Source organism: Helianthus annuus, chromosome 16, assembly GCF_002127325.2.
Source record: "Helianthus annuus cultivar XRQ/B chromosome 16, HanXRQr2.0-SUNRISE, whole genome shotgun sequence".
NCBI classification, from domain to species: Eukaryota; Viridiplantae; Streptophyta; class Magnoliopsida; order Asterales; family Asteraceae; genus Helianthus; species Helianthus annuus.
The window spans coordinates 19391039-19463127 of NC_035448.2; the positions used below are offsets into that span (position 1 = coordinate 19391039).

Here is a 72089-nt window from a genome sequence, read left to right on the forward strand (position 1 = left end):
TCATATCCTTCAGCTTTTGCAATTCCCTAGCCATAGCATGATTGATACCTGTATCCTGCATAAAGCCATGGTTAGTGGAATAAGAATTATTGAAAGTGTTACCTCCCATTGGGTTCAAATTTGGAACCCCGGATGTGAATCCATATTGCTGGGATTCTGGAACGATCGAAGGACCGGTTGAAGCAATGGTCTGCATTGGAATGAAATCTCCTTGATGGATATCTGAGTTCCCTGATTGCAAACTCCTTAAGGATCCTGGAATCTGGAAGGATCCATGAAGCTGAGAGGATCCTTGAATCTGAGAGGATCCTTGAACCTGAGAGGATCCTTGAACCTGAGAGGATCCTTGAACCTGCGAGGATCCTTGAACCTGAGAGGATCCTTGAACCTGAGAGGATCCTTGAACCTGCGAGGATCCTTGAACCTGAGAGGATCCTTGAACCTGCGAGGATCCTTGAAACGGCCAGAATCCTTGAATCTGCTGCGCCCCCAAGTAGCCTCCTGAGCTAGCGAAGGATCTTACATGCTGAGGGAGAGATCCTGCTGGTTGAAAGTATGATCCTGAGGCCTGAGTCATTGCTGATGATCCGTAGTGCACTCCTTTTGGTCCTCCCACATATTGAACATCTGAAACCACTGAAGGCTGAGAAGTCATGACCGGAGTATCGAAATTCAAAGATCTGGGCATCAATGGGGAATGATCCTCTGCCGATCTCTTCTGTTTCTTGATGTCTCCAATTTCTCTAAGAATCCTTTCATTGGTCTTGTCCTGCTGCTGTATGTGCTCCTTCATCTGCAAAATTAAAGTAAGTAAATCACTAGTAGTAGGAGTATAAGAAGCAGAAGAAGTTGGAGGTTTTGAGAAAATGGGAGTCGGTTTCTTCTCGGCATTTTTCTGAGATCCGGAAGGTGGTGGAGGCAAAGGTGGAATGCCCTGGGATGAATTGACTGCAGACATTGCACTGGAAGTGTTCTTTGATGATGAAGCCATCTGCTTGGATGCGATGAACCAAAATGATCACAAAAACAAGAATTTCTTAGGAATGAAGCACCAATTGGCCCACGGTGGGCGCCAAACTGTTTTGGTCAAAAATCAAGCAATGACAATGCAACCAAACTCTCTGTTACGGGGAATGATGCTTGAGTTATTGAACGATATGAAGGATCACTTTGAAATGCAATGAACAAATAACACCAAGATTTATACGACGAAAAAGCCCCTGATCAAGGAATGATCTCCGGCATAAAAAACCTCGGGTGATGGAAACTACCGATCACCAACTTAAATTAATCAATGAATGTATTACAATTTCGGATGATAGCGAGCTAAGTACAAGGATCACTATAGTGTATTGTGTAAAAAAGTGTATAATCGCTAAGTGAATTAACGAAAACAGGTGAGAGCAGTTGTACGAGTGTGTGTGTAGCCAAAAATAGCCAAGTGTTCTAAATTTAGCTCGCTATCCCCTTAAAAATGGAAAACATCTAAGCTAACAAACTATCCGCCTTTCATGCAAGTCCCCCACGAACTCCATAACGTCCATATTGGTCAAGCACGTGCGGAAGAAATAACGAATATGCCCCAGGAATCTCGCCAAGACCAAATCCAAGCTCATGCTCCTGTAAAACAATAACATATTCAAAGTAGACAATCGTTAGAATAAGGATCCTTACCATGATCCATGATCCTGATCCTGCAACCCTCCTAAGGATCACTATCTGAAGCAGAAACAAGGATCACCAGATCCAATCAGTAAATGAGGATCACTGATCATAGGTGAATCCACCCCTAACACCACCCATAACAGTGGTGATAAAGCAGACGAAAGAGAGGAAGGGGGTTGTGGGGATGGGTGGGTGGTTTGTAATTGCGTGGGTGGAAGAATAACAAACACGTAGGATAACTTAAATTAGTTATAAAGGATCCATTTCCACGTCATCATGCCACATTGGATTATAATGACACATGATTCTAAGGATGTGTTTGTTTTTATTGAAAAGATCTTCCTGGCCTATTTTGTCTGCGCCGCGTAGACGATGTGTACTGCAGAGCGTTTCTATTTTAGAAGACATTTCATTTAAAAAACATACGATGTCCTCTTATTCCAGCAGAGATGTGGACTTCCCACTTCTAACCACTTCAAACCCTAAAATTCTCTACCCTTCAACCCGTCGCCTCTCACCCCTCCTCTCCTCCAACAGCCTACTCCTCCTCTCACCGCCGGCAAACTCCACCCCTTCCATTCTCTCACAGCTACCACCACCACTCCTCACCTCCACCCCACAGCCGCCACCTCCAATCACAGCAGCGATCCTCCCCCTCACATCTACCCACAGCCGCCACCTCCACCCCACCTAAGGTAAAAAAAAATCATATTTATGTTTGTTATAATTACTTATTTTTTCATATTTATGTTTGGGGAATTTTTATTGCTTGAGATTTATGTTTAGGTAATGTTAATTGTTTCAGTTTTATGTTTAGGTTTGTTAGGCCGGTTGATCAGGATCTGTTCGTGTGGAACGTGGATGAATCGATCACGATCAATGTGCGGAATCCATTGATTATGTCTAAGAATCAACAACAACAGATTCAACGTTTAAACTCGTCTAATTTTCTATTAGAATGATTGTGAAAGTACAGTAGCACCGGTAGAATCTCAGACTGACAGAGGTTCCTTACATGTTCAGCCAAAAGTCTTAAAACACTAACACAAGCTAGCTATTTATAGGCAACATCAGGGAGACTTTAAGTGTCACCCGATCGGGTGGTGATCCGATCAGAAGGTCATCCGATCGGATGACATCAGTCAACCGTCGGATACACTTTTACATAATGCGCCGATCCCTGAGTTGTCGTTTACACAAACATACATACAATTACATACATATACACAAAAGACATACACAATACAAAATAAGACTCAATGTTGACGGAAGCTACAGACATTGAACTAACAAGGTTTATTGAGCGATGAGTTGTTTACAGAATACGATCAACCCAATGTGTCGTTACATACTAAGCGAGTGCACGTTGATGCTGATGAAGACGAGGTTGAAGCACATGTACTGCATCGGATTGGGAATATGACTCAGTTACGGGATGAGATTGTTGAGCAATTGTTTTTGTTGTTGTTGTATAACTATTAATTACATTTGAATGTTGAAAAACTCTTTTAAGTTTAAAAAATCAGTTTATTTCAGCAGCCTGCAGAAGTTAAAAAACAAACAATCTTCTTGAAGAGTGCAGAGGTTTGGTCTACCTCTTTTGCTGCAGACATTTTACCATTGAAAAAACAAACAACACCTAAAACAAACAAAGTTAATGCTAGTCGATGGGGTGACAGGACACATAAAGTGTTAAGTTGGGAGTGATGGGAGCCAAAGTGAAAGTTGGGAGTGGCAGCGGCCAAAAGCGAATTGTTTGGGGTGATAAAATCCAATAACCCTTTTTAATTTGATGAAATAACCAAAGATCATGCAGTTTGGACAGTATCACCCATAGCTTTCTATTCCACGTAAATATAACCAAAGATCCAGCAAGAGTCGGACGATAAAGATTCGATTTTTTTATCGGCTATCTAGTCCAAGGCTTCACTTTGGGGGACATTTTAATTTTGTTGTCACAAAAGGGTTATATCCAATCCATTTGGTAAGAAAATTGAAGATCACAGATGTGTCGTGGAAGCATTAGAAGAATGCCAGTACTATGTTAGTACTCACCAAATCAATTGGCGAGAGGTCCTAATCATCATGCCAAATCATCGTACTCCTTAGCTGAAGACTCAAAGATCAGCAGGTTCGAGATAAGTGAAAGAAGAGTCTCAGAACTTGAATTGTAACCTGTAAGATCACAATAGAGAAAAGAAACATACTGTTAGCCTCGTCACAGGGAGGGGGACCTCTCTGTGACCAAGCTCAGGCGTGAGAAAAAGTATTGGAAGGGAGAAGTCAGTGAGAGAGTAGGAGATTTTAGAAAGAGAAAGTACTGATTACCCGTTTATGGAGACTTAAGTATGGTATTTATACCTTAGTGTATGCTGATGTGGCGGAGGTATTATGGCCAAACCAGTCGTTTTCAGGTGGTTAGTGATGTGGGCCCTCAGTTAGTTAGAAACTCTAAGCCGGACGTCCCTCGTAGGCGGAGCGTGTTATTCGGTCCTTGTTGTGTGACGTTCGGTCCGGTGTGTTATATGTCACCTCATCAAGTCCTCATAGTTCGTAGCGTTTGTTTTGCAATGTTATGAACTAATTATGGAGCTTTATCCGGTTTCATTTAGGCGGGATTTTTTATTTTTAAATTTACTTTCTGGCGGTCATCAAATCTAAATGACCGTCCGTTATTTTATTTTTTTCCCTTTGTTGTGACGTTCTGAGTTCGTCATACTGATGATGTCCCAATCTCTTATTGGTTAGAAGGAGGCGGTGATGGGCTGTCACTTCTTTCACCGTTTATATAAAAGGGGGAAAGTGAAATGTCTTTTTCGCTATTCTTCTTCCTCTTAACTTTTCATCTCATTTTTTTCTAACCTCTTACCTTCGAGCTCCTGCTATCTCTTCAGGTTCGTAGCTTCCTTTTCTTGTTAATATGGCGAACAAGGGTAACTAGTATGCTAGTTTTATTGTTTTGACCCGATCGGGATTGGACTAGGATGTTTGACTACTGTAATTATAGACTCCCTCTTACCCGATTTTTGGTTGACATTCTTATGTTCTATCAAGTGCATTTGTCTCAAATGACTTCCTTTGGCTTAGCCAAGATGAACCATTTTGAATTATCATGTCGTGCCCTCGGCTCGGACCCTGACTTGGATGTGTTTCGAACCTTCTACAAGCTGAACCGGACCGGGGATTGGTACATGATGTAATGCAAATTACATCTCTTTCCATGTATTGTTTGTATAATAATTTGAGTTGTTTTGTGTCATTTTATCATTGGTTTTGTATATTATGGTGTCTTGTGTGCTTCGCATGGTCCCGAGAGTGAAAACGAGCTGAAACATTGAAGAAACGAGCAACTGGGAGGAGGTTTGGGCTCAATGAAGGATTCTTATGGAATGAAAATGGATATTTGATAAGATGAGAAGATAGAGAATTGAATTACGAACCTGTAGGCGAAAACGGTGAAACGAAGAAGTTATGGCCAAAACGGTTTTCTCAGTTCGCAGGGCCTTGGCGCTACGTGAAGCTCTTCCCATAATTGGTCGCGTGACGCGACGTGTGACCTGGTCAGCACGTAAAACTTCGTTATTTAACCCTATTTAAGCCCCATGCTTAACCCTAATCAATCCCAGACAATCCTAGATGAATTGGGAGAAACTTGGACAAAAATTCTGAAGCTTTTGGAGCGTTTTCGAAGGAGAAGAAGCATCGGTTGAAGATTGGAAGTGCTCAGATCGCGTGGCTCGTGATTTAATCTTCCGAGTTTACATGTTCTTCACTTTTGATTCTAAACCATGTTTTTTTTTCTTGATAATACTCTTGTTTTGTGTTGGACTTTCGTTATGATTGGCTAAATTTCTGTTACTGCCTAGACTGTAATCATGGATTTATGAAGCTTTGATTTTAATTATGTTTAATTAATTATTTATGGATTTTTATAAAAGTAGTCGGTTTGGTTTATTGGTTTAATGTGTTTACATGCTTAGAATTATTTAGTTGTCGTTTATTGCTTCGTGTGAATTTTGGTGAGTGTCTATATCACGGAATAGATTCATGCTAGATTATAATTAATTTTGTGATCTTTTTGGTTAATCGGCCGATATACCTTAGAATTAATATTTGATAATTAAGTGAGTCTAAGTGTTCTACTAATTTCAATAGTTGTGAGGTGCAAAATTATTGTTAGGTATTCGTCATTAAATTGCTAGGTAGGATATTTGTGAGGAGTCTGAACTAGTTTCCTTAGTGATAGTTGTCTAACAAGTTAAACTGAAATTCCAAACTTATCCTAGGTTTATAACCCACGAGAGAGTGAATCGTGTTAGGGTATTTTTGTAAACCTAGATAACCTGTGAAGGAGTCTAGTAACCGGTAATCATAACAGCCTATTTAAGTTCCATAAGTGTCTCCTTAAGAAGGGTCGATGGTCTTGTTCGGTGTCTCGGTAGGTTTAGAATATAAAGATCCCGGTTCCATAATAATTAATAAACATAATAAATCATTACTATAAAAATCCAGAAATCCAGTCTGGGCAGTCGTTTCCATCAACTGAGTTAAAATCCAAGTTAATTCGTGCTTAATTGTTAATTAATTTAATTTAATTTGCAATTTTAGGATATTTAGAAACCAATCCCCCCCCCCCAAACATAAAAAAAATTAAGTCGAGTCAGTTAGATAAGTTAGTCGAGTCTAGTAAACGTAGTTAGTAGAGTCTCGTGGGTTCGATACCTAGACTTACTTTAGCTCTACTACACTAATCGGTACACTTGCCGGTTGTGTGGTTTTAGAGAGTCTTAGTTATGAATTTAAAACTTATAGAGTCTAGTTTAGGGTTTGATTTTAGTTAATTTAATTAGACCACTTTTAGCACATCAAGTTTTTGACGCCGTTGCCCGAGCACTCTTGGCGATTGCGTTTATTAGCTTTGATTACACTTATCTGCTAAATCTGTGCTACTTGTTTTTGTATTTTGAGTCGTAGGAGTCTAATTGTCTGTGTCTTTTAGTTTTTTTTTAAATTTATTTTGAGTCTACGAAATATGTGTGAAATTTGTGGAGGGCCCCATGTTACAGTTAAATGCCCACAATATGAGCGGTCCTCTGCATATTATTATACTAACCCCTTTGTGCAGTCGCAGTCATATCATTCACAGGGTTATTCCACATATCAGTATGATGACCCGTATCAATAGCCATATCGAGCAAAAAATAACCTATCTTTTGAAGAGAGGCTTCGTCAGCTAAAAGAGGCGGCAATTGAATTAGCAGAAATAAGGAGAAGAATGAACGCCCCAGAAGCACAGGTAGAACCGGTGACCATAATGGATGTCTCAGTCCCACCTCCGGTTCCGCAGGAAGAACGAGGAGAGAATACGAGTAAGTTCATAATTGATTTTTTGTGTAGTAATGAAGAGATAGATGCGCAACTGGCTGCATATAAGAGATTGAAGGGAAAAGACCCAGGGGAGGAAGAAGAAGAGGAAGAAGAGAAGAAAGTGCAGCCAGAAAAACAACCAACAATTGGTTATACATATGATGTGGAAGGTAACTACCTCAGTTACATTACTCCTAGTGGAAAATTACTCCCAACATTTTCAGAACTGGGGAAGGAGCTGCCGCATAGGGAATACGAAAATAAGTCAGATGAGGAGATCATTCCAGTCACGTAGACGAAAATGGACGACAAAGTCCCACCTCCGGTGCTACAGGTTACTGAAGATAGTTTCTCGAGTGACTCTGATGACGAGATAGATGAAGAAGAATTGGCGGCGTATCAGAGGTCGTTAGTGAAGGAAGAAGTTACTGAAGAAGAAGTGGAATTGGGGGATTCCACTAGTTGGATGTTTAATGAAGATGAGGAGGTTGATGAGTTCGGTGAGGAGTTAAAAGGTTTACCGGTTTACAAAGAAGTAGAAGAATTTGATCCTCTTGGTGATACTGCATACTTGGAGGCACTGCTTGAAGGTAAACCGACGAATATGTTTGAACCTGTTAGCGGAAGCCATCATCGTAATCGACATCATATCTGAGTTCGTGTGTGTTTGATATGAATGTAATGTATACGTACAGAGAAATATGAAAATGGATATTGTATGTTGAAAATATCTTGGTAACCGTAAATAATGAACTACAATACATATATATACATTTGGCTATGTTGTAACTGCCATAATTAACTAACCGTCGGGTTTAACCGACACATCCTATAATATTATTTTACATATTAATATCTAGCTTATACATATCTAATACCCTCCCTTAAGCTAGAGTTGGAGAATATTCAGCATGTTGCGAAGTCGTATAAAATCCTTTGATTGCAATGCTTTAGTAAAATATGAAACGACTGCACTTCTTCCTCCAGTGCAGCCCCAGCGCCACTGCCGCTGGTTCCTTCACCAGCAAATCTGTTCGGCCCCATGTTCTCCAAAAACAAACGTCCGTTCTTCATAGAAATGATACATCTGTCTAGACCGCTCCATTTGTTCCTCTTTTGAATTTCGCCCGCGAGATTTCTTCGCCAGAACTCTTCCACACTTTGCAACATTTGGTTCATATGGTAGTTGATGATGAAGTTTTGTTGTGGAATCAACATAGAAATGAAACCATCATCTGCAGCCACTTCTTCCGGTCGAACCGGTGACGGAGGAGCGAGTCGGAGATCAGAACCGATGTTTTGTGTCGGATTACGTTGTTGTTGGAGCATGTGAATCGATGAAAACTGGTTAAATCGGCTCATAAACGGGACCCCATTCGTGCGATTCAGAATGTCCATACGCATACGCTTGTTTGCAGCGGCAGAGGTTTTGCATTCATCGATGATCTTGTTCTTCTTCCTTGGCGCCAAAAATTCTTCTTCTGTCACTAAAGCCTTCTCTTCTTTGTCGCTAAAGTTCGTCACTAAATCTTTCTTTCTTCTCTGTATCATCTTTTCGGATTTATTTGCAGAAGTGATTTTTGTATAAACTTCTTTGAAAAACAGAGCATCATGCCATTCGTCGTACACATCCTTTATCATGATTCTTTGCGTCCGATTGTTTTCTTGTTCTTCATAATCATCTTCATAATCATCGTTGTAATTCCTAATTTTTCTTTTGTAATGTCTTCGGTTATCTGTCGATTTCTCGATCGTTGCCTTATCCTTGTCATATTTTCTATTGTAACAACAGTCCTCCTCTTGTTGTATCTTATCCTTTTTATTCAGAACATCTTCACCGGCCATCTCATCTCTTTCAGGATCGTCTTCTTCTTTATCCTGTTTCTCGAATTCAATTTCTTGTAACATTGAATTATCTTCTTTCCGTGTTATTACTTCGCCTGCATCTCCGTTATCTTCGTGACGTCCCGATTCGTATTCCAGTAATGCAATTTCGTATTGCAATTCCATTATTGCAATCTCTTGTTTCAGGATTGCAATCGCGCGTAATCGGGGACTTATATAATCGGGATCGTTGTTTATTTCTCGCCCGTTTCCTTGTCCGTTGTTCATCTTTATCATCCGTCTCTTCCCGGGATCGTGTAATTCTGATCGTAATTCTCTGTTTTCTAACCATGGGCTCTGATACCACGTGTTAGCGGAAGCCATCATCGTAATCGACATCATATCCGAGTTCGTGTGTGTTTGATATGAATGTAATGTATACGTACAGAGAAATATGAAAATGGATATTGTATGTTGAAAATATCTTGGTAACCGTAAATAATGAACTACAATACATATATATACATTTGGCTATGTTGTAACTGCCATAATTAACTAACCGTCGGGTTTAACCGACACATCCTATAATATTATTTTACATATTAATATCTAGCTTATACATATCTAATAGAACCTACCCAAGACGAAGAAGATCAGTGTGGGGATCATTCAGAAGACGTGGTGGAAGAGGAAGAACACCACAGTTGGCCCTTGATAAACAAATGCAACAAAAAAAAATCAAAACCGAGGGAGAAGGCAAGAACAAAGAAGGATCGGAATTGGTTGCGGATCGAGGGTTGGCACAAGAAGAAGAAGAAGGAGGAGCCTTTGAACTTCAAACACGACATGTCGTCTCGCTACATGACATGCATCCAGTTACTTCAAGGTAAGTTCAAATTTTTGTGGTCTGACCCGTTTAAATTTTTTTAAATATTTTGTAATTCCACCTATAAATTTTAAATGTTTACGAGGACTGGGTAAAATTAAATGGGTTAGATATGGTCCAGGTCAAAGAGAAACCTCTTGATTAAATTCAAGTGTGGGGAGGTTTCGTGGAGTTTATATAGAGTCGTAGTTTTAGTTTTTATATATTCGTTAGTGTTTCGAGTAGGCTTCTTTTAGAGTCGATATTGCTCGGGTTTTGCTTTGTTTTTGTTTGTGCAGGTTTGAATCGTACCACCTGTACATGATCTCCATTCAGGTGATTTCAAAGTTGTCCCTCATTTGCCAGGATAATACTGAGCATGTCAGTTTATCAAAGCCGATCGTGAATGAAATGCTATACCATCGAGCTGGATTTGACGAGAGTTCTGGTGCTTAGGCGTTCATTATCCAGCTAAGTCATTTCCATTTTTGCCCTTAGTTTTTTATTTCTTATTTATTTTTAGTTTTTTGAGTCGTTTTCCATCCTACATTGAGGGCAATGTAGAGTTTAACTGTAAGGATGGGACATAGAGTCGTAGTGTTAGGGTGAGTCGTTTGAGTCATAAAATTTGAAAAATTAAAAATATATATATAGAAAAATCGAAAATCCAAAAAAAATGAAAAATTAGAAAATGGTCTTGTTTTAGAGTTTGCAATTAAATACGGAACATGATAGAAAAGTTGGGTATGTTTGGTTCTCAAATCTTCCTATACTAATAAACAAAAATCTTTTTTGGACACGTGTCACTCTCTCGTGCTTTCTCACCCTATTTTTCAATTTATCTCTCATATTAAATAATAATGATAATTTTAAAAAAATACTAGATAAAAATAAATATTTAGATAAAGATAAACGTTTGTTTTTATTATGATCATATTAAATAATAATAAGAATAATAATAATAAATTTAAACAAAAAGTTAGATAAGAAAATACACGTTTATTTTTATTATGATAATAGTAAATAATAATAATAATAATAATAATAATAATAATAATAATAATTTTAAACAAAAAAATTAATTAAGAATAAATGTTTGATTTTCTATAAATAATTATAAAAAAAATTAGATAAGCTTTGTTTTTATTATGAGAAGATATATATACTTTGGAGTTTGTTTATTAGTATAGGAAGATTATATAAAATTAAATTTATACAAAATAAAAAAACAAAGTAAAATTTTTATAATAATTAAATAGTAGATATATCTTTTTAATACATTTATACAACCCGTGTAATACACGGGGTTCTAACCTAGTAATAATAATATGAGTAAATAAGTTGAGCATGTGTCTGATTTGGGATATGTGGGTAGGCTCTTTCGGTTTTTAGGTTCCTTTAAGCTAAAATACTTAATATGTTAGGATACCGGTGGGTACTCATCTAGGAGAAATAGAGAAGCCGAAACCGCCAATTAGTATAAGGAATACCGTTATAAGCTAAAAGTCTTAGAATTTTTTGTCAAAGAAAAAAAATTGTGCACCATTGAATAAATGAGCTAGATTAAATAGAGACGAGTCCTATGCAATCTTTATTGGGGATGGTGACTCTGATTTAGATTTCCTCTAGGTTGAGTTAGAAAAAATGAAAAAAAATGCTAAAGCTCACATTATCGCTCTCGGGGATGGTGACTCTGGTTGAGACAGCCTCTGGGTTAGGTATACAAAAGAAGTCTAGTGCTCATGAAAGAAAAAAAAAAGTTTGATTTTAAATTCTTTGGGTTTTGGTATATAACAGTTAGGAAATAGCCAATTAGTTGTTCCTTTTATTTCATAAGCTTGAGGTGGGATTAGGTGAAACCATGACTCTCTAGTGTGAGACCCTAGGTTGACTAACCAAACTTGAACACAATTAAACAAGATAAGGGCCTAGGAACGGTGTTGAGTTTAAGTGGATCTTATACCTGCAATCGTGAGTTCACATGTTTTTTTATTTTTAATAAAATAATCTGAAATTTTGAGATTGAATATTATCTTGACTATGATTCCGTAGCATATATCTTTTTCAGGGACGAAAAAGACTAAGTGTGGGGATATTTACTTTTGAGGTTAGGAACAAGAATGCCCCATGTTTCTCTTGGATTACGTCGAGCATGAAAGATTGGAAGGATCGTTTCTTTTTGGTGGATGATCGCTGTGTTCCGGCTGAGATGACTTGGAGATTGAAGAGATTGACCCTTCCTGGATCCCTTCCGGAGGGCTTTGAGTATAACAAGGTTTTGTATCCTTCATTGATTAAAGAAGCCGGCCGGATTCAGAAGCTTCCGGAACACATCCTTGTTATGGGGAGGATAAGCACGATTTGGCCCGAACCTAAGTACTATCCGACTAGGGGTGAGCAATTTTAGGTCCCGACCGAAAATAACCGAGAACCGAACCGAAAACATACCCAACCCAACCCGAACCCAAGTACCTAGGTTTTTAGATCGGTTTCAATTTTCATATAAAATCAGGTCGGGTCGAGTCGGTTCTCGGTTCTTTTCATGGTGAAACCCGACTTTGACCTATGGACCGGAACCGACCCTATATTTAAGGTAGTGAATCGGTTCTGTATTTTATGTTTGATCGGTTCTCGTGTCGGGTCGGGTAATGGTCGGGTAGGGTCGGGTTTTTCCTTTTGCTCGCCCCTATATCCGACGATCCGTTGGAACGGAGCGGGTTCGTAATAGGATGTCTATCTTTGTTGTAGCCTATATCCCCCCCCCCCCCCCCTCCTTTAAGAAAGGGACACTAAGCGTGGCTTCATTGTTTGTTGATGGTGGGTTTAAAGGATGCTCTTCGATTAGAGTCCTTCGAGGTACCAGAATTTGAGATCCGGGCTACCAAGACCTAGGAGGGGAAACCACATCTCGGCTTGGTGAATGAAAATCTGTACTAGATTCGTGACCCTGTTGCTGCTGAGGGTCAAGGGGGCTTGGGCTCGGTACCACCGGAGCAGACAATTAACGTTTCTCCTATTAGGAGCGCTTCGGTGGTGACTGGTGACAAGGGGAAAAGCTTCGGGGTCAGGTGATGTTCGGGAATCGGAAGAGGGTGGTTCCGCTGGGAAGGTGATATTGTATGGATCCGAACACCTTTCTATCGAAGACGAGGGTCCAGTGAATGAAGCTGAAGTGGTTTTGCGACCAAAGGAGACCCTGAAACACCGCCGCAAGCAGGCGTCTAAGTCAGACTCGAATCCACAGCAGACCAAAAGGTCTAAGTCTGTGTCTGCGTCTCATCAAGCGGTTATAATGGAAGATGATCTGGATCAAACTCCTACTCACATGTAGGTTGTTGCTTCCATGTCAAAGTTATTGCCAAATGATTTGGCAATGGCCTTTTAAAGCTTGAATAAAAGCAACAAAGATGTATAGACACGCATCAGCTACAGGAGGGTTTTGGAGGCTAGCAAACCTCTCGCATGTTCATTTGGCGGCAGGTTTGTAAAGGGTTACATAACTTACTTTTAAGTGAACTTGGTTTCTTATGAACATATATATATATATATATATTGCACTCGTGAGATTTAATACAGTTTGAATAGGGTTGTAGAGATTTTTAAGTAAATTTGGATTCTTTTTTTTTTTTTTTTTTGTCACAAGGGTTGAATAGTCTATGAGGGTGGTTGTCTCTTGGAGTTTCGCTCACACCTTATGTCCAATCTATAAAAAGCTATCGTCAAATGATTTGGTGGTAGAATACAGCACAAGCTTTAAAAAGACATCCCCTAGACGCCAAATCTTGGCGACAGCTTTGACATGGAAGCAACAAACGTCTTGGCTAAGGAGTGCAATGATTTGGAATGATGAATAAGACCTCTCGCCAATTAAGTTGGCAAGAACTAAGTTAGTACTGACATTCTTCTGATGCTTCCATTACACACATGATCTTCAAATTTCTAGCCAAATGGATTGGTGATAATCCGTTTTGTGACAACAAACTTAAAATAGCCACCAAGTGAAGCCTTGGCCTATAGTCCATTTTTTGATGAAAAAATGATAAGATAGATTTGAGATTTCAAGAACTCCTTATTTTGTGCATCTTTTATTCAATAAAATGCCCAGCACATTTTATTTTTGATGTATTTTGTTATTAATAGAGTTTAACTCTTTTTATTATCTTTAACATGCACATTAAAGGGTGTGAGTTGGAGGCAATGGGGACCGGGTGTTTGAACCCAACACATCATGTGTTCTAATCAAGCATACCATTAAGTAACCATAGTGTCACATAATATTCACACCATCACTGATGTGATCAAGAAACAGCAGAGAACCATTGAAAAAATCTGTTGGCGTTATCAAAACTCAAATCTATCCACCAACAAATATTTAGTTTAGGCAAGCAGATTCAAGGTTTTCCACTTGACTAATATCAAGAACGGGTGCACATCACAACAACAATTTACCGTCAGACAACTTTCAGAACAGATACGTCTTTTCTAAACCAAACCACCACCCGTGTGAATGCAACGTTTTTCATTCGCCCTGATCAATGCACCTGCCATGTCAATAACGGATTTAACAACAGAATGTTAATCTACAACATTATACGCTTATAAACCATACCTGATACCATGGATCTATTTTCTGACCAAAAAAGAAAAGAAGCTCATATAAATTCTTTTAACCTGCCGCCACGCGACTGACTACTGCCGTCCATAATAGCTACCCCCGCCTCGTCTGGATTGACCGGAACCTGAACTCCTTTCTTTGTACTGTGAACCTGCATTGCCAGATCCACCATCATTACTGGTATTGTTGTTTGATCCAACTGGCTGGTACTCGTAATGCAGATTCTGCCTCTGCCTTTCCCTGTTTGTATTTGCGTTGTGCTGATTATGCTTGGGTTTATCATCTTGACCGCCAGATCGGTTGTTTTGACCTCCATACTTTCTAAAACCGGTCGAAACATGATGCGGCTGCTCAAACTGGCGGACTTGGGCTTCATCTTCCATGTTTGGTGCGTTAGAAGAATATCTTCGAGATTCCCTTTTGACTTCTGAGTTAGAAGTTTGACCACCGCCAGACCAACCACCTTTATACTGTTGAGGTTTGGGGTGCCAGTGAGAATGATTCTCTTTAGAAGAAGCTGGCCGATCTGTTTGGTCAACCTCCATTTCTGCACTACTAACATCCTTGTGGTTTTTCACCACACTCCTTTGACCTTTGTAAGCCGGTCTTTTTTCTTTACCCGTCACTCCACCTTCATCTTTCACAGCAGTAGTGACAGATGTAACTCCAGTTGTTGGGTATTCGTCAGGCATAAACCAGCCATCAGATGGGTCCCACTCATGCGTAACATTAGTTTCAGTCCGAACAGGGTTTGATAATGATTCTTCATGTTGGCTTGTAGATTTGTGATGACTTTTCTTCACATCCTGTTGGCGCCCAGCTGCATGAGATTTCACCTGCTTCGTTTGCTTATTATCACCACTTTTTGCCTCAACAGTAGGCCCCACAGAACCTGTCACATCTTCTGACATACTTTTCTTCGGTGAAGATGGTGATTTGTTAACGTTTCCCTGCTGGTCCAGCTCTTTGGCCACTGGCTTCGGGACGTATCTTTCCATTTCTGCCCTTTTGCTTTTGAGATTAGTCTGACCATGAGTAACGCTCTTATCTGGCAAAGGCACATCATCCTGCACGCTCTCTTCTTTGTTCTGGGCCCGCACAGGGGCCCACACAGCAACATCACCAACATGAAATCTATTAGCTTGTGGGTTTCTTGGCATCCTTCTTGGGTGCTGCGGTTTATACTGGTTACTTGGTAAAGATGAAACCTGTTCTAGATTAGATTGTTTAGTATCCTTGCTATCAGTCATCGATACGGCGCTGGGATGTTGATTTAAATCCGTTTGAGATTCTGGCTTAGAGAGATTAACTTCTCTTGATGCAGAGGCATCGTCAACCTTATGCTTATTCTTGCTACTCTTGTTAGTTCTCTTTTTCGGCTGAGTTGATTCAGACACGATATTTGAGTTGGTTGGTAGAGTTGGCTCCTGACTTGATACAGCTTCACCTAATACTGGATTCTTTATAACTGTGTCGGCTGTCCCGCTCAGAGTTGACTTGTCAACCAAAGCCTCTACCGTTTGTACACTCGGCTTTTGTTTATGAATAGCCCGCTTCTGCCTGTGAACGCCACCATCATTACCAAGTGACGCAGCTTTGCTTTCGGCATCAGTTGCATTAGCAACGCCTTGTTTCACAAGCAAAGACTGGTCAGCAGGTTCTTGTTGACTGTTCACACTGATCTGGTCAACAGGCTCTTTTATACCATCATCAATAGTTAGTCCAGTAGGTTTTTGGGATCCATCCACATCCACTTGCTCAGGAACACTAGTAGCGTTTTTTTCTGCTGTATGGGCGGTACCGTCTGCTGCTGCAAGTGTACGTCTATTCAACTCTTCCAATTTTGCAAGCGCTTTTGCTTTCTGCTCTCTGATTCTTTCTTCCTCTTCCTTCTGTCGTTCAATTGCACGTTGTTTTGCCAACTCCCTCATCTTAGCTCGCTGGTGAAGAGGCATAAAAATGTATAATAAATGACGATGAGAAACCCATAACAAATTTCATAAATGAAAATTTTACCTGCGCTTGACCATCAGCAAGATCAACCATTTGAGTCGATTCTGTATTCTTAATTTCAGGATTCTCTGGTGTGGATATTTCCAAACCTAGAATTGGAGGTTTCTTTCGCCACCCGTCGGTATCTTGATTACTTGATCTTCCTCTGTTATGATGATGCACTTGCCTGAATAACCAAATTTAGTTAAATAAAAATGTTTATATACGAAGTATGACATCAGCAAGTACAAATCATAGACCTTGATTTGTCATAGTGATGGGAAAGATCTCCAGTGATGGAGATGCTACCGAATGCAATTGTAGGGTTAGTTAACAAGTCATTATTTTGTTCTGCGTCCCCCTGAATATCCAAAGCACGGACTTTCGGATTCAAACCCTCAACATCATGTATCAAATTCAAATCTTTTGGATCTTCGATATTAGATGACTTATTCCCCCAACTCTCATTGGATGCTTTAGACTTGTGTGGGCCCTTTTCTATATTCTGCTCCCAATTGTCTGCTTCCATTTCAACATCCCTTTCATTTTCACGTTTTCTAAGAACTTTGTAGGGCCCACGAGATTCCTCAGGTGGAATAGGATCCTGCTTTTCCGAAACAAACGCATTTCCAACTGACCCACGCCCACCACCTCTAAAGTGGGGATCGTTGAGTTCTGTAGGGTTTTGAGGTGGACACATGTTGTAAACAGGTGGTCCAGGTGGCCCACATGGTCCAGGTGGCATTCCCATAAATGGCATATCACGCTCATTGGGATTGTAGCCCATCGGAGGACCAAAATAACCATCATAAGGAACCGGACCAGGGTAAAACCCAGGCCTAATTGGCATACCGGGACGAATAAAAGCATCAGGCATTTGAGGTCTGTAGAAGTCTCCATTTCTTGGATGATGACCTCGTGGGCCAGGCCCAGGTGGAGGGCCCGATTGTGAATTTGCCAATGGAGGGGGGATCTGAGGGCGATGATAGTAAGGAAAAGGCTCCATTGGAAACCCACCATGAGGAACAGGTGGATATGGTGGACCAGCAGGCGGGGGTCCTCTATACCAAACACCAGGAGGTGTATTCATTGGTGGGCCACGCCAGGCATCATAATGTTGAGGGGGAACATTAGAATTGAAGTATTGCGGTGGGTCCCCCTGCCACTTGTCAGCATTAGGGTGGACTACCCCGTCTTCAAAATTTGGAGAAACGTCTCTTGTCCAAGTATCAATAGTTCCACTTTTGTGACCTGCATTTGAGAATACACAACAATTATCCATTAGCTCACTAGCTGACATGATACACTAACTTACACAGCTAATGGAAAGATTAAAGCGAAAGTGCTAAACACTAACCGGCTTGAGCCGTCTCATTTCTCTCTTTGGCAGGTACACCTCTGCCAGAACTTGAACCTGGACGAACATGATCTGCCACATATGCAAGTCCAGATTCAGTAGATTATGCATGGTAAAAGTTACTTACAATCAACAAATATACATATATAAAAAGCAGAATATGATTAAAACGCACAGTAACTCAGCAATTACTTAAAACTGTACCATATTGAGTACAAATTACCATGTGGTTCACTGCTCTTAGAAGTATTATCTTTTTCTGAACCCAGGGTTGGAAAGTCCCCAGAACTGAGAGAAAAATCATTGACTTTGGAGGATATTGACTGCACAAAAAAAAAAAAAAAAAAAAAAAAAAAAAAAAAAACTGATTACAACAAGTTTTTGGTTCACTGATGTATCTGTTAAAGAGTTTAGACAAAAAAAAACATTTTCTCTGTTACATGATAGATAACATCAAGCTAATAACTTACCAGCTTATCTGCTACAGTACCATTAGGGCCCCACGCTACTGAATTATCATACACAGGCTCAGCAAAACGGGATAAATGTGAGCTACCTGGTCTTGTTTCTGCACTGAGAGGGCGTGAAGATGTTAATGACGATTGATTAGATGCCAGCACCCCAGAAGCTGATGACGGCCTAGAATTTGGGCCCCACGTAGCAGAAGGCTCGTGTCTGTCACTGCCAGCGGTGGATGGCCGACTAAGGCCACCGCCTGATGAAGGACGACCACTAGGATGATGTGGGGAAACAGTACTACTACCATCAGTGTTTGGAGAAGCTGATGATGAACCCCAAGGATTTGATGCTGATGAAGATGATCGACTTCCCCAGCTAAGGCTACCCCTGTTAGTAACATGAGATGAAGGGTAAATTTGGCAAAGATGAAATTAAGAAAACGTAATTTAAAAGAGTCAAAGAATGAATAAGAAAGACTCACTTGGGAACAATTTCCACATTTGGATCCAGACCATGGTTTTCTAACCTTGAAACAGCAGCACATAAGTATTAGATTATAGTTATGTAAACTGTAAGTCGTAAGACAACCTATCATAATTCAGTTGTAACAACTTACTTCTGGCTAGGTAAATTAATAGGTTTAGGAACAGCAACTTTGCCCAATACAGTCATGCCGCCTCTTCTTGAAGAGGCCCACCTAAAACAAAACCAAAAATTGACGGTTATGCTATAACATTAATGGTTCATTGATTTATTCAGGAATAAAGAAAAGGAAAACAGAAAAACTGAAAGTCAATCAGAAACTTTAAAACCAATATTTTTTGTAATAAACCTGTGTTCTTCTGCACAGAATACATTTTTAATTAAAATACGTAGACACAACTGAGGTCAGATGTGATGCATGTCAATGAAACTGTGAAAGAAATATACCTCCGTTCTCCAGCCAACATACTTGATGTCATTGCTCAAATGTAGTTCCAAGGTCATCCAATGACTATCTATAAAGCCTGAAGATTAAATAAAAATATTATTACTTTTCTTACTATAACTAGCTGGAGACGTTAATTTGATTGGCTGCCCTGCAACAGGTGATGTTATGGGGATTACAGCATCAGAAACTTAATAACTGGTCACTGCTCCTAGGTGCAAAGTTCACTAATTAAAGTCCATTGAAGGATGATGATTTAAAAGTGAGCTCCGAATAAGATAAAAAAAACACCGGAAACTCAAAAAGTTAAGTAATCAAAATACCAAATTAAAATAAATGAGCCAACTTTTTTTGTCTTTTTCCTACATTATAGGTCATGTGATTATTGTTTTAGGCAGCCCAAAATTATAATGAAGCAATAAACCGAACACATCAGGATGCAGTATGAGCTCAACCATACTAAATCGGATTAATTTAGAGCATTGTAATTTAACAGTTCTTACTTTATTTTGCTTCATATTGCCCAGCTGGTACCCTGAGCAAGAGCATGAATGCTTAATTCACTATACATCTAGAAGTCCTAAGAGTACGTGAAATCTACGGAAACTAGAAAATGGGTTTTAGCTTCAAGTTATGCTACTCAAAAGTAAGACAAGACTCGAAATTGGCCGTATGACAACCCCTAGCCCAGTAAAATGGTATATAGGTGAATTAATAAAGTGTTTGACTATAGTTATGGTGTCTATAACACTGTACATTATGCTGAAAAAAATTTTAAGACGCTAAAATTGTATAGATTTTGCACTCATCCCTGAAGGCCAGCCGAAAAGTTGTTTATGTAAACAAACAATCTACCATATGTTGAACTACTCTCACACATAGATTGGTTCATAACAAGTGTTTCGACATGCAAACATCGTGCTTGCAATACGTATTGCACACCCTTAAACAAGAAGTAAAGCGACTACTTTTCCAATGAATGCATGGGAACTATGTAAATGAAGTAATGAAAAACAAGATGCAGATTAGAGCCCTAGCCTAGCAAGGTAACTCTTTTCCCAGTTTTTCCTTTAAAACTTAATTCAAATTACGCATCAGGGGCTTCCCCTCGATCAGGATGCTTATAAAGACTAAAACTTTTATACACTGCGGATCAGAAACATTCTAAATTTCAAACCTGTCTGATTATAAAAACAAATTACAACATTTCTCTGATACTTAGAGATCTAACCTACAAATGCTATCAATATAGCTAAACTCAGCCGCAAATAAAATCGACTTGCCGTTGACATGATCCTAGCCATCAACTCAAAGCCGTAAAATTCATCCGCGTGCACTAACTCATAAAGCGTACAGCCACATACATACCCAACACGCCGAACGGATTCAAAAATCACCATTTGCTTAATGCAATCAACTCAAATAATTTATGAACAAAAAAGTCTTTAATTTCAACCTATAACGAGCAAACGTACTATCAAAAGTAAATTTTTAACTTATATGACATCCATTCTATCTTCATCATCCTGTCTTAAAATAAAAAAATAATAAAAAATAAAAAGAGCATCCGCAATCGGCACGTATGCTAGCAATATAGCCTCCGTGTATACGCATATCAATCGATTCACAATTTCACATACGAACAAACATACCTTACGCTAAAATTCAAAAAAACATAATAATACTTTATTATTCTATAAACATTGAGCGTCTACAAACCCTAATTTGAACACTAATTCAACAACATGTGATAAACAGCGATTAAATTTATATAAGAAACACAAAATCGCACATACGTAGGGAGAGAAATTGATGACCGGAGACGAATAATTCGGATCTACAACCAGGAGTCGGATCTGCGATCCTCGAAAGCGATAGCAAGGATGATGAGAATATGGAGAACGACGGTTACGGTAACGGTGACGGTGGCGTTAGGTTTTCCGACGGGTTTGGGGTGGTTGTGTGATTGTGGAGAGAAGTGATGCGAAGGGGAATCGAAGAGGTTAGGGTGAGTGGGTGGGTCGAGTACCGGAAACAGGGTAAGGCTAAAAAAGGATACGGTATGTGATTAAATGAGGGAGTCAGACTTGTAGTCAAAGCTTTGCTTGAGAATGAGAACTATAGCCTCCTTATCCATTGCATTTTACGAAACCTTTCATCATCATAATATTCACTCGATCCAACCTACAGCAAAATTAAGGTAGGGTCTAACAAAGAAAGAATGTAGACAATCTTATCTCTAGAGGTTGCTTCCAGTGAGACTCCCGGCTCGATAGTTTCTTTGTATCAAGCCTTGGACATAAGGCAGATAACACTCAGCAATTGAGACAAATGTCGATTAGTGCATGTACCCCTTTGTCTTCCGGCTATCAACGCCACCACATGATGTGTGATTAATCATCTCCCATTTTAACGTTATTTTCACGAAATTAGTAAAATAACGTTAAAATTGTGCACTTTCACTTTTGCCCCCACCCCCAAGCGCCCACACACGTATACATTATATGTGCATACCGCAAGCGAGACGTTGCATTACGAAATATTTGATTGGTTTAATCATCCTCTTTTGGTGTAACGTGTTCTTTATTAAGATATAAGTGTGATTTGTTTATAACTTTTTTATTTACTAAAGAGTAAATTGTCATTTTCGTTCATAAGATTTGGTCAGTTTTGTGATTTTCGTCCAATTTTTTCTTTAAGTTAACCAAAAAGACGTAAATACCCCTTACTTAACGAAGAAAAATTGATGAAGTTAATGAGTTGGATGAAAATGGCAAGGTTTCAAACTTTTTGGATCTAGATGCGAAAAATAAACCTTTAGACAAAAGTTGTACAACTGACCAAACCTCAAGGACGAAAATGGCATTTTACTCTTTACTAAATGTGAGAGACATACATATCTATCTACTATAATAAAAGAAACCAATTTTTGGACACGTGTTATTCATTGAAGGTATCCTCAAATTTATATTTATCTTATATTAACTAAATAAATAATAAATTAATATTAAATCTTATCATACTTTAATAAAATGTTACTCTGAAATCTAAATTGTTAATTTAGGGGGTGTTTGGGGTTGAGTTTTGAAAATAGATTATGCGTTTTGAATAATCAGAATCAGATAATTAGCTGTAACAAAACGTGCTGCAGAAAGAAATTGTTTGGATTTGATTATATTGTTTGATATCACAATAATCAGATAATCAACATTGTTTGGATTTGATTATGTTGTTTGATATCACAATAATCAGATAATCAACTATTTGAGTGTTTGGCAAGTATATATATTTCAAAAAAATAAATAAGTGAAAACGTAAAAAATCAGTTTTTGGATAATCACGTTTTCCTGCAGCAAGGGGTGACCTACTTATGGATTATCACGTTTTGAACTCTACAAAACGTAAAAAATCACTTTTTATTAATTTTTTACCAAACACTAAAAATAGATTTTTTGCGATTTCAAAACACAATAATCAAATAATCAGGTTGAAAACGCAATCCCAAACACCCCCTTAATATATTTTAAAAACAAATACCTCTCTTTCCTACTTATCTTATATTAAAGGGAAATTGGTCTGTAATAATCTAACCTAGACCTTATTGGCCATTAATAATCCCATCTCAGAATATTCCCTCCACCAGTCCTACCTTTCACCTATTTTTCCTACAATGGTCCCCCATTAAAAAAACTTAACGGAGTTAAACTTTTTTCCAAATTACAAACAGATTTTTTAGGGCTTTTGATTAGAACGACGATACGAGTCCATTAATGTAAAACTTTCCTCGAAATGGTGCTCCAAACGATGAAAACAGCGCTTCAATTCGGGTGTTTTAATTTCCAATTAACCAAAATCAAGTCACTTGGAGCACCAAGTTTTACATCAATGGACTCATATCATCGTTCTGATCAAAAGCCTTAAAAATCTGTTTGTAATTTGGAAAAAAGCTTAACTCCATTAAGTTTTTTTAACGGGAGACCACTGTAGGAAAAATAGGTGAAATGTGGGATATTCTGATGTGGGATTATTAATGGCCAATAAGGTCTAGATGTGATTATTACAGACCAATTCCCCTATATTAAATATATAAATAGTATATTAATATTAAATGTTATCCTAATTTATTAAAAATTTATTTGGTATACAAAATTATATTTATTCAACTTGTGTAAAACGCGGGGTTTTTAAAATATTTTTTTTATTATTTACTATACAAAGTTACATTTATATAACCTGTGTAATACACGGGTTTTTTAAGGATATAATTTTTTTATTATTTGGTAGATTTTTCAACCCGGGTATACACAGGTTTTTTAAAGATATGACATTTTTAGTATTTAATAAACAAAATTAAATTTATTTAATTGGTGTAATACACATGGTTTTTAAAGATATAACTATTTTTAGATATATTCAACACGTGTAATATACGGGGTTTGTAAGGATGCAACTTTTTATTATTTGGTAGATTTATTCAACCCGATTATACAAGGGTTTTTTAAAGATACGACGTTTTTAGTATTTAGTATACAAAATTACATTTATTTAATCTGTGTAATACGCATGGTTTTTAAAAATATAATTTTCTTATTATTTGATATATAAAATTTTATTTATTTAACCCGTACAATATACGAGGTTTACAAAGATATAACTTTTTATTATTTAATATATAAAATTACATTTATTCAACCCGTGTAATACACGGGGTTCTAACTTAGTTGCATTTATAATCTATTATATATAATAAATGAAAGTTATTTGGGCCACGTGTCAGTAAATGAGGGCTACCTTTTTTCCCTTTTCCCGCCCAACAGTACCACTCCCCTCTTTTATCTGTCTCATCTCTCATTTGCTCATTTAGGGCTTCCCCACTTTCTCTCTCGCTCTGCTCTGCTCTATTCCGATTGATGTTCAGATCAACGCTCCGAATCAAGGTTAGATTATCAATAACTTCCATTCTATAAGTGTCAATCTTTGTTTTCATTGTTCACTCATTCGATCTTCATGCGTCTTTACCTATGGTTGTGCTTCGGTTAGGGTTCCGCTGGGAACTTGATGACGGAGATGATCGGAGGTTGTCGGCTCTGCGGCCTGCAGTTCTCTTGGTTAATTTTTGGTCAGGTTTGCTGTTCAATTTTGATGTTCACTTATCTAATTTTGATTTTATTTTTAGACTTCTATATGATTATGAGGTCGATTTAATGGTTATGCTGTAATGGATTTGAGGTTTAGGGTTAGTTATAAATATATTTTTTCATTTTGAGTTTTAGGTTAGGGTTTGTTTTATTTTTTGGCTTCTATATGATTTTGAGGTCGATTGATTGGTGATTTGCTATTGTTGTTTGATGTTGTTTGTTAGTGAGTCTGCTGACATCACCGACCGATTCCAACGACATCGAAAGGTTGTAGGACTATGACGACTGTTACACCCCAACCGATGGCGGAATCATCGGGGCGCGGCACTAGGCGAATCAGATTGCTCAAGAGAATCCATAACAACTATATTGCGATAATATTCATTACATTTGTTATCCCATACTAACAACGATACAATCACATAAGTTATTACAGATTCCTTGTTCTCTCGAACAATTCAAATCCGACAATCTAGATTTTAATGAGTTTCTAGACTTCCTAGCTTGATTTGATGTAGACTTCGACTAATCCTGCAACATACGTTAAAATATTGTCAATACAAAAGTATTGGCGAGTATACAGGTTTGATATGTAATAGTATAATAGATTAAAAGTGCTGCGAATTTCCATATGCATAAACGTAATTCACGACATATATACTCACAAAACTGATACTACCAGCTAAGTCCTCGATGCTCGACTCTTCGATGGCATAACTAGACCCCGTCGGGCGCAATAGTACTATACTAGTCTGGGTGGGACGTCACGAGTATAAGTCCTAGCATACATGCAACTAGCATCACGTATATCTATGCAAACAGTTATTCGCAAGTGATAGATTAACAATCTGAATCATTCGTTTGATGAGTTCGATTTATAAGGAACGTATGTTACACCCAAAATTCGATAAAAGGGGTCAAGTATACTCACAGTGCGTATTCGGTTGGATTGGCGGGATGGTGCCTGAGAATGTCCTGATTTTAGATTAATTGCATGAGTATTGGATTACGCGTTAAACGGTATCGAATTACGTGAAATTGGACAAAAAGTTGAATTGAGCTGGCCCATTCGGATGGACCGCTCGATCGACCGGGCTGCTCGATCGAGTGGGCCATTCGATCGAGGGGGCCGTTCGATCGGCTTGTCCAGCCGATCGGCTGGGCCGCTCGATCGACTGGGCCGCTCGATCGACTGGGCCGCTCGATCGGCCAGCCTGTCCAGCTGTTTTCGGCGATTTTCGCGAGTTCTTCGGTGGTTTTGGTCGAGACGTTGTCGTGACGTGTTAAACAACTGAAACCCCCATCAATTCCGACCTGTTCTAGCGGCCGGGAATCACCCCGTTCCATCAGAACTGGCCGTTCTTGGTGATTTTTCCGTGTTTAACCCGAAACTGGTCGTCTTATCGTTAAGAATCAGATCTTTGACCAACACGACACTAATAATGAGTAGAAGGTCGGTATAAGCTCTGATTCTATCGTTTTAAGTATAGATCTGATGTGAAAACCTTGATTATTCTTGCGGGATCCCTTGGATCTGAGTTGTTCTTAGTGGAATGAGGCCAACACTTGAAGTTTCTAAGTACTTCATGATGACATCACTCTAGAACACCTCAAATCTGTAACTTCTTGGTTGGAAAACATAGATTTAGGCGAGATTTATGTAAAACCATTTGGAAATCACCTGGATCCGAGTCATTCTTGCTTGGGATGACATTTCTCTTGAAGTTCATAAGAACTTCATGGTGACATCACCCTAGAATGCCCCAGAATCCAGAGATTTCACGGTTGAAAGTTGGAAATTGAAAGGTAGAAAGGTGTAGGATTGAACATAGATCATAGAAGTACAAAATTTGGGTTGAAAACTTAGAAGAATCGGGAGAAATCGAGAGAAAAGTGGTCAAGAACGTCCTGGTCGAGTAGCAGCAGCAACAACAAGTGTTTGGGGTGAAGAGGGGTATTTATAGGCAAGGAGGAAGGGAAGGAGGGCAGGCTGGCCTGTCCTGCCGGCTGGCCTGTCCTGTCCGATAGGCTGGCCTGTCCTGTCGGCTGGCCTGTCCTGTCCGATAGGCTAGCCTGTTCGATCGGCTGGTCTGTCCTGTCCTGTCGGCTGGCCTGTCCTGTCGGCTGGCCTGTTCGATCGGCTGTCCTGTCCTGTCGGCTGGCCTGTCCTGTCCGATAGGCTGGCCTTTCGATCCTCGTTTTTGGTGTGTTGCGATAGTTTGGGCCACATTTCCATATATTTATTATTATTTATTTATTATAAATAAATCACAAAAAAGGTCGTATATACGTATCTATATATTCAATATTCAGTGCGATGATCGAGTTACGCGTGCCTTCGAGTGCGTTCTTCGATGTGATGTGCCACAGTGATTATCGGGGTACTACTTGCTCGTATTGCCATCATCGTCATGACTGCTGGAGACATGGTACTCACCCGATAGTCTTTGTTAGCGTTGCTTGCTTACGTTTTGACACCTCACGGTTATCGAGGAGGGTAGATTAAGTCCTCACTCAACAGCATCGTGAGTGTTATACTCTATGAAAATAGGTTTGTAATAGCGATAGGATATGCGTAATTATTCGATTATACTTCGATTTAGCGATATATCTGATATAGTTACATTATGATCCGAATCTCTGGTGCTAGGCGTAACGAGTGTATCGAGTAGTAACAACGCACGAAAGTGCGGGTTGTTACAGTCTCCCCTGCTTTAGGAAATTTCGTCCCGAAATTAATCCATTAGTAGGGTCGTAAGAGTTGATGCGAATGAGAGTAGCGATTAAAAGCGTCTAGATAAGCGAGCGATCGATTAAAGGTTTGACGAGCGAGAACGGTGAGGAAATACGATTCGATTAGCCAAAAGCGGTAACACACACTAAAGCGATTCCATAACGTTTTAAACTTACCGATAATCGATTAATCTTTGAAGATATTTAGGAAAATCCCCTCATGGCGCGGCGCTAACTGCATCGATGTCCACGCCAACGCTATGGGGAGGGTTTTTGTTAGTTTGATAACAGATTTTGAGTCATACATTTTAAAAGAATTCGGCGGAAAAATAAGTTTTAAGAAAATTTTCCTGCAACGTGGGTTCGAGCTGAAACTCGATTGTCGAGCCATCGTTCTTAGGAAGATTCCTTTCTGTCATTGCAAAAAATTTAAGGAAATACTGGACTTATGAAACTCCCATTGGGCATGGAGCTAAACTGTTTCGATGTCTTCTCCATGTTGTAAGGAAATTTCACTTGTCCAATCGGTTTTAATAAAATTTTATAAAAAAAAATTGGTTTTCTTTAAAACTACGGAAAAATAATTTACATCGGGCCCCACATGGCATTTTCCCACAAAAGTTTGTTAATATGATTAAAACACTTATATATAGGAAATACCAGCGGCGTATCCACCATGTTTTACCCATATTACCTCTGTTTCGTGAGGCGGTGTCACGCGTGCCGATAAGACACCGATAGAGTTTCGATTCCTCGGTCCAAGCGATAGGAGGTTAGACCGAGTCTTGAATTGAAGTGAATTGGTCACTGACAAAGCGTTGATAGCGAGTGCGAGTAGTATGATTATACGAAACATTGATATGGTACACTGGGTTAGACGATGATTGATAAGCGATAGCGAATGACGCGATTTTGATTCGACTAGATGCGATTTCGATTCGTTCCACATAAAACCTTACATGGCATGTTTCCACGAGAGTTGCTAATATAGAAAACACCACGTTTCCCATGTTAGTTTTGTCCCGTGAAGTGATGTCATGTACCCTAATTCTATACAACTGTCATGTACCCTAATTCTATACAACTGCGATATGAACACATGATGCGATTGTGATTTCGAGCCATATAATCGAGTGATTTAGATTGCGAGATGGATCCAGCAAAACTGCGATTGAGTTGCGTCATGGACTCACGACCAGTCTTGCGTTGCTCCAATTGCTCTTCGGGGTGAACTTACCTAAGTCCATCGATGTGACAATTGTGTTGCGTACGCAGACTTACGCGAAGTCTCGCAGTGATGCGATTTTAGTTTTGTTACGCCTTGTGATCGATTTGTATCGTGTCGAAAATAACCATTATAATATAATAGGTCTAATAACGTCCAACTCCACATGGCACTTTCTTCACGAAGCTTCGGTAGTATGGTAAGCACACCTTGCGTCACCCCTACTACTTATGCCCCGTGCTTTGGTATCACGCTTTGTTGACATGGCCAAAAGCCTTGATCATGCTTTTAAACGTTATGGCACCATTAGAACTTCACTACGATCTCCGTGCACTGACCAAAATAATCCCGTGTGCACCCGCGATTAGTTGTTCCTTGCATGTATATCGTACCTCATTCTAAGAGTGTTGTAAGAGTAAAATACGTTATATAGTACATAGTGCTAGCGTTTAGATGGTGCTAGAGTAAAAGAGAAATAGAGTCCACATGCGACGATAGATGAAATAAGCTTCACATATAAAAGAAAACGGTAGCGATAAGTCGTATTATTACAACAACATTAGAAGCAAAATAACGTTGTTGTGGAGGACGCTTGCGGAGACTGTTGGTGTTGCTGACTTCCTTCAGAGTTACGGTCCTGCGCGGCAGTGCTGTGTACGATGACCATACCAGTTGCAATTTGTGCAATAGCGACAATTTGCTTCTGGCGGGTGATGGTACGTGCACGTGAAACACAGGGGATGAGGCCCATTGTAAGCACGTTTCGATTGAACTGGGACTGATCGGAGAGGTTCGGGTTGCGGCAGCCCAGTTGTTGAAGAGTCTGGGCTCACGGTCTTTCGTTTGCGGCTAGGTTGAGCTTCCTGAGATGATGCAGTGTCGTTGTCGGATTCGCCTAATGATTTGACAGAGACATTGTCGGAGCGATCCTTAGAGGAACCTTCAGAGGAGTAGCCGGATGATTCCTCGTCCGATTCGCCAGAGAAATCGTCGGATGAGTTGAGGATGATTGCTTGATGAGCTTGTTTGACAGGCTTTTTAGAGAAGAACCCATCCAAGACTCGTTTACTGTTGATCTCTGCGGCTAAACGGTAGGCTTCTTCGATGGTAGTAGGTCTTGCAGCTTCTACAAAATCGCCCACACTCTCAGGTAAGCCGCGGAGGTACTTCGCGATGGCTTTCCTTGAAGTGTCAACTTGGCTTAGGCAGATTGCATTAAGCTGTTTGAACCTTGCTGTATAGCCGGCATTGTCACCTTCGGTTTGCTTGATCCCCCAAAATTCGTTTTCTAACTTCTGGACTTCATGAGGGGGACAATATTCTTCCTTCATGAGTTCCTTCAGCTCGTCCCAAGAGAGGGCGTAAGCTGCGGAGATCCCACGTTTGTTGCGTTCGGCGGTCCACCAGTCGAGTGCTCGTGATTGAAATACCCCGGCAGCACAAGTAGTACGGAAACTATCGGGACACCTACTTTGTCGAAGGGTGACTTCGATGGAATCGAACCACTGGAGCAGTTGGGTCACACCTCCTTCACCTGTGAATTCCATCGGGTCACAGGCTTTGAAGTGTTTGTAGAGGAAAGTAGATTGCGGCTCTTCTGTCTTAGAGTCCTTCGCGGCTCGAGCGTGCTGAGAGAGTGCACTTGAGCGACAATTTGAGGAACGAGCTTGACCACTTCCCTGGTCACAAGCGAGGCAATCCTCTTATCGGCGCTTCGTTTGGCTCTTCTCCTAGCTATTCGTTTCGAGATAGAGTTGTTGGAAGGCATCTAGACAGAGAGAGATTTGGAATGAGATTCGATCATAATGATTTCGAGTTTACGACGCGATTGAGCGCGGTCGAAACTTGTAACGTGCAATATAAATAGACTTCACATAGGAGCCACATAGGAGACACGAAACTTCCTAGACTCATACATCATAATTTGGTTGTATGTAGGTATAGATAGTTGTAGTTTATACTTACACACACGTATTATAGTTTAGAATGCGCGAGGACGCGTTAGGAGAGAGAATGCGAGAGAAGTCGGGCAATTTAGACATTTGTTTTGTTGCGATCATTCGGTCTTTGTTTTGGATTGCGATGGCTGTGCGAGTTGTGCGCTTTGTAAAACAGGGAGCGAAAATTGATAATCGCAATTAAACACATAAAACGTAACTGAGTTCATAAAATTGTAAAATCCAGCGAGTTGTAGGCTTAGCAAGATACTCGGAGTGCCTCGGGTGTTTAGGCGTCGACTACCCAAGGTAACTCAATCACACCCAACAAGTTCGTGCACACGCGTTGACTCTGGGGGTTTATGCTTCCACTGGGATGCAGCTCATGGCATTCATCCTCCGAGTCATCGCGAGGCTCGAGTCATTGTGATGGTCGAGTCCCTGGTGAGAGCTTTTTGAAAAATATTTTAGGGAGTGGAACGGTTCATTAAGGTACGGGTTTCACCCCTGACTTAACAGTTTCGTTCCCAATTTGTGGTTACGCTCATCGAATGAATCCGAGAGCTTCACTAGAATTTCAAAAGGGAGGCTTTCGTCGAGGTATGGAGGTCACTCCTGACTCAACGAAAGATTCTCGTGCTAGAAGAATGCGCTGAGTGAGCAATCCTATCGAGAGTTACTGGCTTTCACACCTGGTCTCGACTGGATTGCTCGGTTGTGAGATGCGAGTATTTTCGAAAACATGTGTATTATGTCCGCCTTAGGAAAGGCTAAGTAGTATTCCGGCCTTAGGAAAGGCTTCTTCGTGTGAAGTTGTAGTAGGCGGGGTTCACACAAAGTCATAGTTTTTGCAATTTCGATCAGAAGCATTAGGTAGGCGCAATACAAACCCTGCTGGGTTCGTACGAGGCAGCCTGTGGGTGCTTAGACTATAGACTAGGTCATTCTCTAAGACGTCGACCCGGACTAGGTCGAGTCTTGCCTAATTCCCTATAGTTATGGCTCTGATACCAATCTGTCACACCCCAACCGATGGCGGAATCATCGGGGCGCGGCACTAGGCGAATCAAATTGCTCAAGAGAATCCATAACAACTATATTGCGGTAATATTCATTACATTTGTTATCCCATACTAACAACGATACAATCACATAAGTTATTACAGATTCCTTGTTCTCTCGAACAATTCAAATCCGACAATCTAGATTTTAATGAGTTTCTAGACTTCCTAGCTTGATTTGATGTAGACTTCGACTAATCCTGCAACATACGTTAAAATATTGTCAATACAAAAGTATTGGCGAGTATACAGGTTTGATATGTGATAGTATAATAGATTAAAAGTGCTGCGAATTTCCATATGCATAAACGTAATACACGACATATATACTCACAAAACTGATACTACCAGCTAAGTCCTCGATGCTCGACTCTTCGATGGCATAACTAGACCCCGTCGGGCGCAATAGTACTATACTAGTCTGGGTGGGACGTCACGAGTATAAGTCCTATCATACATGCAACTAGCATCACGTATATCTATGCAAACAGTTATTCGCAAGTGATAGATTAACAATCTGAATCATTCGTTTGATGAGTTCGATTTATAAGGAACGTATGTTACACCCAAAATTCGATAAAAGGGGTCAAGTATACTCACAGTGCGTATTCGGTTGGATTGGCGGGATGGTGCCTGAGGATGTACTGATTTTAGATTAATTGCATGAGTATTGGATTACGCGTTAAACGGTATCGAATTACGTGAAATTGGACGAAAAGTTGAATTGAACTGGCCCATTCAGATGGACCGCTCAATCGACCGGGCTGCTCGATCGAGTGGGCCATTCGATCGAGTGGGCCGTTCGATCGGCTTGTCCAGCCGATCGGCTGGGCCGCCCGATCGACTGGGCCGCTCGATCGGCCAGCCTGTCCAGCTGTTTTCGGCGATTTTCACGAGTTCTTCGGTGGTTTTGGTCGAGACGTTGTCGTGACGTGTTGAACAACTGAAACCCCATCAATTCCGACCTGTGCTAGCGGCCGGGAATCACCCCGTTCCATCAGAACTGGCCGTTCTTGATGATTTTTCCGTGTTTAACCGGAAATTGGTCGTCTTATCGTTAAGAATCAGATCTTTGACCAACACGACACTAATAATGAGTAGAAGGTCGGTATAAGCTCTGATTCTATCGTTTTAAGTATAGATCTGATGTGAAAACCTTGATTATTCTTGCGGAATCCCTTGGATCTGAGTTGTTCTTAGTGGAATGAGGCCAACACTTGAAGTTTCTAAGTACTTCATGATGACATCACTCTAGAACACCTCAAATCTGTAACTTCTTGGTTGGAAAACATAGATTTAGGCGAGATTTATGTAAAACCATTTGGAAATCACCTGGATCCGAGTCATTCTTGCTTGGGATGACATTTCTCTTGAAGTTCATAAGAACTTCATGGTGACATCACCCTAGAATGCCCCAGAATCCAGAGATTTCACGGTTGAAAGTTGGAAATTGAAAAGTAGAAAGGTGTAGGATTGAACATAGATCATAAAAGTACAAAATTTGGGTTGAAAACTTAGAAGAATCGGGAGAAATCGAGAGAAAAGTGGTCAAGAACGTCCTGGTCGAGTAGCAGCAGCAACAACAAGTGTTTGGGGTGAAGAGGGGTATTTATAGGCAAGGAGGAAGGGAAGGAGGGCAGGCTGGCCTGTCCTGCCGGCTGGCCTGTCCTGTCCGATAGGCTGGCCTGTTCGATCGGCTGGCCTGTCCTGTCGGCTGGCCTGTCCTGTTGGCTGGCCTGTCCTGTCCGATAGGCTAGCCTGTTCGATCGGCTGGTCTGTCCTGTCGGCTGGCCTGTCCTGTCCTGTCGGCTGGCCTATCCTGTCGGCTGGCCTGTTCGATTGGCTGGCCTGTCCTGTCCGATAGGCTGGCCTTTCGATCCTCGTTTTTGGTGCGTTGCGATAGTTTGGGCCACATTTCCATATATTTATTATTATTTATTTATTATAAATAAATCACAAAAAAGGTCGTATATACGTATCTATATATTCAATATTCAGTGCGATGATCGAGTTACGCGTGCCTTCGAGTGCGTTCTTCGATGTGATGTGCCACAGTGATTATCGGGGTACTACTTGCTCGTATTGCCATCATCGTCATGACTGCTGGAGACATGGTACTCACCCGATAGTCTTTGTTAGCGTTGCTTGTTTACGTTTTGACACCTCACGGTTATCGAGGAGGGTAGATTAAGTCCTCACTCAACAGCATCGTGAGTGTTATACTCTATGAAAATAGGTTTGTAATAGCGATAGGATATGCGTAATTATTCGATTATACTTTGATTTAGCGATATATCTGATATAGTTACATTATGATCCGAATCTCTGGTGCTAGGCGTAACGAGTGTATCGAGTAGTAACAACGCACGAAAGTGCGGGTTGTTACAACGACCAACTCAAAGATTCGAACAACAAATATCAGTTGTTTGGTTTCATTTTTTCTATGTTTTACTTATTTTCATATTATGAAATTTGTGAAAAAAGGTAAAAATGGCCATTCTAATTATTTGTTAGATGTACAGATTCTACAGAATGTTTTTTGGTTTGTTTCTCTGTTCTTTGATTATTTGTTATATGTACAGATTCTACAGAATGTAGTTGAGAGCCGCGCATAAATCTGACCAGTTATGGTTTACGTAAGTATCGGTAAATTGTCTTTGATTTGTTATTGTTTATTTAGATGCTTGCATTGGTGTACCATGTGATTACCAGTAGATTGATTTTGATATGTTTGTAGTTTTTGTTTTTCACAATCTGTTTTGTTGGTTTATTCACCCATGTTTCATTCATAGATCTCTATAATCCATATTTATGGTTTCAAATCTGTTTCCTGAGTTATTTACAGTTGTAGCACACCAAATATTTGTTATTTGTATTGAGTTGGTATATTGGGATTAAATATTGAACTGGTGGAATTACAGCAAGTCCAGGTTATGCTTCAAGCTGTCTCGATCTCTTTGGAGGCGGATAGGTGGCTTTGGGAGGTCTGAAAAACAGAATTGATAAATTTAGGGAAAATGGGGTTGAAAGATGATAACCCAATAATTGAGGATCTCATTCTACAGCTTCGATATATTCAGGGTTATTTTCAAATAATGCTTCCTAGATGTTTGAAGACCGACAAATGTTCAAAGAAGCAGCACTGTGGACATTTGTCGGTCTTCAAACATCTAGGAACCATTATTTGAGAATACCCCTGAATTTATCGGAGCTGTAGAATGAGATCCTCCACTGTTGGGTTATCATCTTTCAAATCCATTTTCCCTAAGTTTATGGATTTTGTTTTTCAACAGGGATGTAATGCAATGACTCCTCTCAATTGAATAGACGGACACTTGCTTCCTCTCAAAGGGTTATGGAGTGGTTATAACAGCTGATCATGCTAAGGACTGTTATAACTAACCACTGCTCCTTATAAAGACTGATGGACTTAAAGACTGATGAGGCCTATCCACTGTTGAAGACAAAGCCCTGTTAAAGACAAGCACTTATGTACCTAAAGCCTGATCAACCAAAGGAAAACCGCTGCTCAGTAGCAGCAGTGGTTCAACATTGTCACACCCCGATTTCCACACGTTTCACCGGTGGGCCCGGTGGGGGATTACCGTGACGTAGTTGGCAACAATATAGTCAAACCACACAATATTTAAATGCACAGCGGAAGCATAAAGATAGATATATTTCAACCAACAAATGTAATATCCAAGTATCACAAGTAGTCGAAATAATCCACAGGGGATCAAAAGTAAAATAGGAAATAATGTTCAACAGATAGTGGCATCCAGGCTTGCGAGACTCTACGATGCTAAGGAGTGGCCAGCCTATTTCGTGTAGAACCTGCATTTAATCTTTTTGAGGAAAATACGTCAGTTTACACTGGTAAATACATTGAACCGACACTTTTAAAAAGTTTAATAAAATTGATTTGAATGCACGAGGCACAAACTTTTATAACTTGGGATAATTAATCAATTTAATCTTGTAAAAGAATTACATGTCGTTATGCGTTCAGTCGCCCGGTTCGTGCCGGGTTTAAGGTTAATTAACACACCACATAGTATAAAACCGTGGCGGGAAACCAACGGTTATACCTTTATAAATATGGACACATAGTCGGGTGTACGCCTACACCCGCGTGTCAAGGTCGTGGCCATTTCGTAAAATGATGCCAAGGATATCCGGGACATGGTCATTAAACTCCCAAAGGCGTAAAACAAACAAAACAAATTTTCAAGCGGGTCACAATGATAATACCCAACTACTAATGAGTTGGGGTCAATTGCCCGGCCAAGCGGTATTTTATATACCGTACCCCAAGCCCGTATAAGGGAAATAAGTTAAAAGTATTTACCTGAGCAAGTAATAACCACAATAATCAAATGCAAGTATCTTTTACTGATCTCCTATTCTAGAACGAAGGTTTAACAACCTATTAGAAACCTAACGGGTCTTTAATTTAGCCTAAACTTAGACCGGTTAGTTTTCAAAGGATAAATGCGGTTTAATCGCATGAAAGGCGAAAACCGGGAATGGAATGTGGTTTGGACCCAACAAGTTCGGAGACTTGTATATTAAGGGTAAACTAAACACATTCTGGATTTTGAGGTAAAAACGACAAGGTTGGACCCGTTTCGGCTAATTTATGTAAACTAGTTACATAAACCGGACCGAACGCGTAAATGGCGTAACAGGTAACCGTATGAGTCTTACACAGGTTTCCTAAGTTATATGCTTTAAAGAGGTTGTGATATCAGTAGCATACCTTCCATTATGCTCATAACGAGTTTAATCCCAATATACGCCCCGTAGGGGTATTTTGGTCATTTCAAGGATTATAAAAGAGATTTCCGGGTTCTACAGGAAATATGGGTTTTCCGAACAGGTTATAAAGTTCAAAATGCTCTATTATTTATTTAAAATCAGTAGCAACTGGATTCGGGTCAAAATACCATGTAGAACTCATTTTATGTTCGAAAAGGGTATATTCGGTATTTACCGAATCAATGCCATAACCGCAGGTTATGCGTAGGTTAAAAATAATTAAAAATCTTTAAAAATCCCAAAGTATTATATTACAACAGGGTGTAAAAGTGTAACACCCTCACCCCGTAACCCGGGTGATTGTGCACAATTGATACACTTACAGCGGAAACAAACTAAACTTTCATTAAAACTTATAATAGTCTGAGTAAAACACTTTATTTATTTACAAACTTTTGGCAACTAAGAACTCCTTGATCTTCTAAAACTCCACAACTGTCAAGTAGTTCCTATAGCTTTCCTCATGACTCACATGAGATAAGTATACTCAAAACGACGTCAGATATATACTGGTGAGCTCATACTATACAATTTTTATAAAGACAGACCACAGTTTACATTATATGCATACACAATATGGGCATGTGACCACATTATAGTCAGGCCGGGCCTCATTGAACCTTATAGGTCACATTTGACTTGTCACAAACCACCGTACAAGAGACATACTGGTCCTCCAGCTGTGTCCCCCTACGGCCGTCACATAGGTATGAGTGTGTGTCGCTGGACCTTATAAGCACGAAGTGCCTGTGGGTACAACACCTTATTACCCTTCCCAGAGTGACACACCTCATTAAGCATAATAGGATCCCATATACCCCTACTGACACATGCATACTGCAGCATTCTCATTATTACCAGTTATGGACGAGTATACTATCACAGTTTAAAAGACAAGTATGATGACTCACCTGATTAGCAATTGCTTAACAGCTGCTAGTAATACTGGGTTATGTCTCAAGGTCCTGACACAATTACATAATCCTAGGTTAGGTAATGGTACACCTAACTAGTCATTATCATGGTTGGATATTGGTTAACCCTACCTTGTTTAAGCATGGGTGATCAGTCCATGCCTAACTAAGGCTAGGCTACCCAATACCCGCCCCTGACAATAACCCTAGTACCTAAAAATAATACTAACACTACTACTACTAATATATTATTACTAATAATAAAACTAATATTAACTACTAAAAATAAATAATAAATAACTAAACATAAACTTAAACGAGAGTATACCTCAAAACTATCTACGGCACGTTGATGTAGAATTTCCCTATTCCTGCTCCTACTCGCGCTCCAAAAACGACTACTAACAACACCCAACGGGGTATCGTATACTCGGGATTCTCTATACTAGAGCATTCTCGTTAAAGAAACTGGTACCTAAACAAACTACTGAGACTCTTATTTAAAGCAAGCAAGCAGGCACCTCAAATCCTTTTCTGTGGGATTCAATTGACGTGCCTACCTACCTGCTTGACCTGCTAGCTTGCTTGCTTATATATATTAATTCAGTTGCTTAACTCGTTTTTCTTGTACAACTTTTAAAATATGACGTTTTATAAAACGACGAATATGTCATTAGAACGAGCATATTTTTATCTACGTTTTAACCTAAGTTTCATTAAAAACGGAGTAAGGTAAATAAAATAATATATTTAATTATTAATATTAACGGTCTCCTATATTAGCCAAGGTTTGTCAAGATATTTCACCTTTCACACAATTATCTTACTCGTTTAACAATATATGAAATATAAATTACATATTTCACACGTTTATAACCAGCATATTAAGATTTGGGGTATTACATCCTTCCCTCCTTACAAAAATTTCGTCCTCGAAATTTGTCATTACTTAAAAAGATGAGGGTACTTATCTTTCATTATGTTTTCTAGTTCCCATGTAAAGTTGGGTCCATGACGTGCGTTCCACTTGACTTTGACTAACGGGATTTCCTTATTGCGTAACTTTTTAACCTTCCTATCTTCGATTTGTAGTGGTTCTTCAATGAAGTTGAGTTTTTCGTCAACCTGTACGTTTTCCAGGGATATTTGTTGGGCTTCGTCCACTAGGCACTTCCTTAAATTTGATACATGGAAAGTATTATGTATTCCTGCCAGCTGTTCAGGAAGTTTTAGTCGATAAGCCACTGGTCCTACTTTGCTTGTTACTTCAAACGGCCCAATGTATCGGGGTTTCAACTTTCCCTTCCTTCCAAACCGAATCACTCCTTTCAGAGGTGATACCTTAAGCATTACTTTATCCCCTAGTTGGAACTCTAGGGGTTTACGCCTCTGATCTGCATAACTCTTTTGTCGATCTTGAGCACTTTTCATCCTTTCTTTGATTTGCTGGATCTTTTCTGTGGTCTCCACAATGATTTCTGGTCCTGATAGTTGACTTTCCCCTACTTCCGTCCAACAGATAGGAGTTCGGCACCTTCTTCCGTATAAAGCTTCATAAGGTGCAGCTTTGATGCTGGCGTGATAGCTATTATTGTAGGCGAATTCGATGAGTGGTAGATGAGTGTCCCAACTTCCACCAAAATCAATTACACAAGCCCGAAGCATATCTTCTAATGTCTGAATAGTCCGTTCACTCTGCCCATCCGTCTGAGGATGATATGCAGTGCTTAGATTAAGCTTGGTTCCCAACTCTTGTTGGAAACTTTGCCAGAATTTAGATGTGAAACGACTATCTCTGTCTGATATGATCGATACAGGCACCCCATGTCGCGAGACTATTTCTTTGATGTAAATTTGAGCTAGCTTGTTCATCTTATAGTCCTCACGAATTGGCGCGAAGTGTGCAGACTTGGTCAATCTGTCCACTATTACCCAAATAGTATCATAACCGTGACTTGACCTTGGGAGCTTCGTGATAAAATCCATGGTGATTTTCTCCCATTTCCATTCTGGGATCTCTGGTTGTTGCAAGTATCCAGAGGGTTTTTGATATTCTGCCTTCACCTTAAGGCATGTAAGGCACTTTTCCACATAATGGGCAATAGATCGCTTCATTCCTGGCCACCAATAATCTCTCCTTAAATCCTTATACATCTTGTCACTGCCAGGGTGAATGGAATACTTAGACTTATGAGCTTCCTCTAAGATTGTATCCTGCAGTCCTCCAAAATTAGGAACCCATATCCTATTGTTGAACCTAAGGATATTATCATTTCCCATTGTCAGTAGCTTCAGTCTCCCAATCATTCTTTCTTTTACAATATGATTCTCTTTTAAGGATTCTTGTTGTATATTCTTAACTTGATCTAAGAGACTAGTTTTAACCTCTATTCTGGTTGCACGAATTCTTATTGGTTGAGGTTTCTCTTTTCTACTTAGAGCATCTGCTACTATGTTTGCCTTACCTGGATGGTATTGGATCTCACAGTCGTAATCACTTAATAACTCCATCCATCGTCTGTGACGCATATTGAGCTCCTTCTGCTCAAATATGTGTTTTAAACTTTTATGGTCACTATAGATAGTGCACTTTGTACAGTAAAGATAATGCCTCCAAATTTTCAATGCGAACACTATGGCACCAAGTTCCAAATCATGGGTTGTGTAGTTCCGTTCATGAATCTTCAACTGTCTAGAGGCGTAGGCAATCACTTTGCCTCTTTGCATGAGTACACATCCCATACCATAGTGAGATGCATCACAGTAGACGGCAAAATCTTTTATTCCCTCAGGAAGTGACAGTATTGGGGCGCTACATAACTTATGCTTTAACATGTTAAAAGCTTCTTCTTGTTTAGGTCCCCAATTAAACTTAGAGGCTTTCTGGGTTAGTGTGGTTAATGGTGTTGCAATCTTTGAGAAGTCTTGAATAAACCTTCTATAGTATCCTGCTAACCCCAGAAATCTTCTGATTTCAGTGGGATTCTTCGGTACTTCCCATTTCTTGATGGCCTCGATCTTTGCAGGGTCAACTTGTATTCCACATTCATTTATCACGTGGCCTAGGAATTGCACCTCACGTATCCAAAATTCACACTTAGAGAACTTTGCATAGAGTTTCTCTTTCTTGAGCAATTCAAGGACTGCTCTCAGGTGTTGTTCATGTTCTACCTCGTTCTTAGAGTAGATAAGGATATCGTCAATGAAAACGATCACAAACTTATCGAGGTAAGGTTTACAAACCCTGTTCATGAGGTCCATGAACACTGCAGGTGCGTTGGTCAATCCAAATGGCTTTACCAAAAATTCATAATGACCATACCTAGTCCTGAAGGCAGTCTTAGGTATGTCTTCTGGTGCAACTTTCACTTGGTGGTATCCAGACCTCAAGTCTATTTTAGAGAAATAGCTTGCCCCTTGTAATTGATCAAACAAGTCGTCGATCCTGGGCAAAGGGTATTTATTCTTTATAGTGGCTTTATTCAAGTCTCTATAATCGATGCACAGGCGCATCGTCCCATCTTTCTTCTTGACAAACAAGATGGGTGCTCCCCATGGTGACGAACTAGGTTGGATAAACCCCTTGTCAAGCAACTCTTGTAGTTGCTTCTTGAGTTCTTGCATTTCTGTCGGGGCTAGTCTGTATGGCGACTTAGCAATCGGTGATGTACCGGGAACTAGGTCAATGCGAAACTCAACCTGTCTATCCGATGGTAGTCCCGGGAGTTCGTCGGGAAACACTTCGGGGTATTCTCGTACTACTGGCACGTCCTCGACCTTCTGCTTTTCTGTAGTGTTTACGACATATACTAGAAAAGCAACATACCTTTTCCTTAGGCATTTATGTGCTTGTGCTATCGTGATGAGGTTCTTAGTCTTGTCAGTGCGGTCTCCCGATACAGTTAGTTGTTTTCCGTTGGGTAATCGGAGTCGGACGATCCTTTTGTCACATATAACTTCCGCATGATATGGTGTCAACCAGTCCATTCCTATGACTATGTCGAATTATCCAAGTTCCATAGGCATTAGGTCTATAGGGATAACATGGTTGTTTAAGCTTATTTTACAATTCTTAACTATGTCAACTATCTCTCTTTGACTTCCATCAGCCATTTCTACTGTAAAGGTATGATCTAGGGTTTGGGACACCTGGTTCAAGTAAGGTCTAAAGGTAGTCGACACTAGACTTCTATTTGCACCGGTATCAAATAACACACGCGCATATACATCATTTACGAGATACATACCCGTGATAACATCTGTATTGGTCCTGGCTTCTTCCGTGGTAAGTATAAATGCCCGCCCTTTTGGCTGATTTGGTTGTGTCCTATCATTTCTTTTAAGTTTGGGACATTCAGATCTCATGTGGTTAGGGTCTCCACATTTGAAACACTTCTTCTTTTCCTTGCATTCTTGAAGAGCATGACCCATCTTTTTACAATTTGGACAAGGAAAACGACATTCCCCCGTATGAAAACGTTTGCAAATTTGACATTGAGGAAATGTTTTAGGCCTTTTAAAGTTGTTATTCCGGGTGTCCCCCTTTCTTTCTTCCCACTTTCTTTTTGGTGCGGGAGATTCAGCCTGCCGCAGAATCATCTCGGCAGCCATGACGGCGCCAGCCTCAACAGTTTCTGCAAAAGTCTTGGGGGATTTGGATTTGATAAACACCCTCATTTCAGAGGGTAGACCCCAAATAAACCTATTGATCAGTTGTTCCTCGGTCAATGCTAAATAAGAAACCAGTCGAGATATGTCGTTGAAACGAGAAACATATTCTCGATAAGTTTTATTTCCCATTTTTAACTGAAAGAATTCCACTTCCAGTTGCTCAGTCTCGTTGGGAGGACAATACTTAGCAAGAAACTTTTGAATAAACTCCTCCCACTTCATCTCCTTAACCTTTTCTTTTCCCTCTGTTCGGACCACAATGTTCCACCAGTGAAGGGCTTCAGCTTCAAACATATGTACCGCGAACCGTACTTTGTTGCGGTCATCACACTCACATATGTCTAATACTGACTCCATTCTGTTAAGCCAGTCTTGAGCTTCTAGTGCTCCCTTTCTTCCGTCAAAGGACTGAGGTTTACAGGACATGAAGTGCTTATAAGTACATTCCTTTGATTTGGGATATTCACCTTTTCCTTCTAGTGGCATGGTTGCCATAGTGTTTTTCCTTTCGCCCATTCCTTCCCTTTGAACTGGCGTGGAGGCTGCTGAGCTTTCTTCATGTTGTTCTCCAAATTGGTTAACATTACCGGTTTGTGCATTCTTCATTACCTTAACCTCTTCCACAGCTATATTGTGGATATCCTCAGTATTTAGACGCAAGCTTGTACTAGACTGGGACCTGACACTGTGAGAGGGAGTTCGAGGCCTATAAGAACTTTCCTCTCTCCTTCTGTTATTCTGATTATTTCTAGACCCTTGTTCATCTCTATGTTCAAACATTGTCTCATTCTTATAGGAATATGAGTATAAAGAGTTACTAGTATGTATGATACATCATTATAATATAACAACTATATACATCACATATATATATATATATATATATACATATATATATATAGCACATAAAAAGGCACAACATAGTTTACTTCTTCTAGGGTCACTCAATTGACTATGGAAGTACTTTTCCTGAGAACATGTTATTTGGCCTACTATGAGTGTGCTATTAATCTTTAGAGAACTACTGGTTAAAGCTTAGGCATTCCTGCAATACCTAATTCGCTAAAACCTCGGGCTCTGATACCAACTGTAACACCCTCACCCCGTAACCCGGGTGATTGTGCACAATTGATACACTTACAGCGGAAACAAACTAAACTTTCATTAAAACTTATAATAGTCTGAGTAAAACACTTTATTTATTTACAAACTTTTGGCAACTAAGAACTCCTTGATCTTCTAAAACTCCACAACTGTCAAGTAGTTCCTATAGCTTTCCTCATGACTCACATGAGATAAGTATACTCAAAACGACGTCAGATATATACTGGTGAGCTCATACTATACAATTTTTATAAAGACAGACCACAGTTTACATTATATGCATACACAATATGGGCATGTGACCACATTATAGTCAGGCCGGGCCTCATTGAACCTTATAGGTCACATTTGACTTGTCACAAACCACCGTACAAGAGACATACTGGTCCTCCAGCTGTGTCCCCCTACGGCCGTCACATAGGTATGAGTGTGTGTCGCTGGACCTTATAAGCACGAAGTGCCTGTGGGTACAACACCTTATTACCCTTCCCAGAGTGACACACCTCATTAAGCATAATAGGATCCCATATACCCCTACTGACACATGCATACTGCAGCATTCTCATTATTACCAGTTATGGACGAGTATACTATCACAGTTTAAAAGACAAGTATGATGACTCACCTGATTAGCAATTGCTTAACAGCTGCTAGTAATACTGGGTTATGTCTCAAGGTCCTGACACAATTACATAATCCTAGGTTAGGTAATGGTACACCTAACTAGTCATTATCATGGTTGGATATTGGTTAACCCTACCTTGTTTAAGCATGGGTGATCAGTCCATGCCTAACTAAGGCTAGGCTACCCAATACCCGCCCCTGACAATAACCCTAGTACCTAAAAATAATACTAACACTACTACTACTAATATATTATTACTAATAATAAAACTAATATTAACTACTAAAAATAAATAATAAATAACTAAACATAAACTTAAACGAGAGTATACCTCAAAACTATCTACGGCACGTTGATGTAGAATTTCCCTATTCCTGCTCCTACTCGCGCTCCAAAAACGACTACTAACAACACCCAACGGGGTATCGAATACTCGGGATTCTCTATACTAGAGCATTCTCGTTAAAGAAACTGGTACCTAAACAAACTACTGAGACTCTTATTTAAAGCAAGCAAGCAGGCACCTCAAATCCTTTTCTGGTTGATGTGGGATTCAATTGACGTGCCTACCTACCTGCTTGACCTGCTAGCTTGCTTGCTTATATATATTAATTCAGCTGCTTAACTCGTTTTTCTTGTATAACTTTTAAAATATGACGTTTTATAAAACGACGAACATGTCATTAGAACGAGCATATTTTTATCTACGTTTTAACCTAAGTTTCATTAAAAACGGAGTAAGGTAAATAAAATAATATATTTAATTATTAATATTAACGGTCTCCTATATTAGCCAAGGTTTGTCAAGATATTTCACCTTTCACACAATTATCTTACTCGTTTAACAATATATGAAATATAAATTACATATTTCACACGTTTATAACCAGCATATTAAGATTCGGGGTATTACATCAAGGTTTGGTGTCGAAATTTGGGTTTAGATAGGCTTTATGCTAATTGCGCCTTTTAATTACAAAGGTTTTCTTAATTGCGCTATTTAGCATAACTCCTATTCTAGACCTCGGATTGACATGAAATTTTAGGGACATGTTTAGAAATCAGTAACAAAGATTTTTGCTCTCTCACATTTCCAAAATTCTCGTTTTAAAGTCACAAGGGCATTATGGTCAACATTTAAGCGTATAACGGAAATGTGCAAACGACTCGGACAAACAACGAACCGATCACAGAGGGTTATACCATCATGTAACCTGGTCCTAAGAGAGTCCTAAGGCATATCTAAAACATACCAAATCGGGTCAGAACTGAAGTCAAAGCAAAAGTCAAAGTTTTGCGACTTTCGGTTTCGAACCGGGTCAAAACAGTAAATGGTCGGATCAAACAAGCTTAGACCAGTTATAATACTTATTATCAAGTCTGAGTGATTAAACAGGTCATATGCCATCTACATTGTTAGTTATGCATTAAATCGAAAATTAGCATTCTGTTGACTTTTTCTAAGCAACTTTGACCCGACATTCGGGCTAGTTAGAGTGGGAATCAGAGGGTGCCCTTTTAAGGGTTTAATGCCCACATAATTACCACCATATAACTACCTTTGGTTCGACTAATCACTGGACCATTTGTGATTAATCGTTAAGTCAATCGTTAATTACGACAGATTGACTTTTAAGCTATATCTAAGCAAAAACTTAACTAAGAAGGGTGGAGCACACTTACAAGAGTCCTATGCACGACCAGGGATGAGTAGTGAAGGCACTTGAGCTCCAGAAATGATCAATGGGCAGATGGAAGGTGTGAAGAACATTGTTGCAACTAATGGCCCTTTTATAGTAAATCATACACCTTAGATCATTGACAACTAAGGCTACAAGTGTTCTTAGATCATCAACATCTGTCCCTGAGTGCTAGGGGACATTTAGGGGGCGCCCATGCTCATAATAATGGCTCATATGTCGGTTAAAACACCAAACAGTGCTTCTGTCCGAATTTTCTGCATATGGGACATTGACGCGGCCCGCGTTAATGATCATTCAACTTTTACGTGTAACACCCCAAAAATAATTATTATGCATAAGCTAAAATGTAGAAATAAAAGGGTGGTGCTAAAATTTAAGTTGTGATGGAAATAGAGGGGTTAAAGTTGTAAATACCTAAAAACAAGATTAATAAAAATGATTAATAGTAAAAAACCCACACACAGTATGTGTGTGGGGTTCTGTACGATCGAACAAGGGGCCAAGGAGAAAAGAAACCCTAGTTTCATCTAAATCACAAGGAAAACTATAAAGATTCAAGGAAATTGAAAGCATAATCAGGAAATTTCAAGCTCTTAACTTGTCCATTGAAAGGGTAAGTTCAATTTTGTGATTTAACAAATTGTAGAAAGTGGGTTTTGATCTAATCTTGAATGCATGATATGAAATTTATGAAATTTAGTTAAGGTTATGATGTAGGATCAGGATTATGTCTGAATTTTAGAAAATTTGTGGTTAATAGCTGAAACCCAAATTGATGAGAAGTTGCTAGGGTTAAATTGATCAAGTTTTGATATGTGTGTGGTGTGTTGTTGAGGAATAACCTTGTTTATGATGAATAATCACTAGATAATCTGATTTAGAGTAAAGCTAATATGAATGTTATTGAATGATTAAAGAAATTAGCTTAGTAATATATGTTAGTTAAATGAGTAAATGTCCCAAAAATGCGAAACCCGCCATGTGTTTGATGAAATGCTTGAATGAACAACTATGTGAAATATTGAATGTAATGGAATGAAATTCCGGGTACTAAACAAATGAACGGATGTGTTAATATAGGCGTAAAGGAAGAGGGCTCAGGTTCTAAGAAGTCGGAAAGCTCACAAGACAAAGGTATGTTTCGTGACGTACAAAACCTTACTTAAATTTTTGATTAGTAACTGTGTCGAGCAAATTGTGTTATAATGGTTATTTCTTGCTATAATGGATACGGTGACTAGTAAATAAATAGCAAATCCCTTGCGGATTTGGCTAAGCTAATGAAGGTTAAGCTATGATAAGCAAATCGACCGGTTCGAGTAACTAGGTCGAGTAATGATATGATACCATTCGTCTTGAACGGGTGGTTTTGAATGCTATAACGAATGCGAAATGCTTAATCCGTTCTACGGATAGAAAGAAGAATTTATGTTGAAAGCAAATAACCCAATCAAACGGGTCGAACGCGTATGCTTAACTCTCATTGAGAGTGTTTATGCTATACCCAAGTTTATGGGTAGTCGAATGCGTAAAACGGTTAAAAGTTCATATACGGATGGAACTAAAATGAAAGAATTATGATTTAGCGAGTGTGATAACTAACCTTTGAAATTTCTTGTTAATGTAGGTAAATCCTCATCGTAGACTATATGGCGAATTGAAGCGAGCACGTGATCACCACTTAACATATCAAGCGCTTCCGCTAGTTGCTTTAATGTTTTGGGTCAATAATTGTGAAAGTTTGTCTAAACTAGTTAGTAGATGTATTGGTCAAAAGTTTATGATTTTCTTGGATTTTCGTTGTGTCTAGTCGTAAGGGTCATGGAATATTTTGTATGAAAGTTGTATGAAACAGGGGCATGCTCATTGTACGAATGGGTCATGCCCGATTTTTGTCGAAAATATGAATTTAACTTGTTAATTCAAGTCTTAAAATTATCATCGAAAATGGTTTTATAAGAACTAAATAAGCGGGTCTAACAAGTTGGTATCAGAGCCAAGGTTTGAGGGATTCGAGCGTCAAACGCGGTGCTTGAACTCAAACCGATGGCTCGTTCGAAAGAGTGCTCGCTCCAAGATCGCCCAAGAGGTAACTTTAAAGTTATAAATAAGTTGCAAGTGTGTTCTTTTTATGAGTTTGATGGAAATAATTAAAAAGATTTATGAGAAGGTCAAATGATAAGTTCAGGAGCTGTAGAACCTGAACGGAATGGAAAGAATCGAATGAGAATGCTTAAAAAAGGAACTGCAGCGTTTATGCAAAACGGAAGCCCGTCGTCGACGGGTTAACCCCCGTCGCCGACGGCATCCTCTTGTCCGACGCCTAAACTAACTGCCGACGGGAAAAACCGTCCGACGGCCATCATACGAGCCCGTCGCCGACGGGCACATAGCCGTCGCCGACGGCTTACATAATGCCAAAACGCTGAAATTATTTTGTTTTTCATGCTTTGTGTTACCGGTTTGTCCGAAAGCTTATTTCATGGCTACGTAGTGTCCATATAAGGTTTAACAAGTGTATGTAATCACAATTAGCGATTACAACAAGAATGGATTCGTAAGAATCAAAAGAAATGAAGCAAATGACATGAAATGGATTAAGTGAATGATGATTAATGAGTAATGATATGCGGAAGGTTTGTAATTTGTATTAAACGAGAAGCATGATATTGTGTAGATGGCTGATGCAAGAAATGTCAATGAGGATGATGACGCAACTCGGCAAGAAGCGTTTAACAGTAGGGTTACGGAGGTGGCAGAAGGGGTTATGCAAGCCCATCTTCCGCGATTAGCTCAAGAGGTGGAAAGCCGGGTTTTGGGAGTCGTAGATGCTATGATGACTAGCAAGATTGAAGAACTGAAAGAACTATTAGAAGGATCTAGAAACAAAAGCACGGAATGAAGGTGCACGTATAAAGACTTCATGGCATGCCAACCCGCAACGTATGATGGTAAAATTGACCCGATTGCATGCCAAAGATGGATTTCAAATATAGAAGCGGTGTTTATTCGAAGTCGTTGTGATAACGTAGATAAGGTGATGTTCGCTACCGGCCAACTCACTTTTCAGGCAAAAGATTGGTGGGATGCACACAGTAAAGAGATAGGCGAAGAAAGGCTCCAAACAATGACCTGGCAAGAGTTTAAGGATCCTTTTATGAAATATCACTGCCCTCAGTCAGCCATTGATAAGATTCAAGAGGATTTCTTACGCCTCCGACAGAAAAACGAAACGATAAATGAGATATCGAACATTTTCTTGGATAAGATGAAGTTTTGTGGAGAGTTTGTGCAAACTGAAAGGATGAAGATTAATCGCTTTTATGGGGTGTTAAAGGCAGAATTTAGGGAGTTCATCACTCCCTCGAAGTGTGAGACTCTCGATGAGCTAATCAATCTAGCGCGGGATAGAGAAATCGAAATCAAGAGGCAAGAAGAACGTGGAGAAAAGAGACCAAATGAAAAAGGTGGAAGTTCGACCCCGGCCAAAAAGGGGAAGTATCAAGAGCAAGGAAGAAAAGATAAGTCGAAGAGTGGTATCACGCCGTGCAAGACTTGTGGAAAGCTTCATACGGGGGAATGCTTGTTAGGCAAAAAAGGGTGTTATAAATGTGGTAAGGAAGGGCATTCGTCTTATCAGTGTCCAAACAACCCGAAGACTTGCTTTCATTGTTTTGAAAAAGGGCATGTTAAATCGGAATGCCCAAAACTTCAGCAAGAGTCAAAGAAAGAAGATAAGAAGCAAGAGGGTTCTAAAGCGAAAGGGAGGGTGTTCCAAATTACATCCGAAGAAGCCAAGTCTCACCCGAATGTGATTTCAGGTATCTTTTTACTAAACTCCATACCGGTTTATGTTCTATTCGATACTGGAGCTACCATGTCATTTATTTCGAATGAAATTATACAACATCCGTCCTTTAAGATCGAACGAATGTCAATGCCTCTAGAAGTAGAAATAGCTGATAGTAAGATCTATATGCTACATGAGATATGTAGGAAATGTAAATTCATAATGGAAGATGAGGAATTTGAAATTGATCTCATACCTATGGTTCTAGGGGAATTTAAAATGATAGTGGGAATGGATTGGTTGGCACGACACCGGGTAGAAATAAATTGTGAAAATAAGATAATGTCTATTCAAGCCCCAAGTGGAAGGCAATTGAGTATTCAAGGGGAAAGAAACGTAGAAACCAAATTGTGTAACCTTATCCAAGCCTTTAAATACTTACGCAATGGAAATAGAGCATACCTGGCTTATGTGGTAGACGCTCAGCAAATTCTCCCGAAGCTTGAAGACGTTGAGGTCGTGAATGAATTTCCGGATGTGTTCCCGGAAGAATTGCCGGGACTCCCTCCCGAAAGAGAAATAGAATTTCGCATCGAATTAAACCCGGGTGCAAAGCCAGTTGCGAAGGCTCCCTATAGACTTGCTCCCACCGAGATGCGGGAGTTAATGACACAATTACAAGATCTTCTAGATAAGGGCTTCATACGCCCAAGTGTGTCGCCTTGGGGAGCACCCGTTCTATTTGTTAAAAAGAAAGACGGGTCGATGCGTATGTGCATCGACTATAGGGAATTAAACAAGCTGACCATAAAGAACCGCTACCCTTTACCTAGAATTGACGACCTTTTTGATCAATTACAAGGGGCGAGTTGGTTCTCCAAGATAGACCTGCGTTCGGGGTACCATCAAGTTAGAGTACGGGAAGAAGATATTCCAAAGACTGCGTTTAGAACCCGTTACGGGCACTATGAATTTTTAGTCATGTCTTTTGGATTGACGAACGCGCCGGCTGCGTTTATGGATCTTATGAACCGGGTGTGCCGACCCATGTTAGACAAATCGGTAATCGTGTCCATAGATGATATCTTAGTCTATTCGCGAAGCAAAGCTGAACATGCAAGGCACTTGCGTGAAGTACTTGAAATTCTCCGCAAGGAGAAACTTTACGCAAAATTTTCAAAATGTGCCTTTTGGCTCAGAGAGGTGCAATTCCTGGGACACGTGATCAATGCGGAAGGTGTTTTAGTTGATCCTTCAAAGATTGATGCTGTAATGAAGTGGGTCTCTCCGAAGAACCCAACAGAGATAAGAAGTTTTCTGGGCCTTGCCGGGTACTATAGAAGGTTCATACAGGATTTTTCGAAGATAGCCTTACCCTTAACAAAACTGACAAGAAAGAAAGAGAAGTTTGTGTGGGGTAAAGATCAGGAGGAGGCTTTCCAAATGTTAAAAGAGAAACTATCCCGTCCTCCGGTTCTAACATTACCGGATGGAACTGAAGACTTGGTGGTCTATTCAGACGCATCACACCAGGGATTAGGTTGCGTCTTGATGCAAAGGGGAAGAGTCATCGCTTATGCTTCAAGACAATTGAAGCCGCATGAAGTAAACTACCCGACTCACGATCTAGAATTGGCAGCGGTAGTGTTCGCCTTAAAGATTTGGAGACATTATTTGTACGGCACGAGATGCACCATTTACTCAGATCATAAAAGCCTCAAGTACCTTTTCGAGCAGAAAGATTTAAATATGAGGCAACGGAGATGGCTGGAGCTTATCAAAGATTATGATTGTGATATCCTTTATCACCCGGGAAAAGCAAACGTGGTAGCCGATGCGTTAAGCCGAAGAGAGTATCCGTCTCCTCTTCGTGTAAAGTCCATGAAGATGATTGTTACGCCACGATTACTTGAAATGATACGTGAATCTCAAATAAAGTCGCTTGGAGCGGAAGACTTAAAGAAGGAAAGACTAAAAGGTGTAATCGATAAATTAGAAGAAAATTTGACCGGACTCAAAACGCGATTCGGCCGAATTTGGATACCCCGATTCTGTGAAGTCAAGACTGCTCTACTCGACGAGGCACATAAGTCACGATATTCGGTCCACCCTGGGGCTACAAAGATGTATCGGGACTTGAAGGCCAATTATTGGTGGCCGGGCATGAAACGCGACATAGTCAAATATGTCGCGAAATGCTTAACATGTTCCCAAGTGAAAACCGAGCATCAAAAGCCATACGGGGAATTACAACCCTTGGAGATACCGCAATGGAAGTGGGAGGAATTAACGATGGATTTGGTAACCAAGCTTCCTAGAACGAAAAAGGGGCATGATGCGATATGGGTAATCGTGGACCGACTTACGAAAAGCGCTCATTTTCTACCTATTAAAGAAGCCTACTCTTCCGAGAAAATGGCGGAGATTTACATGAACGAGATTATATCTCGACACGGCGTGCCCGTGTCAATTGTCTCGGATCGGGACACTAGATTTACTTCTCGATACTGGCAAAAGTTTCACGAGAGTGTGGGTACGAAATTACACATAAGTACCGCCTACCACCCTCAAACTGACGGCCAGTCAGAAAGAACCATTCAAACACTTGTTGATATGCTGAGGGCGTGTGCCCTAGATTTTGGGGGAAGTTGGGATGACCATTTACCACTAGTGGAATTTTCCTATAATAATAGTTACCATAGTGGTATCCAAATGGCTCCGTATGAATTACTGTACGGGAGGAAATGTAGAACTCCCGTATGCTGGGGAGAAATAGGGCAAAGAGAGCTTGCGCCAAGTGATATAATAGCAGTAACGAATGAAAAGATTAAGTTGGTTAGAGCTCGACTGAAAGCAGCCCAGGATCGACAAAAGGCTTATTCAGATAAAAGAAGACGTCCCATTGAATTTCAAGTCGGAGACTTGGTTCTGCTGAAAGTGTCCCCATGGAAGGGTATAATCCGCTTTCGCAAACGTGGTAAGTTGGGTCCTCGTTATATTGGGCCGTTTAAAATCTTGGCTCGTGTTGGAAGGGTTGCATATCGATTAGAATTACCGCCTGCTCTAGACGGAATTCACAATACCTTCCACGTATCGCAATTGAGGAAGTGTCTTGCGGATGAAACCGCGTTAGTACCACTCGATGACATCGAGTTGGACAAGGGGTTGAATTATGTCGAAAGACCAATGGCCATTAAAGATGTCAAGGTGAAGAAGCTCCGCAATAAAGCAGTTCGACAAGTGTTGGTGCAATGGCAGCACCGAAAGGGGTCGGAACTTACATGGGAAGCGGAAGACGAGATGAAAAAGCACTACCCGTTCCTTTTTGGTACGTACACACTTAAAAATATGTTTGTGCCAGGTTTCGGGGACGAAACCTCTTTAAGGGGGGTAGACTTGTAACACCCCAAAAATAATTATTATGCATAAGCTAAAATGTAGAAATAAAAGGGTGGTGCTAAAATTTAAGTTGTGATGGAAATAGAGGGGTTAAAGTTGTAAATACCTAAAAACAAGATTAATAAAAATGATTAATAGTAAAAAACCCACACACAGTATGTGTGTGGGGTTCTGTACGATCGAACAAGGGGCCAAGGAGAAAAGAAACCCTAGTTTCATCTAAATCACAAGGAAAACTATAAAGATTCAAGGAAATTGAAAGCATAATCAGGAAATTTCAAGCTCTTAACTTGTCCATTGAAAGGGTAAGTTCAATTTTGTGATTTAACAAATTGTAGAAAGTGGGTTTTGATCTAATCTTGAATGCATGATATGAAATTTATGAAATTTAGTTAAGGTTATGATGTAGGATCAGGATTATGTCTGAATTTTAGAAAATTTGTGGTTAATAGCCGAAACCCAAATTGATGAGAAGTTGCTAGGGTTAAATTGATCAAGTTTTGATATGTGTGTGGTGTGTTGTTGAGGAATAACCTTGTTTATGATGAATAATCACTAGATAATCTGATTTAGAGTAAAGCTAATATGAATGTTATTGAATGATTAAAGAAATTAGCTTAGTAATATATGTTAGTTAAATGAGTAAATGTCCCAAAAATGCGAAACCCGCCATGTGTTTGATGAAATGCTTGAATGAACAACTATGTGAAATATTGAATGTAATGGAATGAAATTCCGGGTACTAAACAAATGAACGGATGTGTTAATATAGGCGTAAAGGAAGAGGGCTCAGGTTCTAAGAAGTCGGAAAGCTCACAAGACAAAGGTATGTTTCGTGACGTACAAAACCTTACTTAAATTTTTGATTAGTAACCGTGTCGAGCAAATTGTGTTATAATGGTTATTTCTTGCTATAATGGATACGGTGACTAGTAAATAAATAGCAAATCCCTTGCGGATTTGGCTAAGCTAATGAAGGTTAAGCTATGATAAGCAAATCGACCGGTTCGAGTAACTAGGTCGAGTAATGATATGATACCATTCGTCTTGAACGGGTGGTTTTGAATGCTATAACGAATGCGAAATGCTTAATCCGTTCTACGGATAGAAAGAAGAATTTATGTTGAAAGCAAATAACCCAATCAAACGGGTCGAACGCGTATGCTTAACTCTCATTGAGAGTGTTTATGCTATACCCAAGTTTATGGGTAGTCGAATGCGTAAAACGGTTAAAAGTTCATATACGGATGGAACTAAAATGAAAGAATTATGATTTAGCGAGTGTGATAACTAACCTTTGAAATTTCTTGTTAATGTAGGTAAATCCTCATCGTAGACTATATGGCGAATTGAAGCGAGCACGTGATCACCACTTAACATATCAAGCGCTTCCGCTAGTTGCTTTAATGTTTTGGGTCAATAATTGTGAAAGTTTGTCTAAACTAGTTAGTAGATGTATTGGTCAAAAGTTTATGATTTTCTTGGATTTTCGTTGTGTCTAGTCGTAAGGGTCATGGAATATTTTGTATGAAAGTTGTATGAAACAGGGGCATGCTCATTGTACGAATGGGTCATGCCCGATTTTTGTCGAAAATATGAATTTAACTTGTTAATTCAAGTCTTAAAATTATCATCGAAAATGGTTTTATAAGAACTAAATAAGCGGGTCTAACAAGTTGGTATCAGAGCCAAGGTTTGAGGGATTCGAGCGTTAAACGCGGTGCTTGAACTCAAACCGATGGCTCGTTCGAAAGAGTGCTCGCTCCAAGATCGCCCAAGAGGTAACTTTAAAGTTATAAATAAGTTGCAAGTGTGTTCTTTTTATGAGTTTGATGGAAATAATTAAAAAGATTTATGAGAAGGTCAAATGATAAGTTCAGGAGCTGTAGAACCTGAACGGAATGGAAAGAATCGAATGAGAATGCTTAAAAATGGAACTGCAGCGTTTCTGCAAAACGGAAGCCCGTCGTCGACGGGTTAACCCCCGTCGCCGACAGCATCCTGTTGTCCGACGCCTAAACTAACTGCCGACGGGAAAAACCGTCCGACGGCCATCATACGAGCCCGTCGCCGACGGGCACATAGCCGTCGCCGACGGCTTACATAATGCCAAAACGCTGAAATTATTTTGTTTTTCATGCTTTGTGTTACCGGTTTGTCCGAAAGCTTATTTCATGGCTACGTAGTGTCCATATAAGGTTTAACAAGTGTATGTAATCACAATTAGCGATTACAACGAGAATGGATTCGTAAGAATCAAAAGAAATGAAGCAAATGACATGAAATGGATTAAGTGAATGATGATTAATGAGTAATGATATGCGGAAGGTTTGTAATTTGTATTAAACGAGAAGCATGATATTGTGTAGATGGCTGATGCAAGAAATGTCAATGAGGATGATGACGCAACTCGGCAAGAAGCGTTTAACAGTAGGGTTACGGAGGAGGCGGAAGGGGTTATGCAAGCCCATCTTCCGCGATTAGCTCAAGAGGTGGAAAGCCAGGTTTTGGGAGTCGTAGATGCTATGATGACTAGCAAGATTGAAGAACTGAAAGAACTATTAGAAGGATCTAGAAACAAAAGCAAGGAACGAAGGTGCAAGTATAAAGACTTCATGGCATGCCAACCCGCAACGTATGATGGTAAAATTGACCCGATTGCATGCCAAAGATGGATTTCAAATATAGAAGCGGTGTTTATTCGAAGTCGTTGTGATAACGTAGATAAGGTGATGTTCGCTACCGGCCAACTCACTTTTCAGGCAAAAGATTGGTGGGATGCACACAGTAAAGAGATAGGCGAAGAAAGGCTCCAAACAATGACCTGGCAAGAGTTTAAGGATCCTTTTATGAAATATCACTGCCCTCAGTCAGCCATTGATAAGATTCAAGAGGATTTCTTACGCCTCCGACAGAAAAACGAAACGATAAATGAGATATCGAACATTTTCTTGGATAAGATGAAGTTTTGTGGAGAGTTTGTGCAAACTGAAAGGATGAAGATTAATCGCTTTTATGGGGTGTTAAAGGCAGAATTTAGGGAGTTCATCACTCCCTCGAAGTGTGAGACTCTCGATGAGCTAATCAATCTAGCGCGGGATAGAGAAATCGAAATCAAGAGGCAAGAAGAACGTGGAGAAAAGAGACCAAATGAAAAAGGTGGAAGTTCGACCCCGACCAAAAAGGGGAAGTATCAAGAGCAAGGAAGAAAAGATAAGTCGAAGAGTGGTATCACGCCGTGCAAGACTTGTGGAAAGCTTCATACGGGGGAATGCTTGTTAGGCAAAAAAGGGTGTTATAAATGTGGTAAGGAAGGGCATTCGTCTTATCAGTGTCCAAACAACCCGAAGACTTGCTTTCATTGTTTTGAAAAAGGGCATGTTAAATCGGAATGCCCAAAACTTCAGCAAGAGTCAAAGAAAGAAGATAAGAAGCAAGAGGGTTCTAAAGCGAAAGGGAGGGTGTTCCAAATTACATCCGAAGAAGCCAAGTCTCACCCGAATGTGATTTCAGGTATCTTTTTACTAAACTCCATACCGGTTTATGTTCTATTCGATACTGGAGCTACCATGTCATTTATTTCGAATGAAATTATACAACATCCGTCCTTTAAGATCGAACGAATGTCAATACCTCTAGAAGTAGAAATAGCTGATAGTAAGATCTATATGCTACATGAGATATGTAGGAAATGTAAATTCATAATGGAAGATGAGGAATTCGAAATTGATCTCATACCTATGGTTCTAGGGAATTTAAAATGATAGTGGGAATGGATTGGTTGGCACGACACCGGGTAGAAATAAATTGTGAAAATAAGATAATGTCTATTCAAGCCCCAAGTGGAAGGCAATTGAGTATTCAAGGGGAAAGAAACGTAGAAACCAAATTGTGTAACCTTATCCAAGCCTTTAAATACTTACGCAATGGAAATAGAGCATACCTGGCTTATGTGGTAGACGCTCAGCAAATTCTCCCGAAGCTTGAAGACGTTGAGGTCGTGAATGAATTTCCGGATGTGTTCCCGGAAGAATTGCCAGGACTCCCTCCCGAAAGAGAAATAGAATTTCGCATCGAATTAAACCCGGGTGCAAAGCCAGTTGAGAAAGTGTCATGCGGATGAAACCGCGTTAGTACCACTCGATGACATCGAGTTGGACGAGGGGTTGAATTATGTCGAAAGACCAATGGCCATTAAAGATGTCAAGGTGAAGAAGCTCCGCAATAAAGCAGTTCGACAAGTGTTGGTGCAATGGCAGCACCGAAAGGGGTCGGAACTTACATGGGAAGCGGAAGACGAGATGAAAAAGCACTACCCGTTCCTTTTTGGTACGTACACACTTAAAAATATGTTTGTGCCAGGTTTCGGGGACGAAACCTCTTTAAGGGGGGTAGACTTGTAACACCCCAAAAATAATTATTATGCATAAGCTAAAATGTAGAAATAAAAGGGTGGTGCTAAAATTTAAGTTGTGATGGAAATAGAGGGGTTAAAGTTGTAAATACCTAAAAACAAGATTAATAAAAATGATTAATAGTAAAAAACCCACACACAGTATGTGTGTGGGGTTCTGTACGATCGAACAAGGGGCCAAGGAGAAAAGAAACCCTAGTTTCATCTAAATCACAAGGAAAACTATAAAGATTCAAGGAAATTGAAAGCATAATCAGGAAATTTCAAGCTCTTAACTTGTCCATTGAAAGGGTAAGTTCAATTTTGTGATTTAACAAATTGTAGAAAGTGGGTTTTGATCTAATCTTGAATGCATGATATGAAATTTATGAAATTTAGTTAAGGTTATGATGTAGGATCAGGATTATGTCTGAATTTTAGAAAATTTGTGGTTAATAGCCGAAACCCAAATTGATGAGAAGTTGCTAGGGTTAAATTGATCAAGTTTTGATATGTGTGTGGTGTGTTGTTGAGGAATAACCTTGTTTATGATGAATAATCACTAGATAATCTGATTTAGAGTAAAGCTAATATGAATGTTATTGAATGATTAAAGAAATTAGCTTAGTAATATATGTTAGTTAAATGAGTAAATGTCCCAAAAATGCGAAACCCGCCATGTGTTTGATGAAATGCTTGAATGAACAACTATGTGAAATATTGAATGTAATGGAATGAAATTCCGGGTACTAAACAAATGAACGGATGTGTTAATATAGGCGTAAAGGAAGAGGGCTCAGGTTCTAAGAAGTCGGAAAGCTCACAAGACAAAGGTATGTTTCGTGACGTACAAAACCTTACTTAAATTTTTGATTAGTAACCGTGTCGAGCAAATTGTGTTATAATGGTTATTTCTTGCTATAATGGATACGGTGACTAGTAAATAAATAGCAAATCCCTTGCGGATTTGGCTAAGCTAATGAAGGTTAAGCTATGATAAGCAAATCGACCGGTTCGAGTAACTAGGTCGAGTAATGATATGATACCATTCGTCTTGAACGGGTGGTTTTGAATGCTATAACGAATGCGAAATGCTTAATCCGTTCGACGGATAGAAAGAAGAATTTATGTTGAAAGCAAATAACCCAATCAAACGGGTCGAACGCGTATGCTTAACTCTCATTGAGAGTGTTTATGCTATACCCAAGTTTATGGGTAGTCGAATGCGTAAAACGGTTAAAAGTTCATATACGGATGGAACTAAAATGAAAGAATTATGATTTAGCGAGTGTGATAACTAACCTTTGAAATTTCTTGTTAATGTAGGTAAATCCTCATCGTAGACTATATGGCGAATTGAAGCGAGCACGTGATCACCACTTAACATATCAAGCGCTTCCGCTAGTTGCTTTAATGTTTTGGGTCAATAATTGTGAAAGTTTGTCTAAACTAGTTAGTAGATGTATTGGTCAAAAGTTTATGATTTTCTTGGATTTTCGTTGTGTCTAGTCGTAAGGGTCATGGAATATTTTGTATGAAAGTTGTATGAAACAGGGGCATGCTCATTGTACGAATGGGTCATGCCCGATTTTTGTCGAAAATATGAATTTAACTTGTTAATTCAAGTCTTAAAATTATCATCGAAAATGGTTTTATAAGAACTAAATAAGCGGGTCTAACATTACGCGGCCCGCCTGAATCTCAATGTCAGAGCCCATATCTTTACTGTCTGCACGGCCCGCGTAAGCCCCTTTGCTACTTTTACGCGGCCCGCCTGAGACCTGTTAGAAAGATTTTCAAATCTTTTTCATTATTGCAGTTGGCCTTTGGCGATTCGAAGGGGTAACTTTGCACTTTGGGCCTCTTTTATTTACGTGTAAGGGCCTCGTGACTTTTACCCGCGTCGTTAAGTCCTCGGTTAGTTTACAACTACCCGAAAAGTCCTAACTTTCAATGTTGACGCTTTTAACCCCTCGCATTCACATACTTTCTTTGTTTGTCAGCTTTAGTCCCTCTTTAGTATTTATTACCACGTGTAAACCTATGACACGTGTCAATACATTTTAGGACGCAAATTTTCGAGGTGTTACATCCTCACCCCCTTAAAAGAAATCTCGACCTCGAGATTTATTGAAACAAATGAGGGTACTTTTCTTACATCGTGGACTCTACCTCCCTCGTGTACTCGGGACCTCTACGGGCATCCCATTTTACCTTCACAATCGGTATATACTTCCTTCGAAGCTTTTTGACCTGTCGATCCTCGATCGACACCGGTTTTTCAACGAACTTTAAGCTCTCATCGATGTGCACGTCTGTATGCGGTATAACTAGTGATTCATCAGCAAAACACTTCTTTAGATTGCAGATGTGGAACACATTGTGGATGCTACTGAGCTCTTTCGGTAAGTTTAACTTATAGGCTACCGACCCGACACGTTCGATTACCTCGAATGGTCCAATGTATCTCGGGCTCAACTTGCCTTTCTTACCGAATCGCATCACTCCTTTCCAGGGCGATACTTTGAGCAATACCTTGTCACCTACCTCGAAGTTTAAAGGTTTACGCTTCTAATCTGCGTAGCTCTTCTGCCTATCTCGGGCAGCTTTCAACCGGTCACGAATCTGGACAATCTTGTCCATCGTTTCAAAAATTATATCCGGTCCTGTCATCTGGACATCTCCAACTTCTGCCCAACAAACGGGCGTCCTACATTTTCTACCATATAAGGCTTCGAAAGGAGCGGCCTTAATGCTCGTATGGTAGCTGTTGTTATATGAGAACTCGACTAATGGTAGGTGGTTATCCCAATTACCACCTAAATCGATCACACATGCACGAAGCATGTCTTCCAACGTTTGGATTGTACGCTCACTTTGTCCGTCTGTCTGAGGGTGGTAAACCGTACTGAAGTTTAAGTGCGTGCCCAAAGACTGTTGGAAACTCTTCCAAAAGTGTGACGTGTACCTGGTATCCCTATCCGAAATAATAGCCACGGGTACACCGTGCAGAGATACAATCTTGTCGACGTACAATTGTGCCAACATGTCAGAGCTATAAGTCTCTTTAATGGGTAGGAAATGTGCTGACTTAGTCAGTCTATCAACTATGACCCATATTGTATCATTTCCTTTCTTTGTCTTTGGCAGCTTGGTGATGAAATCCATCGTCACCATTTCCCACTTCCACTCGGGAAGTTCAGGCTGTTGCAGCAAGCCTGATGGCTTTTGATGTTCAGCTTTAACTTGCGCACAAGTCAAACACTTTGCCACAAAGGTGGCTATAGACTTCTTCAAGCCTATCCACCAAAAGTTTGCCTTTAAATCCTGGTACAGTTTGCCTTTAAAAGTCTGTTACAACGACTGTTTTGGTTCAAAATGTTATCCACTGCAGAAAGACAACCTCTGTTTCTTCATTCTTCATGTTGACCACTGACTGACCAAACATCAGTGTTTCAATCACTGTTGGCTATCCACTGATAGTTAAAAAATAGTCACTGCTCACATTTTTATTGTTGACATCCACTGATATTGACCATCATTGGTTTTCCTAAAAAAACATCCACTGCTCACATTTTTATTGTTGATGTGGTTAATTAATTATAGAATGAAATTATCAAATCAAAACTAGAATTACAATGAAATTAGCATTTACCTAATCGTTACATTCCAATGAGATAAGTGTTCATCCAATATTGTTTTCGTGAAAAAAATTAAAGTTAAAATAAAAAATAAAAAAAACAGTTGATGACATTTTGTTGCATATCAAATCAGTAATTAATGCTAATTTCTTGAGCTTTGGACATTGAAAATATGCAAAATTGGAATTTCAAATTGACGGTTATTTTCTCTTAATTAAAGTTAAAATAAAAATTAGAAATGTCATGATGAAAATTGCTTTCAAATCAAATCAGTAATTACTGATAATATCAATAACTTTTGAAATTCAAAATATGCAAAATGGTAATTTAAAATTGACGTTCTCTCTCTTTTTTTTCCTACAAACGCGACATAGATTCATAAGATTAAAATTTATTCATTTATTCATGACATTAAAAGTCCAATTATTACATAACATACTGAACAACTAAACTTTTAAATCTAACAATAACCGTATTAATTAAGAAATTTCAGCTTCTGTTGGTGCATACGTCTGTCGACTTCGTCTTGTATCGAGTCTTGTATGTATTTAGATAGATCAGAGCACGTAGTACGAGAAAATGTCAAATATAGGTTTGGAAGTAATTTCGCACGAAATTACCCAATGGTAATTCCACACGAAATTACAAGGAATTTCGCACGAAATATGATTTCGTGTAAAATGTGATTTCGTTTGGTAATTCCATGCGAAATTACCAGGCCTATATATAGTGGTGTTCTGATTTCGTTTGAGTAAGTCATGAACTTTCCGGTTTCAGTACTGAACTGCTGCCGAAGTGTCACGGCCCTCGGCCCCGGTTTGACCCGGTTCAAGAGCCGCGGGGCAGGAATCCCGTGGTATTTAATTTAGGCGACAGCGGAAGTCTTTTTAAAACAGGATCTTTCAATAATTTAAACTGCCCGTTTCATAACTTAGGGATAAATTCCCGTAATTTACAATAATGTGATTTTTCCAGGGAAATCTTTATTTTCAAAACATGTTCCTTTATTTATTTTCATTGAGCCACTTTTCTAAGCTGGGAGTGCTTCACATCACTTTTCTTTGCTCACAACAGATCACCTGAAACATGTTTGAAAAAGGTTTTGTCAGCGGGGAAATACTGAGTGAATCATTCATTTTACTAAAACAACACTTTTGTTATAATTTACAGTATTAAGAGCGATTACAATGTTTCTGATTATCAAACCAACTACCCACAGTATTTGTCACTCGACCAGCCATCGGTAGCCTCTTTGCCCGATGGTGTCTGTGACTATGGTCATATCACTCATTGGCTAACTCGTTGTCCAATAGTGACGGTTATCAAGTAATGTATACAAAACCCCACATACCGGCTGTAATTTGGTGATTACAAAGACTTAATCCCTGTAATTATAACTTTGAAAATAACTTGGATTTTTGTAAAACAATTGATAAAAAGAGAATGACTCACATTGCAGATTTAACGAGCAGAGTATAAGCCTACTGATTAGCCTCGATTAACCTAATTTAACATAATGCACACACAAACGGGTTAGTAACTAATACAGCAGTTACGACAATTCACGAGATTAAACCCTCACAATGATTAATACGGTGCAATACTCAATAATTCAACGGATTCACGACGAATAACAGAGCATAGTCCGAATTCGAACAGCACTCAAATATTCAAGTCGAAATCACGACGAATAATCAAAGTACAAGCTCAATTTGAGCAGCACTCGGACAATCGTTGGATAGTTATAATCGATCGGACGTTGAATCGTAATAGCGATCGAGTTATTACCCTGATTGCGGCAGCACTTCGTGAGTGTGTGTGTTTAATTGTACTGTTTCAGCTATAACTCTACGTACAGACTGAGAATTTCCGTCGTTTCAAACACAGAAAATTCAAGTGCCAATGTCTGCTATTTATACTGATTTTTGGACATGCTTACGGACCGTAAGCCACCTCCCTTACGGTCCGTAAGGGAAGCAGTCTATTTATAGGGTAGCCAGGTTTGGGTCTAGGCATGCTGAGTTGACAGAATAATAAAATTCTAATTTTGACAATGAAATTTGTTGATAATTATCACTAGGGTTTAACCCCTTTGAGTTTTAGGGGCCCTGATCCTGATTCCGATTGTTCTGAAAATTTTAGGGTTAAGGATAACTTGGGTGTCTCAATTAGGGTTTCCTTAATAGATAATTATCATTCTAAGTATTACTTTTAGTGAGAGTTGTTACATCCTCCCTACCTTAAGAAAAATCTCGTCCTCGAGATTTATTGGAATAACTGAGGATATTTGCGCCTCATTTCTGATTCTAGCTCCCAAGTGTATTCTGGTCCTCTCTTTGAATTCCATTTGACTTTGACTAACACTAATCGTTTGTGTTTGAGAAACTTGACTTTTCTATCTTCGATCTGTAGTGGTTTTTCTATGAATTTTACTTTTTCGTTTACCTCTACATCTTGAAGAGGTACTACCAGGGATTCGTCTGATAAACATTTCTTGAGATTGGATACATGAAATACATCATGTACTCCTGCTAGTTCTTCTGGTAGTTGTAAGCGATAAGCAACTGGTCCTATTCGTTGTATCACTGGGAATGGTCCGACATACCTTGGACTCAGTTTTCCTTTCTTACCAAATCGTACTACTCCTTTCCAAGGGGAAACTTTCAATAGTACTTTGTCTCCTACTTGAAACTCTAATGGTTTGCGACGGTTTTCTGCATAGCTCTTTTGACGATCTCGAGCCGTTTTCAGTCTTTCCTTGATCTGAGTTATCTTGTCAGTAGTTTCTTGTACGATTTCTGGACCTGATAGTTGATTTTCTCCTATTTCTGCCCAACATACTGGAGTTCTGCACTTGTGTCCATACAGTGCCTCGAATGGAGCAGTTTCAATGCTTGAATGTAACTATTGTTATAGGAGAATTCAATTAAAGGTAAGTGGTTATCCCAATTACCACCAAAATCTATTACACATGCTCGGAGCATGTCTTCCAAAGTTTGTATCGTCCTTTCACTTTGTCCATCGGTTTGTGGATGATATGCAGTACTCAGATTTAGTCGGGTTCCCATTGCTTTCTGGAAACTAGTCCAGAAATGGGAAGTGAAACGACTATCCCTATCTGATACAATGGAGAGTGGAACTCCATGTAAAGATACGACTTCGTCTACATACAACTTTGCTAACCTTTCCATGCTAAAGGTTTCTTTCATTGGTAGAAAGTGAGCTGATTTGGTTAATCGATCTACAATTACCCAAATCGCATCATTACCTTTTCTGGTTCTGGGTAACTTAGTAACAAAATCCATTGTTATGAGTTCCCATTTCCATACAGGCATTTCCAATTGTTGTAGTAGTCCTGAAGGTTTCTGATGTTCGGCTTTAACTTGGGAACAGGTTAAACACTTAGATACGTATTCGGCTATATTCTTTTTCATACCTATCCACCAGAAATTCTTCCTTAAATCTTGGTACATCTTATTATTTCCTGGATGTATAGTATACCTAGATTTATGAGCTTCTTCTAAAATCTTATTTCTTAATTCTCCTTGCTTAGGTACCCAAATTCGTTTCTTGTGGAATTTCCAAATTCCATCATTTCCTTGTTCTAGTTCTTTAATGTAACCTTTCATTCCTTCAGCATCGTCCTTGATTGCTGTTTCCTGAATTTCTTTTAATTGCTCCATTAAACCTATTTGTAGATTTAATCTAAGAGCACGGACTCGCTTTTGCTTCTCATGATACTTACGACCTAAGGCATCTGCGACTACGTTTGCCTTTCCTTCGTAATATTGAATATCACAGTCGTAATCACTTAGGATTTCCATCCACCTTCTTTGTCTCATATTTAACTCTTTTTGCCCAAATATGTACCTTAAGCTTTTATGATCTGTATAAACAGTAAACTTACTTCCATACAGATAATGTCTCCAGATCTTAAGGGCAAAAATTATAGCTCCTAATTCTAAGTCATGAGTCGTATAATTTTCTTCATGCTTTTTCAATTGCCTTGAGGCATATGCAATTACCTTCTTGCGTTGCATTAACACACATCCAAATCCTAACTTTGAGGCATCACAATATACTTCAAAATCTCCTGTTCCTTCGGGTAAAGCTAAAATTGGAGCATTTGTCAATCGGTGCTTTAAAATCTTAAAAGCTTCTTCTTGTCTAGGTCCCCATTCAAACTTAACGGCTTTACAGGTCAACTTAGTCAAGGGTACAACTATCTTAGAGAAATCCTTAATAGATCTTCGGTAGTATCCGGCTAAGCCTAGAAAACTTCTAATTTCCATGGCTGTTTGTGGGACATTCCATTTAGTGATTGCTTCTATTTTAGCAGGATCTACATGAATTCCTTCGTGATTTACCACATGACCTAAGAATTGCACTTCTTGCAGCCAAAATTCACACTTCGAGAATTTGGCATCGAGCTTTTCTTTTCTTAACAAAGTTAAGAGTACATGTAGGTGCTCGCAATGTTCCTTCTGGCTTTTGGAGTAAATAAGTATATCGTCAATGAAAACGATCACAAATTTATCCAAGTATGGTTTACAGATCCTATTCATCATGTCCGTGAATGCTGCGGGTGCATTCGTTAATCCAAAGGGCATGACTGTAAACTCATAATGATCATATCTAGTTCTGAAAGCAGTTTTAGGTATGTCCTCCTCTTGTACTTTCAGTTGGTGATATCCAGATCTTAAGTCTATTTTGGAAAAATATCTAGCGCCTTGAAGTTGATCAAAAAGATCATCAATCCTAGGTAATGGGTATCGATTCTTAATTGTAACCTTATTTAATTCTCTATAATCAATACACATTCTCATCGATCCATCCTTCTTTTTCACAAACAACACTGGTGCTCCCCAAGGGGATGAACTAGGTTGTATAAATCTTTTGCTTAGCAATTCGTCTAACTGCTTTTTCAATTCTAGCATTTCGGTGGGTGCTAATCGATAAGGTGCCTTGGCTATTGGTGTAGTACCCGGAATCAAATGAATTCTAAACTCTACCTCTCTATCGGGTGGTAACCCAGGTAATTCTTCTGGAAAAACATCTGGGTACTCTGAAACTACAGGGATATCCTGGAGTTCCTTACTTTTAGTGTTAATGATTACAGAAATCATATACACCATTTCTTGTTTTCTCGAATAGCTAACCAATTTCATTACTGAGATGAATTTCAGTGGCTTTCGAGGTCTATCTCCTGTAATTAGAATTACTTCTCCTGTGGGGGTACGAATTTCTACGGAATTCTTATCACAGAGGATTCGAGCATGGTTGGCTATTAACCAATCCATTCCTAATACCACATCGAATCCGGCTAATTTCATAGGTAATAGGTTTGCAGAAAACTTATGGCCTAATAGTTCTATTTTTCCTTCTTGCAAAACTTTATCTATGTTAACAGAATTCCCTTCTGCGGTTTCGACCGTAAAAATCTGCCTAAGGGTGGTTAAAGGTAAATTAAGAGCTTGGCAGAATGAAGTATTAATAAAACTTTGGTTTGCACCAGAGTCAAATAATACTTTTGCAAATACGTCGTGAACTAAGAACGTACCAGCTATCACATCTGGGATGAGTTCGGCTTCTTGAGTGGTCAACTGGAATGCTCGGGCATTCTTCTTGGTTGTCCCTTCAGTTGGTTTGCCTTTGTTATCTGCTGGTTTAATCAACTTAGGGCAGTCGGGTTTGAAATGCCCCGCTTCTCCGCAGTTATAACAGACCCTGGTCTTTCTCCTACAGTCTTCCTCACGATGTCCTATCATTTTGCAGAAATTGCAGGTCACGTTGCATCTTCCAAAATGTTTCTTTCTACAATTTCTGCAGAAAGGAGGTGACGATGATTGCCCTGTTCCTCTTTTCTTAGTATTACCCACACGAAATCCTTGGGTAATCTTCTGAGCCAATTCCTTCTTTCGATCTTCTTCTCTCGTGCGTACCAGTTCATCGGTTAAGGTATTAGCTAACTCCACAGCATCGTCAATAGTGCGTGGTCTTGCAGCCTTAACGATCTTACGGATTTCACTAATTAATCCCCAAATGTAACGGGAAATGAGTACCGGTTCTGGCGAAGCCAGGGTAGGTACCACTCTCGCATATTCGAAGAATGTCGAAGTATATCCCCGACAATCTACGCCTATCATACGATGACTCAGGCACTTGTTGGCCATTTGTTCCTTTTCATATTCGGGACAGAATTTTCTTTCTACAAGATTTTTAAATTCTTCCCAATTTATCGCATAGGCCACCCTTCTTCCTTTTGCTTGTAGCATTGTGTTCCACCATTTTAGCGCCCCTTCTTTGAATAGATTCGAAGCATACATCACTTGATCTTCTTCAGCACATTTACTTATTGCAATTACTGCTTCGGTTTTCTCTAACCAACGCAGTACTGCAGTTGCTCCTTCGTTACCTGCAAATTCTGCGGATTTACAGGCAAGAAATTCTTTGTAAGTGCAACCAGGCGTTGCAAGTGGGGCCTGTTGCGGATCATGAGTGTCATGATTGCCGCCTCCATTTATGCTGTTACTGCCGTTATCTTCCGGAGTACGTTTACTAGGAATTAATTGTTGTGGTTCGGCAGGTTTTTGAGCAGCAGCCATAATTTCTGGAATAGCATTGGCTATCCCTTGAGCAACAATGTTCTCGATGTCTTGCCTAGTCATATACTGATTTTCCTGATTTTGCTCAGATTGATTTACTTCATTAACTGGTTCATTATTAGCGTTTTCCATCTGCTAGTTAGTATTGATAGGAATTATTAGTATCTAATTATTGTTAACAAAACAAGCACAGATAAACATATAAAGTCTTACAACACCCAATTATAACCAAAATTGTCGATGCCTCGACTTCTGTTTTGTTTTATAGATTATATCTGCTTCAATACACACTTTTTATCTTACACTGTTTTATTTCCCATTTTACAGAGTTAGATTTCACTATTACTATTATTATAAAAACAGACTTTCCAACCCCACTATTTCTTTGATCAACTGGCAGTTCAGTAGTGACGCTCCCTCTCGTCATACTTCCAAGAGATTTGTTCCCCTATTTCCTGGATCCTATTTCCTGTACCTATCAGTTCTTCACCAAACTGATGAAGTTCGGCCAGGTTTTCATAGCTCATTGGCGGGTTGGGGATAGGTTCTGGATCAAATTGAGGAAGTAAAGTATAGGGACTATTGATCATATTTTGGAATTGCCAGTCATTTGTCCACCACTCTTCCATTTGGCCTAAAGGTCGGGTGTGGATTATTGGGTCTGGAATAACTGGTTCTAAGTTTATTGGGAATTGGGCTGTGGCAGGGTAAGAGTAGAGATTATTGTTAATAGGTTCTATGACATCACAATTCGCCAGTAGACGGTCTATTTCGTCTTGGAATGTGATCTCCTCAGGTTGTTTAGAGCTCTCTCCGATCTCTATTCCTTTTTGCTTAATATCTTCCCTTATTTCTATTTCTGCTTGTTTGGAACTTTCTCCAGTTTCTATTTCTTTTCCTTTGCTCACAGGATTTTCTATTTTAGAAAGTCTCCTAGTGGCTGGCTTCCTCCTACGCACTTTTCTCCATCCTACATATCTTCTTCTCTTTTTAGGTTTGGCTTTTTCCAGCGGTGGAGCTTGGAATTCCAGGGGTTCCTCTATATCAGCAATGTAACCAGTAAAGTCGTGGGAGACTTCAATTGGTACTGAGTAGAGGTTGAGATTCTGAAATGCTTCCGATATCTCATTCATGCTGGATAGCATATATGCAAAATGCACAAAAATGTTAAGTTAAAACTTTGGAACAAAGTTTAACAAATAAACATTGAAGTTTTATTGCATATTAATTTGTACAAAGGACAACAGGAAAGAAAACACACTCGGATTTATTTATTTACTGGGTAGTAATTTTCTATTAGACCAGGTTTATTAATAGTTTAGAGGTTTGCATTTTCTGCTACGGTAGCTAGCATATAAAGATTTGCCCATTTTTCATCTAATTTGTCCTCCCAAGGTGGATTAGTAACAAATTCCTGGATTTCTGGATAAAACCTCACTTTATTGGCTTAGGGTTTCTTTATTTTCTCGTGACCCTTCCTAAGTATTGAATTTCTTTTCTCTAGGGTAAGAGGATTTTCATAATTTGCTTTACGAACAAAAATTCCTTCTTTTAGATCTACTGGAGGTTTGGAGGAAGAGGTTCCTTTTTCTGTGGGTGTAGTGTCTAATTTGTGGTAAATAGCAGAAATCTTCTGTTTACCCATACTGTATCTAATCAAATAAATCAGTTAATAAAACACATAATCACAGAATGGCAATTAGTAAAAATTAAGTATTTACTTAATTTATTTAAAATAGGCTTAAATCAGTGGCTCGATCAGTGGCTCTGATACCACCTTTTCCTGTCACGGCCCTCGGCCCCGGTTTGACCCGGTTCAAGAGCCGCGGGGCAGGAATCCCGTGGTATTTAATTTAGGCGACAGCGGAAGTCTTTTTAAAACATGATCTTTCAATAATTTAAACTGCCCGTTTCATAACTTAGGGATAAATTCCCGCAATTTACAATAATGTGATTTTTCCAGGGAAATCTTTATTTTCAAAACATGTTCCTTTATTTATTTTCATTGAGCCACTTTTCTAAGCTGGGAGTGCTTCACAGCACTTTTCTTTGCTCACAACAGATCACCTGAAACATGTTTTAAAAAGGTTTTGTCAGCGGGGAAATACTGAGTGAATCATTCATTTTACTAAAACAACACATTTGTTATAATTTACAGTATTAAGAGCGATTACAATGTTTCTGATTATCAAACCAACTACCCACAGTATTTGTCACTCGACCAGCCATCGGTAGCCTCTTTGCCCGATGGTGTCTGTGACTATGGTCATATCACTCATTGGCTAACTCGTTGTCCAATAGTGACGGTTATCAAGTAATGTATACAAAACCCCACATACCGGCTGTAATTTGGTGATTACAAAGACTTAATCCCTGTAATTATAACTTTGAAAATAACTTGGATTTTTGTAAAACAATTGATAAAAAGAGAATGACTCACATTGCAGATTTAACGAGCAGAGTATAAGCCTACTGATTAGCCTCGATTAACCTAATTTAACATAATGCACACACAAACGGGTTAGTAACTAATACAGCAGTTACGACAATTCACGAGATTAAACCCTCACAATGATTAATACGGTGCAATACTCAATAATTCAACGGATTCACGACGAATAACAGAGCATAGTCCGAATTCGAACAGCACTCAAATATTCAAGTCGAAATCACGACGAATAATCAAAGTACAAGCTCAATTTGAGCAGCACTCGGACAATCGTTGGATAGTTATAATCGATCGGACGTTGAATCGTAATAGCGATCGAGTTATTACCCTCATTGCGGCAGCACTTCGTGAGTGTGTGTGTTTAATTGTACTGTTTCAGCTATAACTCTACGTACAGACTGAGAATTTCCGTCGTTTCAAACACAGAAAATTCAAGTGCCAATGTCTGCTATTTATACTGATTTTTGGACACGCTTACGGACCGTAAGCCACTTCCCTTACGATCCGTAAGGGAAGCAGTCTATTTATAGGGTAGCCAGGTTTGGGTCTAGGCATGCTGAGTTGACAGAATAATAAAATTCTAATTTTGACAACGAAATTTGTTGATAATTATGACTAGGGTTTAACCCCCCTGAGTTTTAGGGCCCTGATCCTGATTCCGATTGTTCTGAAAATTTTAGGGTTAATGCAGGATAACTTGGGTGTCTCAATTAGGGTTTCCTTAAAAGATAATTATCATTCTAAGTATTACTTTTAGTGAGAGTTGTTACACGAAGTGTCAACTCGCTGTAAAACGTTGTCAAATCAATCAAAAGACAGTTTAAAGTGAATATCTAGCTGAATTGACTTGATATGTCTGTTTCCGCCTTTCGTATCAAGCAAAAACTCTTCTGATCGACTCGTTTTGGTCGCTAAAACGATCCTACAAGTGGTATCAGAGCTCAGGAGGAAGAGTTCATACCAATTCAGCTGCAAATTCTGTTTTCTACACCTTCTTTTTCACAATTAACAAGTTTTCAAGGACAAAATACTTTGAATTTCCCACATTATGTGCGCAATAGTGTTTTAACAAATCCTTGAAAGTTTCAGACGTAAAAGCGGCTTAAAACTTGATTAATTTGACAAAATTCAGCTCGAGATGATGACATCAGCATAATTTCGCACGAAATTAGGGTTTAATTTCGCACGAAATTACCTTATTTCGCTTCAGATTGTAATTTCGTTTGAGAGCTTCACACGAAATTAGTGATTTCGCTTCAAGTTGTAATTTCGTTTGATAATTTCGCACGAAATTACATATTTCGTTTGAAGTGTGTTATTTCATACGAAATTAGGGTATCTTACATCAAAGCTGTTATTTCGTTTGAACAGGGTAATTTCGCTTGAAAGGGTATTTGGTTTGGAAGTTAATTTCGTTTGAAACTGACTGTTTGTGAAATTTTGAAAACCGAAACATGGAAGAAGAATTTTATAATGCCTTTGCTACTCCGATTACCATTACTTAGCAAGCAATGTTGGAAACTGAAACAGGGACTATGCAAAAACCGCCTAAGCTCATGAACATCGAGGAGTATAAAGGATGGGAAGAACGTCTCGAAAACTGGGTGCAAGCAAATTACTTGGATGCTTGGGAATGCGTTGAAACAAAATATGTTAGACCGATGAATGATGACGAAGAGGAGATTGCTATTAAAGACCTTAGTGTGGATGAGAAAAAGAAATACAAAAATGAAAAAATGATGATCAGTTTACTACAACAAGCTGTTAAAGAAGATATCTTGGTTTTGTTGCAGCATAATGGAAGTGCATACTCAATTTGGAAAGCATTAAAATCAAAGTTTGTTGGAAGTCAAGAGATGGTTAAGAACAAAAAATCACTTCTGAAAAAAGAGTTCGATCTATTTCGGGGTTTAAGAACTGAAAGTACTAAGCAGATCATCGAAAGATATTGCAATCTAGTAATGAACATGAATAGATTGAGCATCACAAAAGACAATGAGGAGTTGATTGAAAAATTGGATGATGCGTTGCCACATGAAACTTGGGGCACGTACCTTATGATGTTAAGGAATAAAAAAAGGGGTTTAACTCGTTAACATTGAGCAAGTTATTGAAAAGCTTGAAGCTCAAGAAATGGAGCAAAGAAAGATTTCAAGAATGAAAGATTTTGATGGTGAACAAGATATCGGTTTATATTACAAAGGTGGATTGAGTGATAAGACGAACATGTCACCAAAGGTTGAGACTGCTTTCAATGCTAAGAGTTCATCTGGAGGATCTTCTAAAGGATCAAACAGCAAAACGAGTTTTTCTTCATATCTGTCATTTGATCCAAACTTGACAGCAACCAAGAATGGCAAGAAGTTACAATGCAACATTGTATTGAATCTTGAGAATGATCAGGATTACTCAGAAGAAGTTGCAAAAAGTCACATGTCTTTGTTGGGAACTGTTTTAGAGTCATATGGGAGTTTAGTAGCAGGAAGGATCGGGAATCCAATGCTGACTAAAGAGGATTACGATCAGATTGATGCTGAGGAGATGGAGTTGATGGATATAAAGTGGTGTTTGGCAAGTGTGTTGAGGAGAGCTGAGAAATTCAAACAGATCACAGGAAGAGATGACTTCCGTGATGCTAATGTTTCTACTTTAGGATTTGATAAATCTAAAGTTACTTGTTTTCGTTGCAGGGAAAAAGGACACTTCAAGAGGGAGTGCACAAATCACGAAGCAAGTGGAGCTCAAAATCCGTTCAACAACAATGACTACTATCGTAAAGAAATTTATCATCAAGTTGCTCAACAACAA

At 39.4% G+C, this 72089-nt stretch overlaps 3 protein-coding genes and 1 long non-coding RNA gene across 5 annotated transcripts; 2 read left to right on the forward strand and 2 right to left on the reverse strand.

Moving 5' to 3' along the window:
- The first annotated feature begins 12474 nt into the window (after positions 1 to 12474).
- LOC110926277 lies at positions 12475 to 13842 on the forward strand. The gene is made up of 2 exons (XR_002585095.2): positions 12475 to 13201; positions 13365 to 13842. It is a non-coding gene; the product is annotated as an uncharacterized LOC110926277 (long non-coding RNA).
- A 110-nt stretch (positions 13843 to 13952) lies between these two features.
- LOC110926276 (protein MODIFIER OF SNC1 1) lies at positions 13953 to 21157 on the reverse strand. Of its 2 annotated transcripts, none has more exons than XR_002585094.2 (11): positions 20869 to 21156; positions 19075 to 19151; positions 18761 to 18841; positions 18626 to 18670; positions 18156 to 18531; positions 17909 to 18008; positions 17686 to 17757; positions 16589 to 17579; positions 16353 to 16515; positions 14331 to 16276; positions 13953 to 14262 (listed from the first exon to the last, which is right to left on the reverse strand). XR_002585094.2 is itself a non-coding variant. In XM_022170031.2 (11 exons), the coding sequence occupies exons 2-10, from the start codon at positions 19104 to 19106 to the stop codon at positions 14411 to 14413; spliced, it is 3726 nt and encodes a 1241-aa protein (XP_022025723.1). In that variant the 5' UTR covers positions 19107 to 19151; positions 20869 to 21157; the 3' UTR covers positions 13953 to 14262; positions 14393 to 14410. The 2 variants fall into 2 exon arrangements, 1 of the variants encoding a protein (XP_022025723.1); XM_022170031.2 differs by having other exon boundaries at positions 14393 to 16276; positions 20869 to 21157.
- A 19749-nt stretch (positions 21158 to 40906) lies between these two features.
- On the reverse strand, positions 40907 to 42352 carry LOC110924161. The gene has a single exon (XM_022168197.1). The coding sequence runs from the start codon at positions 42350 to 42352 to the stop codon at positions 40907 to 40909; it is 1446 nt and encodes a 481-aa protein (XP_022023889.1).
- Positions 42353 to 54562: 12210 nt separating this feature from the next.
- Positions 54563 to 55957, forward strand: LOC118488176. The gene has a single exon (XM_035985388.1). It carries the CDS (start codon positions 54563 to 54565, stop codon positions 55955 to 55957), a length of 1395 nt encoding a protein of 464 aa, XP_035841281.1.
- The last annotated feature ends 16132 nt before the right edge of the window (positions 55958 to 72089 follow it).

Coding starts and splice junctions, on each gene's coding strand:
- LOC110926276 (XM_022170031.2), bottom strand. CDS start 19,106: ATGACATCAAGTATGTTGGCTGGAGAACGGAG. Junction 18,842..19,074: donor ATGTTGGCTGGAGAACGGAG/GTATATTTCTTT, acceptor GTTTTGTTTTAG/GTGGGCCTCTTCAAGAAGAG. Junction 18,009..18,155: donor GTACTGTAGCAGATAAGCTG/GTAAGTTATTAG, acceptor TTTTTTGTGCAG/TCAATATCCTCCAAAGTCAA.
- LOC110924161 (XM_022168197.1), bottom strand. CDS start 42,352: ATGTTTGAACATAGAGATGAACAAGGGTCTAGAAATAATCAGAATAAC.
- LOC118488176 (XM_035985388.1), top strand. CDS start 54,563: ATGGCTGATGCAAGAAATGTCAATGAGGATGATGACGCAACTCGGCAA.